Source organism: Microtus pennsylvanicus, chromosome 11 (assembly GCF_037038515.1).
Source record: "Microtus pennsylvanicus isolate mMicPen1 chromosome 11, mMicPen1.hap1, whole genome shotgun sequence".
Taxonomy (NCBI): Eukaryota; Metazoa; Chordata; class Mammalia; order Rodentia; family Cricetidae; genus Microtus; species Microtus pennsylvanicus.
This window is the reverse complement of record NC_134589.1, coordinates 82,030,576-82,102,664: the sequence shown is the minus strand read 5'-3', so window position 1 is coordinate 82,102,664 and position 72,089 is coordinate 82,030,576.

The window sequence follows — 72,089 nt, the reverse complement described above, 5'->3', positions numbered from 1 at the left end:
CTACTCCATTTTTTTCTCTTAGAAAAAACCAGACTTCTAAGAGATAACAACCAAACAGGATGAAAAAACATATTTTGTTTTCATTTTCCTTTGCTTTTTATATTAATTCTTTCTAGAAACTCTAAACCTTAGACAATTAAGAATTAAGTAGTATATTATCAATTTATATAAATGTTTTATATAAAAGACTGTCATTCACTTTAGAAAAGTAAAATGTTTTATTTTGTCCATTTACTGGGTGTGGAATTCCATAAGGAAAAGATAAGATGTTTACTTTGAACACACTGTTTGAGTCATTTACTGATTTCTTTATAGACATGTATCAGTAACTGACCCAAAACTTGCTACATAGAATAGGCCTGTCTTGTACTTAGAATGATAAGTATGCCTTACCACATGCAGCCTGAAAGTACTGTTTTATATACTTAAAAATCACCTGTATGTAGGTCTACACACAGTAAAGTGTAACTCTGAACAACAAGAGAATGCTACGGAGGACGGAACATAAATTACAATGATACTTCTTAAACTTCCCGTTTCTCTATATGAATCTTCGGCAGATCTTACGAAAGTGTGGATTTAATATGTTGGGTCTGAGTTGGAGGGTCTACCACTGTGTAAAGATCTCACAGATATTGGTGATGCTTGATGAGACACAAGAACTTAGACCATTCAGGGAAAGAAAAGTGTAAGCTGAAAGGGCACATGAGCTGGGGGTGGTGGTGGTGGTGATGATGATCGCACCAAGAAGTAACTCAGAAGAGTGAGATAGTTTTGAAAATAATGTGCTATTAAAAAATAAAATCAGATGAGTTACAGAGAATAATAATAACCTCAATAAGAAAGACCACCATTGCAAAGAGAAATGAAATCTCTAATAGAATGTGGGCTGGTCAAACAGGGCCAAATGATGTAAAAAATCAAATCATGAAAAAGAAGAAGGGAAACATCACGAACATGGGAAAACGACTTGAATAACTCTTTCACAGTGAAACAGCAAAATCAAGCAAGGTGTTTAGCAGCCTCATTCATGGAATGTACAATCTTAAAATGTAACAGGTTGTTCATTGGTTTTATTCTTGTTCAGAGACTTATGCACAGATCAAGCAAACTAAAGACACAACAGGCTGTGTTTTTCATGTTTAGAACTTTGTTCATGAAACATGCAAATTTAAATCACAACAGGCTTTCCATTGGTGCTATCCATGCTCATATCTTATAACATTAAACCAAAAAATTCAAAGAAAACCAAAAGTTGGCAAAGAACCACTAGCAACTATAGAATGTTAAGAGAAGCAAAACTGGTCTTCCCCAGGGAAGAGCTTCCACATTGGTTATTCAGTGCCTAATGGAAAACCCTAAAACAACATATTTACAAATAATTTTATATGGACTTAGCACGTTGTGTTTATATATTTAGGCACATTATCTATTAATCTCTGTCTTTACCTCTATTTATTTGTATTTCTGTAGATCAACAATTAAAGAAATAGAAAGCAAGGATTTGAGAAAGAGCAAGGGAGTACACAATAAGAGTTGGAGTAACAAAAATTAAGGGGAAATGATGCAATTAAATTTTAATTGAAAAAATTAAAACATAACAGGATACAATTACATATATGTTAAAAATGTCAAGAATAAAATATTTAAAGGCATAAAGTATTGGCAGGAATTAGGCTAACCAGAGCTTCTAAACTTTATATTTGGAATGTGTGCACATGTGTGAGAAGCTTCTCACAGAGTTGAAGAGTTGAACGCACATCTCCACACTTAGCAATTCCATTCCTAGACATTTATTCAAGAGAAATCAAAGCATCTTCAGAAAGGAATCTACTCAAGACTCCTCTTGCCAAATTCACAACATTAATCCCAAACTGTGCATGAAACAAGCACACTTAAGAAAGATAATAGACCAACATATTGAAGTACTTTGATAAAATGGGACACATCCAGAAGTGGAAGAGAGTTAATTTCTGCTATACATAAAAACCTGGATGAAAGTAAAAAAAACATTACACTGACTGAAATGTGGAAGAAGCAGAGAAATCCACATGTGAAATTCCATTTACCTGACTTTCTACAAGAGGAAACTGCAATGGACACCTAGTCAGTCTTCTTTAAGGCAATAAAGATTCCCCCTTTTTAACAACCTCAATGTTACTTACACATATATTGCTGTTTAGGTGCCATTCTCTAACCAATTGGACCACTGGATAATACTAATTCTTTATCTTATAGGGTAAGATGGAATGTTCTAGAATTATGTACCTATAGAATGTCTATATTATTATGTTTAATAGAGTGTTCACATTAATCTTAAGCTATATCTTTTTCTAGTGTACATAAGTTTCATATAAATTTTAATAATCGTAAAAGAGAGAAAAGTAATTGTTATTTATACACAAAGCAATATATCAACAAGACTGTCGGCCAGACTCTTATATTTGGGAGTAAAGAAAAGAAGAAATGATCCATAATATTTTGAAAATAAAATAAAAATGTGGCATAAAATTAAAAATCTGTTTAATTTAAGAAATATTTGGCTAAATATTTAACACAATAAGAAGAATAAAATAAGATGTAATAGCATGACATTATTTAGCTTTAAAAAAGATTTGACTAAATATTCAACATAATAAGAAGTATTAATAAAAGAAGAGAAATCAGCATGATTAAGGATGACATTAAAGTAAACAGAAATGCTCTTGAATAAGAGACATGCATAGGTACCCCCTAAGCACTCAAATCCATATAAATTGAAGGAAAAATCTCATTGGGACTCTCATTTCTATTTGTGGACTTTTGCCTGTTTTCTGAATGTTTAGTTTTGATCTATAAAAAATTCTAGTGCACAATATTACTGTTAAAAGTCAAGGTCATATCTGGTTACATCTTTGTAAGAGGTCTAAATGTTATCAGCAAAATAGTTATTATATTCCCCCTCTCTTTCTTTAGATTTTGGGAGCAGGCATTTTGTGTGAATCCCCAGCTATCTTAGAACTCACACTATAAACAGGCTAGTCTCAACTCAGAGGTCTGCCTGCCTCTGCCTCCAGCATTCTGGGATTACTCTCTTTCTCCATTTATTCAAAGCACATATTAGGTACTGAGAGGGTCTGAGAAGCAAAAAAATGTTATTTATGCTCACAAAACACAGGTGTCATGGAATCTTAAAGTTAACTAGAAACAAAACCACTTAGATGCCCTTGGTGTTTTGCTCTCATGGTCTTGAGCCAGCAGCAATTTCAACTCCTAGAGAGCTGTCACCGTCGTTCTTAAAACAGAGGTCTCCCGTGGTGGTTGCTTTTCACATCCCCTTATTTGAAACAAAAATTTCTCTAGAGCTTCTGCATTTTAAAATGAAATGTTACCTAAAATATTCTTCCATTAAGGATTTTCTGAAAGCTCCAAGAACAGTGCCAAAGCTTAGGTAGGTGCAGGAAAATCAGACACAAACAAAAAAATATGATGCAAGATTGGCAGGGGTTATGGTGATCCTGCATAGCAACAAAATTTAACTGAGATAAACAGTAAGAATGCAATTTAAACTCCATTTTTAGTTACAAGTTTTGTGACACTTTTGAAATCTGGGTCATGCTGAGGCCTTCTAGAATGAAGCAAATATAGGAAAGCCATTTAATAATATTGTTAGGAAATGCATATTTTATCCTATAAAATTTTTTATTTGCTAGTTGTTCATTATTCTTCGGGGAACTAAGAGAGTTTATAAGGAAGTCAAATATGTCATACTTGCTACAAATATTATGTTTCTTCACAGCAATCCACCATATAGTACTGTAGATTGGGAGAGATACAAACCCTACAAAGATATTAATACACAGAAGAAAAAAGTAGGAGTCCCTATGTTCATGAAACTAAAAGCTGATTTCACCTCGCAGGTTTTCCTTGAGAGTGTGGACTTACAGTTATGACACAAAATTACAAAACTGTTTAAAAGTCGTGGATCTATGAAAACATGATGCTCAGAAGTTGCCTAGTTTCTGTTTCTCAAATTAGTCATATTCACTTTATATGATACATAATAAGATTAGTGCCTCCCTTTAAGTAGGCTATGAGGAGAATGGTTATGTTGATAGAAAAATCTTTAGAAGGGTGCCTTCCAGTAACAGACAGCTAGTAAAAATGACCCTGTTACTATTGGAATGAAAGAAATGATATTTTATTGTAACAGAGACTTTATCTAATGGAAACATCACACCACACACACACACACACACACACACACACACACCACTGGATTTATTTATTAAAATATGTTTACATTCACAAACCACTGCTCTGGAATCCAAGACTTCTTAACACACAGTCCTAGCTAAATTGTACTGTTTCCTCTTCTGTAGCCAACACAGAGTTCACTTTTTAAATGCCTGCCAAAATTTATGTACATATCTAGTAAGGTTTTTAAAGCATGAAGCATACGCTGCATAGCAATACTCCTATCTGTTCCCCTTATATGCTTTTACCTCCACCTATTCCTTCACAATAGCCAGAAAATAGTTATTTTTCTGTTAGACACCTTGATTCTCATTTCATCTCTCACATAATATAGCTATACCAGTATTTTCTTCTTCTTCCTTTTTTTTTCTTGAACTCCCTAGTACTCAACTTAGTGCACACATAGTCTGCTTTGGAGTCTTTAATTACTGATCACACTATCCTCCTAATCTTTGCTTCTCGCTCTATTCACCCAACACTGATTTGTGTCTCCTGTCAGAGTTCCTACAGACAAAACTCCCTCTCAATTAATGTACACCCACCCCTCCCCCCACCCACTGATTTATTTTAAAAAAAAGCTTCCTATTCTGGAAAGAATGCCACTTAGAAAGGCTGTTAATCACCACATGCTTGTTCTGAGCTGTATTGTTCTGTATTGTGCTGCGCGGCTGAATTGTACGCTCCACAGGGCAGAGCCTTTGTTTGCCATGCCCTGACTATTGTTCAGAGTGGTGAACACTGATGGCACCATGGAAAACACAAACAATGGCTTGTTCCACGGTTTACTGTTTTAATTGTCAAATGGGATGGTAAAAAAAGAAAAGCGCAATTCACAGAAGACGTTGGGTACACAGCCTTTAAAATTGGTCCCATCAGCCATCCGAGCCACAGAGGCTAACTTTAGTTTTTTGTTTTCTTTTTTTACTGTAACTTTTAATTTTTATCCTTTTATCATTTTTCCCTAAAGACCTTCCTGAAAGCCAATCATCAGTAGCTAAATGACTTCACATTTTCTTAGCTTATCTGACTCAAAAGAGCAATATCCAGGGTGGGGTGTGCAACTGCCTTCCCAAATGGGGTTGGCAAGGCTTGCCCACCACAGGGATGCTAAGCCTGGTGCTAAGGAAGTTTCACAGTCTGTTTTTGAAGAGGGTTGAGTCCCTGGAAAATATTGCGATTAGCACCATGGACAGCAACTTTTAGGTGCTAACTCTTCATGGACGTGATTAGAGGTGAATTATGGAGAAAAGATCTCTTGAACAAGGTGCAGTTTGCCTTTCTAGGAAACTTAGACCATCTAATAACAACAGCTCCTACAACACATGCCACCTGGGATGTCCTCAAGGCATCTGTTGATTTACCAGCCCAAACTCTAGATCAGCAGTTCTCAACCTATGAGTTACAATCTCTTTGGGTGTCACATATCAGATGGCCTGATTATCAGATATTTACATTATAATTCCTAACAGTAGCAAAATTATAGTCATGAAGTAGCAACAAAATAATTTTATTGTTTGGAGTTACCACATCAGGAACTGTATTAAGATAGATGAGAGCTACTGCTCTATATAGACACAGTGGGAGCAGTAGACTTATATATGGATAAATACCAAAGCAAATTTTAGGAAAATTGACTTCCAAATGGTTCCACTGCACAGGCAAAATTGTAAAGCATTTTCCAAAGTCAAGTTCAGAAGTTAGATAATTTTAAAAGAAATTTATATATTTTAGATATTTGTACAGGCATATATGATAATTATTGTTCTCTTATCCTTGAAGGAAGAGTGATGGGGTGTAAAGAGAGCTATCATTTTACTAAATACTCAAGGCATTTCTAAAAATAACAAATTCTTAGTTTCCACTTCAGAGTTCTTTAGACATATCAACTAGTGAATCATCTCATATATTTATATATCTTAAATCTACAGTTGATATTCATAAGTCAGTCAATGAGAGGTGGAGTGGTGGTACATGCAATTGGTAAAATTAAGCATTTATTTCATGAATTGTTTAGCTATTGCCAGACACCTTTCTGTGGCCCTGGGAATAGCTGCTGTAGCAGTGTAAAACCTCTGTGGTCAAATGGGAAAAGAGAAACCTAGACTGCGTATTCAGGCAGACACTTTTGCCCCCAAAATTCATTCTGTGATCCCAGTTGATACTATTAGCTGGTTCATATTGTTTCTGATTTATCTGTAGCTATATGAGAGGCTGAGAAACTTGCTAAAAACAAAGATTGTTAGCTTATTATTTCTCCTAATATGTATGATGTCAAGAATAATTTCCCTACAACATGGTAATGCATTAACAACAATGAAAAATGAGAATTACTTAAAAAATTTGGATGATGAGGGTGTTGAGAAGAACTAATAAGTGCATGTTTGATATAAAGACTGAATTAGGTCTTAGAAGGCTCTTAGGAGCCTCTTTAAGTAACTGTTCTGATGATATGGCCACAAGCCCCTGGAGAGTCGAATAAATTATTCTATGATTCCTTTATAAGATAATGGAGGCTAATTTGAGCAAGTAAATACTAATTGCCATATTAGAAGATTCAAACCACCTTTACAAGTATTTTTGGAATTCCCCATGCTGATAGATTTATTTGATGCTAAGTCCTTTTCCTTGTCTTTAAGGAAGCATTTTACATAATCTGGCACTACCTATTTTACATACGTGGCATTTTGCTTAGCATTAAAGTAGTTTATTTGGGGAAGATCTTTTATAGACTATTCTGGGGGAACAGCCTGCTACCCTCTTTATGTAACAGCAAAGGATGCAGGGAGGCTTGCTTAAATGCGGCTTCTTTAAACAGCTTGTGGAGCTGCGGAGCCGAACAAGAGAGTAAACACTATTAAAATAGCGCCTAGTGCCAAATGTAAGGAAGCAAATGCCAAAAATTCTCCAAAAGTAGTATGGAATCGACAGGGATTGCATACTCCAGTATTTACATTCGTGCTTTACAATGACTTACAAGGTTCATGCTCCCGCTACACTTTCTAACTCCTCAGTTCTCACTGCACCCAAGGGGCTCTGCAGGAAAAGCAACAGGTGGTTCCAGTCAAAAAATCCACTAGCACACAGGGAGTTAACACCCAAGTGGCTCTTGTACACCCCAGCTTTTCTTTGAACAATCTCTTACTTTTCTGGTCCTTGAGTAGGACATCACACACACACACACACACACACACATCATGCAGGCATGCTCAGCTATCACAGGCACTCCACACATACACAGACTGTTCGAACAAAAGCAATTACCTCTCACTGCTAAACACTACAGAGGATTGTTCCTAAACTGATAACAAAAACTCCAAGGACAAGAGTGCAATGGACACTTTTTTTTTTTGTGGTGCCCCTAGAAAGGCTATAAACATGGGAGATTTTTTTGATTAAGCCAAGCGCTTTATATGTAACCCCCTTGCTCTTGGTAAAACACTAGTTCCTCCACACTTGTGTATAGCAGAGTTCAAATGTAAAACTGAGACAACAGCTAAGCCCTTGGGATTCCTTTTGAAGAGTGTGTACAAGAGTGTGGCAAACAGCTCAGAAACTGTTTCAGCCAGATATGAATTTTAATATGCTACCCTTTGGTCTCAAGGAGGTCTGAAGGTTTTACATGGATAAGGTATTTTTCCGTGCCCTGAAAAAAGATGATGTTATGGCCTGTTTTCCTTCTCAACTGGGTGTGTATGTAGTCCCTCCAAGGAGAATAACTCCACATGACAGTTGATGTATCTCCAGCTACTTGACTTGATTTTCTTACAGTTAATTCATTCCCAGGCATTAATTGACAGTGGCAGGACATGGTGAGGCTATTTTGGTTCCCCCCCCTTTTTTTTCTTACTATAGAATCCAAAAGATAAAAGAAAATTCCTGTGGTTGCAGGTTACAAGTCTGGATAGCTCATTATAAAGTCTCCATTGAGATACAGGAAAAATCTTGCTCTCTGTATTTTTTTTTTTTTGGATCAGCACCTCATTTTTATAACTAAAGTCTTGGCTGTTCTAATTTGCTGCATGCTTATCCATCTTTTCCTAACTGTCAGTTGTATGAACCCAGTTATGGAGAGAAAAATGTACTCAATAGATTTTTATGCTCTTAAAGGAGCTTAAAAGTTAAGTCGGAGGTAGCAGATCTCTGGACATAGCTAACATGTGCCGGATGAATAAATAAGGGACAGTGTGAATAATCCCAATGATAAGTGTTTGGAGTGACAATTATGTGTCAGGCACTATATTTTGTATCTTATTTGCATTACTTTGTTTGCTCCTCAAAACCACGCTATGAATTAATTCTTCAGAAATAGCAGAATAAGCTATTTAAGATCCTGTGGGAAATAGTTGGACTGGGAAGTAGTTGTGTTTGGTTAGATACTAATTGAATTAGAATGTCTCATAAAGGACTGACATTAAATCTCTTAAACCCGTAAATGTACAGGTGAAAGATACCAACCCATAGCTTATTCCTTAAGATCTTACAGGGTTTTAGATAAATCATCATGATATACAGTAGCCGACATTATATAATTTTTTATCCATATGCATGTATGCACATATATACATATCCTTAAATTTCTGTAGATATAAATGTATTCAATTGTGCAAAATATTAATACAATTTTCATACATTTATAAAAATCATGGATCAATTTTTTCTATTGTTTTTGCTTATCTGCTATTTTTTCAAATTGTACATGTATTAATAATCTAATAAAAATTTTCAATGACATTAAATAAGCCAGAACTTTAGAGGGGTTCATAAAAGAAGGAAAGAACACGGGTAAAATATGTCATCAGCATTTGGCATTTAGAGAGATAAGAGTCATTTCAGTCAAAGTCAAAGAAGTAGCCCAAAGCAAGTTTAGACAAGGTTTTCACATACACAAAATTGGGACAGTTGTCCTGCCCTCTCATTATCAGGAGAATGGAAGTTGTGTTTTCCCACTTCAATTCCACAAAGTCTAGAGAAGTGTCCACCCAGAATTGAAACGGATAATACGGTTTATTTTCAAATTAGTATGTCAATCATTTCCATCAAGATTTATCATTGATCTTGCATCCATTTTACACTTTTCATAGTAAAAGATTCACTATAATTAAATAGGACTTAGGCCAAATAAGGAGTTTAAAGTCATTTATACTTTGGTATAAAATCCTTTCCATTGCAAAACCTGCCTAACAGGACTGCCAACTTTACAGGGTTATGATGAGAAATACACAGCTCTTTGTGTGCCAAGTAAGGAGTGCAAGAGCAAATACATAAAGATATTTCTACTAATGGGACCCATTAACAACCGTGCTCATTCTCCCTAGGATAACTGAATGGGAAGGTCACTTACGGAAATGCCCAGACGTTTCTTGAAAGCTTCCTTAGAGGAGAAGAAGATTCCCTTTCCCACTGCCATGCAATCTACATGCTATCCACAGTTTGGGCTGTTAGCAATTCTGCTGGAATGCTAGACATGGATTATGCTTAGATCGAGTGACCGACTAAAGGAAACAGAAGAAAAAAGTAATTAAAAGTGGACCAGAAAACTAACAATCCCGAGGCACCAGGTGGGGCACTTCACATACATTTCTGGGTCTAATCTCTTAACATTATATGGACTACCCTTTTAAAAAAATATTCTAATGATCTGGTTGGCACATAGGAAAGCTGAAATTCCAACATACATACGTACAGGTGATTCTGAGAACTATGGTCAGTCTCCAATGAGGAAACATTGCTGGCAAGAAGTGGGAGCCATATAGTCTAGTAGCATAAGGAGATCTCATCTCACCAACTATTTTTTTTTTACCCTAGGCTATGTCATTTAATTTTCACACTGTCAGCATACCAGTTGTTAATAGAAATGTCAAATTCTAACAGCCTTATAGAACCTATTCTCTTCTCAGATCTACCAAGTGTAATAAGTTAAAGTCACTGACAATGGGACTTTTGAAGAAATGTTGAGATAATCCTTAAGTACATCTCAAGAACTGTTCTAAGAAGTTCGCACATTGCATCTTTCCAACTATCCCAATGCATAGGTGCTATAGTTATATACATTTACACCAAATGCTTTATGTAGGAGGCAGTAAAGTCACATGGATGTTAAGGAACATACTAAGGTGAAGCAGTAGAACTGTACATTATCGATATCTGAACAACTATCTCATGATGGGCCCTGACTCTTTCTGAGAACAAAGCAAACAAAGACTATAACTTTTAATACAAAATACTGGCACTTGGATGCTTGAAGGTGAGTGGTCTTGTGTAGCCAGAAAAGCATTTCGAGGACTCAAAATATCTAAAGTAGAAATAATCAAGGTGAACAGAAATTGCTACAACATAAGCAGTAATTGTCAAGGGTTTCACAGAAGCCATCACACAATTTCAGATACTTGTGCTCAGACTTTCAAGGCTATCCAGTTCTCCAGGTCATAGTTTTCTACTATGGTCCTCAGATCAACAATATCTATGTCACATGGACATGAGGTGTATATCACCAGTCATCAGGCTGTAGGCTCTACCGGTTGAGCCAGACAATAAATGTGGGAGGATCACTTTAACAATCTGTGTCTTTAATTAGATCCGGAAGGAAATCTTATGCATGCTAAACTTTGAGAACTTTTGCCTTAAAGGATGTGGTTTGGAAATATATTCAGGAAAGAGAAATATTCAGCTTAGATATATTTTTAAATTATTTTCTCGTATAGTACATCTTAACTGCAGTTTCACCATCCCTCTCCTCCCTCAGCCTCCACCTCCCCCTTTTCTCTCTCTCAGATCCATGCCTCCTTCATTTCCACCCAGAAAAGAACAGGTCTCCCAGAAACATCAACTAAACACCAAGCACGAAATTTTCCTCTATATTGATGCACTTAGGCCAGCATCACGTGCTAGTTTACTGTAGCGTTTGCTTGTTAATGGGAAAGTACATTCAACATATTGCACAGAAGTGTGCTCTGGGCAGATTTCATAGCCATTTCATCAACACACAAACACACACACACACACACACAGAGAGAGAGAGAGAGAGAGAGAGACAGAGAGAGAGAGAGAGAGACAGAGAGACAGAGAGAGAGAGACAGAGAGAGAGAGAGAGAGAGAGAGAGACAGAGAGAGAGAGAGAGAGAGAGAAAGAGAGAGAGAATTGTATGTATGACCTGGACAGACCTCTGAATCCCCAGAAGTAGCAGCAGCCAAAGTTTAACTTTTATTTTCATCAATCCCAGCTTTTAGAGAAGTTTGGGGGACTGCTGGCTAGGAAGATGGCTATGACTGCCTGGTGTCAGTGTCATGTGAAGGACTTAAAAAGCCTGAAGAGCAAGCACTATGACTTGGGGTGATATTTTGATGGACTATGGCGATGTTTTCCTCCTGTTCTTCATCCTGATGGTAGCATCATTTTCTGAGGTTCTGAGGGATCTGGTTGTTTAGGAATGTGTTTCTGTGGCACCAATCGTAGCTTCTCTTTGAATAAACCAAGCAAATAAATCCAAGAAAAAAATGACAATTGGGATAAGAAAATAAAAGACCAATTGAGGTATGTCCCGTATACATAATAAGGCGATTCAGCTAAATTGATGAAATAGCAGAAAAACAGAACAAGTTGCCTAGAGCTTTGAAGCAGCAGGATTAGTGTGTGCTAAGGCCCCATGGCAGCAGGTGCCTGGTGCAAAAGTGACGGAAAAATAGACGGGAGTTGTAGAGTGTACTGTTAAACTTATACTTCTCCTCCAAGAATAATGAAAAAATTATGAACAATGTTATTGACAAGAATAGAATGGCCAGACTTCTGATTTAAAATTCCATGGTGGAACCCACAGCTTTTACAGAGTTGGCTCTGCACGCAACCTCATATTGTATTGGTTGTTTTATTTCCAAATTGTTCGATGAAATGCACAGCACCTGTTTGGAGCCATCACTTTCCTTCTTTATAGTTTCAGTTTTACTTATGCTCTGAAACACGGTAACTACTTTTAGGTTTTGAAGAGAGTCTCGTCACTTAAGAGGAATGAAATGTGGAGTTTATTTTTATTAGACTCTAATAACTGCCATTGAAGGAAATGCCTCATGCAGGAATAAATTGTGCACACAGAGGAAAGCTGACATACATGTATCAGTTCCTCGCATCTGTTATTAGCTATATTTACTGATTTCAAATTTTTAGAAATAAAATAAATTTTGACTGCTCAAGGCAAACACACGCAAGGAAAATTTTATGAATGACAGCGTCAGTCCATTGCACAATAAAAATGCTGCAGCAGTGGCCATTTTTATTCAATCTTGAAATCAGGAATTATAAAACATGGGTGCTTCCAGCCATTTCTATTATTTGACATCCAATTAAAGTAACGTTGCAGTAAAAAGAAATACAGAAATCCCTAAGGAAACAGGCAGGGTTGTATACAAGCCTCCGTGGCACAATCAATAGCAAGCATCGACTACGGAAGCCCTTGGTTTATTCTAGACAAGTAACAAATGCTTTGTTAACGTTTTCCAAGATTGTACAGATTATGCAATCTTGGCATTCTTCTGAGGGTGGTTGTGCTTAATTTGGATGTTTGCAGATGTTTGCCCCTGCCACCCCCACCAATCAGAGCTTTGTCTCTCCCACAGGATCGTCACGCTTCTTCTCTTCTGCACTCAGCAGCTATTGTCAGTGGCAATTACCACCCACTACACAAAGTTGCTTCAGTGGATCAATTAGAGGAGGTAGATGTGTTTCCATAGCTCTGAGATAAAGCAAACAGTACATATACTCCACTATAGATACTTCCTTCGATTCTGTGCAGCAGAGGAAGAACAAAAAGGGCAACAAGTTGAGAGAAACGGGAGATAATTTGAAATATTTGAACTTATCAGCTGTACAAGAGAGAAAGTATTTTAGGGCTTTCAGGCAGAAGGAACGGTGTGTGTAGACTCCCTGTGGCAGGGACTGTATGGTGCGAAGAGAAAGAAAGAAAGAAGTACAGTGCTATAGCACCGGCTAGAGTCTTTACTAGCCATGGCCCTCATTCTAGCTTTACCCAGGATGCTCTAGGTGGGAGGATACCAACCTCATCTTGACTGGCATCTCTTTATTTCATGTAGATGCTTCATACAAGAAGAGGGTTTTGCTGCAGACTGTTGTGCCCCTGCATTTGAGAGAAAAGTTTTCATGGGAAGGAAAAATCACCCTTAGTTATGATCCATTGTGCTAGACTCCCCCCATTTAGACCACAGACATCACTTTTCCTCTGACTTTTATCCTGAAATTGCTAACATCTGGAAATGCCTTAGCTAATGTTACTATTATTAGTGTTAATAAATAATGTCATGTATTGCTAAAGTTAATATTTTGTTGTTTGCTAGCAGATGCATGGAAGTTCTGGTACACCTCCCCTGACACCTGCTGACCCTGATTCTATCACTAAAAATGTCTGATTATTTCATAAAAATATTTTAAAAAAACAGAACCAACATGGAGAATAATAACTGCTTATAGTATGCTACTATGCTATAGCTACTGTTTCAAAGCAAATCACACAATACACAAGCACAGACAGACAGACACACACATACACCCCTGTAAGGGAATCTTTACCAGAAGACTGAGAGGTTATATCTCAGTCAGTAACGAACTGCTCACATGAGCATAAAGACCTGAATTTAAGCCCCAGAACCAGTCTTAAAAAGTTAAGCATATTAGTGAATGTCTGTAATTCCAGTTTGGGGGAATCAGACAGGAGTATACCAAGGTTCATTGGCTAGTCATGCTAGCAAACTTGGCATATTTTAGGTCAATAAGAAACTCTTTCTTAAAACAGGAAGGCAGGAAGGGAGGAAGGGAGGAAGGAAGGAAGGAAGGAAGGAAGGAAGGAAGGAAGGAAGGAAGGAAGGAAGGAAGGAAAAGACAGGAGACAACAACCAAAGTTGTTCTCTGTTTCCCACATACACATGTGTAAATGTCCATATGTGCACAGACCCATTTTGATAAGTCACACTGATATTTAGAAAAGTTAAACAATGCTTGCGCTTAAGAAAATCATCCAAGATTTTCCATTCTTTTCCTGCCTTTCCATTTCCTCCAAATCTATTCCCATCATCTTGAACAGGAAAGCTTTCTTCAGTTCCTCATGCAAGCAAGGCCATGTGTCGGAACACACAGGTTCGCTTCTAGAGGACATAGTGCTCTGAATTTCCCACTCCCTGGTATGCAGTTCTGTTAGGACCTGATTTTCATAGGCACACCTCATCAAATGAGATCACCAGGCTCCCACTCTAGACTCACTGCAATTGATGTTTGTTATGTCTCTATTTCCCCCCCCCCAAGTGTCTTTGTACTCTCTGAACAAAGCCAATTCTTTGTCCCTTGCTACTCTCTCGACATTCAGTTCAATGCTTGCCTTAACATTACAGTAGTGTATATGTTACCGGCAGTTTCAGTGAAGGAATGAAGATTGAGTTGGTATTGCCAAAGCCATTTAGCTCAGAAATAACAGTATGGGGGTTGCCACTAAGATCTTTCTGAATTTAAAGCCAATTCCAAACTTCTGCCCATTAGTTCACGTCTGCCTCAACAGTCTCTCTCCTGTAGTCTTCATTCCAATCCCACCCTGTTGCTGCTATGTCCTTGCGTGAAGTTAACAGGAGGCATATGGGTATCATGTGATCTGATCTCTGAAACTATAACTAAATAAAGGCATCATTTATGATTCCATAGAATAAACACCTAGAAAGAAATGGACTATTAAATTGGAAAATCAAAACTGGTTGGCTTTAATAAAAAAAACAAAAAACAAAAAACGCCAGCAACAATGACCCTTGTTTTAAATCCTGTACTAGATCTTCGGCATCCACATGATAATAAGTTTCATACTGTAGTGGGGTTTGAAATGCCAAGCATCAGACCCAGTGACTGTTAACAAATGGAGTGCCACCATGTGTGAAAATTTCATGATGATACAATCTGGGCCTCCCAATATATTTCAATAGATAGCAAGCGGTTCTGGTTAAGACTTTTGCAGCTAGGCTTCAGATTTCATTGAACTTCATTATGGTTGGATGACCTCCTCAAATCCAATAATGGGCGAGGGCACGAGGCTCCGCGAATGACTGAATGGATGTTTATAATATCAAAATCGCCTCATGAAATATGTTTAATTATGCATAGGTGAACAGCTGTTTGCTTAGTGTACTGTATATGGAATGATATATTCAAGTCAGACATAATATAGAACCCTTTGGAAAAGGATATTAAAGACAGTTACTGTGTTAATACGCACATTGGAACTGCATGCCAAATGTCAACCTTCCAAACACAAGGAGTTGCATTTCCTTATCTTTCTCACTGCTTGTGGTTTTGTAATTAGCCCACTGGGCAGCCAGCGACAACATTATAAAAAGGCTATTAATCTGAATTCATGATTTAATTCTTCACCGAAAAGAAAAGGCTGCTTAGCTGGTGGCTAAAGCTTAAATTATGGAACCTATCTTGAATTTCTTTTTTTTTTTAATAAAATGCAACAAAGATCAGCCAACACCCACTTTTAAGAACAAGGACAATAGTCTCCTGGATGTCAGTCTCTGTCACCTTCCAACATGAAGAATCCACAGTTCATAATACTAAGCTGTAATAATAAGACTATAATTCCTTTAGACTTGTAGTCGTGAAGACTTACCTCTCTATAATTGGATTATATATTATTCTATGTGCAGGTTTGAGCAAGGGTCTTTCAAATGACACTGAATGCTTTTGTTCAGTTCTCCTTTGTGTACAAAGTAGCATATCATATTTTTGTGCTTACTGTATGCACAAGGGATAAAAGTGTCTCCTTAAAGTTTATTTTCCTTAGACAATTCCTTACTTTCTGCGGAAAGCAGGGGCTTAATACACCCTCTCTTAATATGTTTTTGGGTTTCATTGCTTTTTTTAAAGCATTCTGAGAAAATTAAATATTTTTAAAAGGCTTAGAACATTAGCAAGAAAGACATGACATTTTACAGAGCAAAGATGTCTTCATTTTGCCAAACTCATCCTGGGTAACTCCCTCAGGAGCAAGCTCTTTAGAAATCATCTCATGTAAATACTCCAACGTTCTCTGAAGTAAAAACTTTGTTATTATAATTTTATTTAAAAGTCACTAAGGCCGAGTAATGTGTATATTGTAATCAGTAAGAAATTTTTAAAAAATTAATCCATATCTATTGTATCCCAAAGCCTATGATCTCATAGTGTATTATGATGGATCATATCACAAAGCAGTATTTATTAAATATCTACTATCCATATCAGATATTATAGAGTCTAAAGATTCAAAGTTAGAATGAGAATATAAATGTACAAGCACATAATTGCAATAGAAAAATAAAAAATGTAGACAATAAAATGAACCAAGAAATACATGAACTAAGGAGTATATATTATTCTGATACAATACTAATAATACTTATGTAGTATCAAAATAAAATTTGGTTTTTAATACAGTGAAGAAAAAAATGAACGACCCACAATGGTATCAACTGTACATTGCTTATATTGCAAAAGATCAGCACTATCCAGCGGCCCTGCTTATCATGAAAGCCTCTTCCTCTCATGACTTCCTGATGGTACCTGTTTTCCTAGGAGTTTTTATGTACATGGAAACCAGTGAGTCATTCCATAGAACTTCATGCATAGTTCATTTTTACAAATCATATACCTTGTATGGATTACTAGGTTAGGAATTAAGGCTTGTCACATTTATTCAAACAACTGAGTATATATTTGGGCAAAGGTACAATGAATATTTTAATCATATTTACTTATAAAATTTAAGATTTTCTATATCTGTTTACAAAATCTACTTTACTGAATGCATGGGAGAATCTGTATACATATATAAACTTCTTTATGAATACAGGAAAGTTCCCAGTTAGATCAGTTATGATAAGAAATTTGTATTCTGTTATGTCTGATTCCTAAACCTTCTGTAAGAAACAAAATGACATTAAAGGTTAAATTCTTTTTAATTCATCTTGGTTATCAGTCCAAATTTGTAATATTCCACTGATGAGCCATCAAGGTTGTTTAAATGCAGAATTTAGCAAAAATAGTTTTTAACTGCACTTAAGGTATTATAAACAATTCTTGATGTGCTTTCTTGGTGCAGAAAACTTTCATGGAGAACTAGTAATTTTTTTTTCTGAGATATACACGAGAAGCTCCACCATACCCTACAAGGTTCTAGCATTACACCTGGATTAAGGTCATCCTTATCAAATTTCAAAGTCAAACTAATCATCACTATCTGGTATTTTTCTTCAAATGATTGTCACTTTCTGGTTAGACAATGTTTTTTTTCTTTCTCCCCAAGCTGCAAATGACATAAATGACAGCAAATAATAATGAAGCATTTCCATCAGTCAGACTTGATCATCAAGTGATCATGGGATTTACTCATTTAACTCTTGCCAAAGCCCGATGTTGGAGTTGAGTGTAGAGAATTTCCTATCCAGGGTGAGTCCCTTACAAATGTCTGTGTCTTCTAATCCTCTGTACTATCAATAGTGTGATAGATTGTGCCTTTGTAGAGAACTGTGCTGAACAAAACCACTGTGGCATTGACACTTGCTTTAAAATGGCTTTCTAAAGTTTACTAATCAAAACCATCATAGACTTTGAATAGGAACCACATTGTGATTTACCCAGTAGTTGCTCCTTTACTGTGGACAATGCTCCTTTTTTAACTCACATAAAAAAAAAATGCTTTTCTGTATAGTATATTCTGATTGTGGTTGCATCCACCCCAAGTCCTCCAAACTCTCCACCTAGACAAACCTTCATCTGCTCTCTCTCGCTCTCTCTCTCTCTCTCTCTCTCTCTCTCTCTCTCTCTCTCTCTCTGCCTCTCTCTCTCCCATTAGAATACAAGCTTCTCTTTTTATAAATGACCCTCCTTCAAATCCCTCCCACCATTCTCTCCTGCTTTCCCAAGAATATTTTATTATGAGATCCTTTTACTTTCTTTCATATTCAGTCTCTGTTTGTGTGCTGTATCTTCACCCTTGCTTTACAATGCATTTTTATTGACATGAAATTCACATAATATATTAATACACTCTGGAATTTACACACAATAGTGCTTCCACTATTCCATTCTAATTTCTGCATCTCAAAGAATTCTTTCTGTACCCATTAAATGGTTGTCCCTCATGACACCCACCCTCCCTGCCACATTTCATGGTAAGCATCAGTTGAGTGCATTTGTCTAGGAGAGGAATCGCTTCTTTGTTTTTGGTTAAAAGTGTGTTTCCTGTTATCCCCTAAATTTGCATGTTGAAACTTAGTACACATTGCAGTAGCATCAAGACGTGATGGGGTAACGAGGCCAGACTAATATGATTATTGTAGGGCTCTTATACAAGGTTGCTAATAAGTCTGTTTGCCCCTTGCACCACATCAGCTATAAATCACCATCAAGGAAAGAGGATGATGAGACATAATGTACACACACCTTAATCTCAGTTTTCCCAAATACTGCAACCACAAGAAAAAGTCCACTTGCTTCTTAGCCACTCTGTATGTGGTTGTTTTTGATATATCATTCCAAACACACTAAAAATAATTATAAATTGTTCCTTGTAAGAGCCAGTCAAGTTATATCAGTAAATACCCACTAAATGTTTTCTGTTTCAACCAACCTCTAGTGAGAACTATTTATATTTTCTGTCAAGATTATTGATACTTTGCTTTTATTCTTAATTCATTCTACTTCGTCTGCTGCCTGAGGACCAAACTATTTCTGGAAACACAGATTTCCAGGTTTCCATTTTTATTTCGGTCTCCCCGTTTCTGCCTCGACAGCATTTAGTGCTGTTGCTCGGACCCATCCATCCTTGTAGAAACGCTACAATCTTCCTGGATTCTCATTCCCTTCCATGTGATTGTTTTTATCTGATTTCCCTGAACTGTTTTCCACTTCATTGCAAGGCTAACCTCATCTAGCAAAATTCTATGTGTTCCCTTGTTTCTGGATAGTTGTGAGGGTGTTTTCTTTTGTCTGATTTTCAACCACAGGGTCTCTCACCAGCTTTGTTTATTTAGATCACACTAGCTTTTTGTTTTGTTTTGTTTTTTTGTTTTGTTTTTTGATTTTCGAGACAGGGTTTCTCTGTGGTTTTGGAGCCTGTCTTGGAACTAGCTCTTGTAGACCAGGCTGGTCTCGAACTCAGAAAGATCCGCCTGCCTCTGCCTCCCAAGTGCTGGGATTAAAGGCGTGTGCCACCACCGCCCGGCCATACTAGCTTTTGTACCACCTCTTTTGCTCTGTCTTAACTGAAGTTCTTGCCATAGGTCTTTTAGACTAGACTCCTGTCACTTCCCACTTTAGTCTATCCTCCTTTTAATTATCTGTCTCATTGTCAGTTCTTCAGGAAAATCTTATTGTCACCAATAAGTTAAGACTCAATAATGTGCCTTTAAGGCCATATGTTTCCTTCCATGCCTTTTTTCTATTATTAGTAGATAATTTGTTTACCATCTCTCTTATCCATTCCACTCTATGTTTTACTAGACTCCAGATCTGTTTTCTTCAGAAAGTTCTATATTTGTTTAAGTAGATCTAGAATGGTGTTTGGAATATATTACCTAAATAAATATTGTTAGATGAAAAAAATAAGGATGAATGCAATTAAAATCATAAGTCTTGTAGGTAACTAATTTGCTTAGAAATCATTTATATTTTCTTCAAAATTTGGTTTTACTCATTAACCCCTATATATGTATGTTAAGTAACAAAACTAGTCTTATCTAGGCTTTGAGCAGTATTTCTTAAAGAATTGCTTCAATCTTTTCTTACACAATACCCAGAAAGGCTATAGTTCAGAGGCAAAAGGAAAAGAAACATTGGTGGGAAGCAAAATTTTATACATGATTAATAGATGTATCTTAAAACAAAAAATAAAACATGGACATGATGATGTGGCTTAAGACAGTTGGAATGCAAGGCTAGTAATCACAGTTAACCATAAAAGAGATCTCACCTCATCGCTCAAAACTATGAACTCCCCTCTAACTCTATCCAACTACTTCTAATTTTCATAGAAACATACTTTTAATTTGACAAAAATAGAGTTATCTTTGAAAACGTAGCCCATAAGTTAAAACATTTATGGTGACAACTTTCTTCGGAGTGCTGAACTGAAGCTTTTAATTTCTGTGTTGGATTCTTTTCCCCTAGAAACAGTTCATCATCTACCAGTTGCAGAAGACAGAGACATGCGTGCTATAGTTTGTAACAGCCTCACCTGCTCTTCCACTGACCTGAAGGACTGGCCATGTTGTTAACATCTATGTCTATTGGTGTTTATAAACCAATACTTCAGACACTTTTCCTAGGGGAAAAAAAAAGTGACTTCATGTAAACAATTCCTTTGGACCTCTAGTAAGAATATCTTTTACTTTGTGTTTGGTTATTTAATAAGTTTTACTAATGAAATTTTTGTAATGGGAATTCTATGAAGTATTGTCAAATATTTCTATAAATGTAGTGGGATAGTGAGTTTTCCTTCTCAATTCGATTGGAATTAGAATCATGTAGAAGCTAAAGGACCATCATACAGTGTGCTTGTGAGGACCTTCCCAGACCAGATTAGACAAAGTAAGTGGCTTCATGTGATGAACTAGGGCCCTGGTAGAATAATTGGGGTGGGGGCAGGCATTGAAATGCTCACATGTCCCCTTACCCTTTCTTTTTCTCATGTTAGGCATGATATGATTCATCTCATACTATGGCATAGCATTTCTTAACCAATGGGGCATGGCTTTTTGGGGGGTCGTATATCACATATTTTGCATATCAGATAGTTACATTACAATTCATAGCAGTAGCAAAATTACAGTTATGAAGTAGCAATGAAAATAATTTTAAGACTGGAGGACAATACAACATGGGGAACTGTATTAAAGGCCGTAGCATTAGGAAGGTTGAAAACCACTGCAATAGAGGAACATCAAAAGGAATGTCTCAGCAAGAATGAGTGACTGTAGGTAATTTTCTTGGGACTATGTAAATAACATTGAAAGATATATACAAACTAGTCATTGAGCTGTTACTGCGAGATTCAGGTTTGCATCAACTAGCAATCCTAGAGAAAGTAAGAGATGTCCTTCTCATCTTCCTCTCTCCTCTGAGCAGCAGATTAGTGGCAAGCAGTGAATCTGTAGATTTTATACTATAGATTTTCATATCAGGGATGCAATGGCTGACCACTTGGCTAGAGCATATCTCTAGCATTTCTACATCATTTTATGATTGCAAGAATCGTACAGCTCAGAGAATAATATATTCTTGATTGTAAAGGAGGCACTATACCAGGTAACATAAATTTAAAGAAAGAAATGTTATCTTATTTTTTATGCCCTCAAAACAAAGTAAACTTGTTATATGATGAAAGCATTAAAAATTTAAATGGGAACATTTTAACTTTTGGATTAATATTTAAACCACTTGCCACAAGTTTTAATATCACACACTAGAAATTGCTAGAAATACAGTGAGAAGCACTCCAGGGCATCCACTTGAAGGTGATGTGACTGTACTCACAGAAAAACGCAAGGCGTTTCACAGGCTAGAGTCCACCTTGTCAGCAATGCTTTGCTTAGATATTCTGAGATTATATTTCATGGAATTGTATTTCCTTCAGTGCACATATGTGAACACATGAAATCATGTGTTGTCTCTGTGTGCATACTTATACATGTATGCAAATTTACATTCCCTTGGTATTTGGAGTTGGTAAAGAAACCAAGAGAAAAATCATCAAGAAGGGTATCCAGGGCATTTTAAAATTATCATAATTGTTGTGCTGTATGTGCCCCACCGCACAAGTGACACAGGTGGAGAGCAGAAGACTGCATTTGGGAGTCAGTTTTCTCCTTCTCTGGAGGATTACAGGGCTTGAACTTGCGTCATCAGGCTTACGTTACCACAGGCACTTTTACCTGCTGAGCTATCTTGAAGCCCTCCAAGGCGGTTTTTAAACGAGGCGTATCTGCCTGGTATCTTCTAGCTCTCTAAATGAAACACCGCCAGAACAATATAAGATAGTGCTTATAACATCAAAGACTTGCAAAGATTGAACCTTCCTGATCCCAGTGAAGATTCTATAACAAGAATTCTCATCTCAAAGCAGCTAGAGATTAACTCCTCGTGATTAGGGGCTAAGTGTAACAGCTTAAATGTATGTTCTGCCTCTGTGCCCTTAACATTTCTTACTGTTACACTGTATCATTTTTAAGAACATATTTTTGAGAAAACAATAGGCCACAGAAATTTATGAGACGGTGGCTTTTTATGTCACTGAATTTTATAAATATTAAACAACTGATTTTAAACGATGGGCTTTTTCAGGAATCCATCCACTGATCCACAAACAACACGTATGTGTGGCCGACTTAATTATTATTGCCTATTAAGAGGGACTTTCTATTAAGTAGGAGTTTCACAAACATTACATATATAGTAGGATCAAGCTAACTACAAATACTCTTCCATGTATGTCTTTAAGTTACCTCTTACAATAGACAGCCCAGTGTTTCAGTATTGTATACATCTCCTCAGTAACAAACACTGGATTTTGTACTATATATGAGGCTCCACCGCACCCTTGTTCATCCTTCTCTGTTCTAGTAGTTCTGAGTCCAAATCAGCCCTTAATCTTCTACTCTGAGGCATGAAACTCGGCACGTCTTTCCTGTTAGTTCCCTGTTAGTTCCCATTCATGTTCTCCTGAACACTTGCTTATGTCACCCCCCCCCCCTTTTTTAGGGGAAATACGCCATTCAGGCATTGTGTCTAAGACATCTTCCCTATCTTTATTCTTCACTATTCATCATAGAAATACATTAATATAAGCTGCAATAAAAACAGTTAACACAAAGATTGATGCAATTTTTCTGTAACGGGTAGATTTGGAAATGCCCATATTTCTCCCACTTCTTGTTATTGATGACTTATTGTTGGAATAATGCCAGCCAGTATGTTCTCCCCTGTAAGGAGCAGGCTTCAGAAAAGCTGGGGTATCACAACTTCTGAGATTAAACAGTTGTTGTTTAATTGAGATTTATCAGTTGTCAGTTGTGTGTCTCTTTGTTCACTTGCTTTGAGGCCGCTCGTTAAGGCTGCATTCTGTCCTTGTGTAGGCACAGCAGAGACCTAAATCCTTCCAGCAGTCACACAGTGAATGGAGAGGCAGATTCCCCTGCACTGCAGGCTTTAAATGTTGCCACCTCAATAGTTACCTCTACTGCAGTACCCAGAAAGTCACCTGATTTCTGTTCCCTGCTAAGCTATCTCAATTCTCAACCAGCAAAATCTATGAGATAAAACATCTTTTGTTGCTTATAATTAAATGTTTGGGGTGGATTTGCTAGGTAAAAATAACTAACAAATGAACTTGGTAGTAGATATAGACACATATACTTGCTTCAATAAGAGCAAATACAGTATAATTTAATCTATAATTATTTCCTTAGCAATCTTGGTGTTTGATGACCTGACTTTTAAGTTATGGAGGCAATACTTAATTTTCTTCTTTAATATATATATATATATATATATATATATATATAACTAAAAAATGTTTCAAATAACTTCTAAATAATCCATGTCCTTCCATTATCGCTATTCTGTATAAAACATTATAAATATTTATTTACATCTGCTTTTGCTAAATAAACTGAATTCCTAAAGTGCAAGGACCATGTATTATTCATCTCTACAAGCAGCCAGTACATCAGACACAAAATGTAGATTTCACAACTGCTTCCTGAATGAGTAGATAAATACAAGTGTGCCTGAACAAGAATGCTAATAACAATACATATGCAAGCTATTCTCCTGCAATAGCCTTTCTTTATAGATTATATTGCAAAAATGTGAACATTACCGATATAATAGAAGACATTTACTACATGTTTTAGATGACTCTAACTTTAAGCTTCTTCTTCTGAACCTAGGGCTAAATACATGATGTATAAATACTCTGATCTATGACCACCCCCCTCTTCTCTGGTCTTTTTTTAACTAAGCCACTTAGTTAATCAGAATGCCTCTTTCTCAAACATCTCAGTCATTATCATATCTGTATTCTATGTATGGCACTGCTGAATATTGATCCAAATTTTAAAATCCCCATTCTATCTGTCATCATGAGAAGGCAGCACATGTAAATTACTTATCTCTGTACTGGTGCACCACTTATGACAATAATGCCAGCATTTAGACATAAAAATGCTCACATGTGAAATTCTTATATTTATGCAAATCAAAGTGGATGCTTACTCTGAGACCATATGTGCACACAATTGATTTTCTGCAGTGAGATAGTTAAGAGTAAATTTTTAAAGTAACTGAAAGCTAAGATATTAAAGCAATGTTCTAACAAAAGTACCAAAGAGAGTTTTTAAAGTAGGTTGTGCATAGAAAACTACTTGGCAATTATGTGAGTTCTAGAGCCACTGACATCCTAATAGAAGTTAATTGTATTCACATCTTTAAAAATTGACTTTCACCGAGATCCCTATAAAATTGAACAGTATAGACCAACAACAATTTTCTCTCCGCGGGTCTAATTCACACTGTATCATGACCACTCAAACATGAGATATTCATGCTATGATTTAGATGTAAAATAGCTCAAATACCCCTGTGCACTAGAAATTGTACATGAGTTGGTAGAACTTCTTAATAGAAGGGATTTGACCATAAGGATGTTAATCTCATCAATGGATTCATTATCGGATAAATTAATAATGGAGTGGATTATAGAAGGTGGAACCTTGTGGAAGCAATAGATCTTTGAAGGATGTGTTTTGTCTCTGGCTTATTCTTGTCTCTTTCTTCACTTTCCTACCATCAAGAAAACAGCACTTTTGTATCGCCTATGTCCCACTATAAGCTTCACCATGTCCTATAAATATTCGAGAAAGTGACCCTGAATTAAAATGTCTGAAACTGTGAGTTCCCAAATTATCTTTGTTTCTTTACATTGTTTCATATATATAATATATGAAATATATATAATTTCATCAGTGGAAAAAGCTGATTGGAAATTCATATAAAAAGAGGTTGTTAATGTAAAGGTACGTGAACACATGACTGAGATGCCCTTAGAAGTACTTAGAAGGAGTAGAGATAGGTTTGCTAGAGAATGAAATTTTGCTATACTGTACGAAGAGCTTGCTGAGTATGGATAGCTATTCAAATATTAACAGTTAACAGCAGTGTGAAATAAAGACTGTCCTCATGAAGTTCAGGTAGAAATAGGACTATGTTGGGCATTGGACCCGTGGTAATTCATTTTATAGTCGCTCATAAACTCATATATATTTTTCCGTGTCATGATTGTGGGATGCTCAATGCAGAGCTTTCTAGGACATCATGCTCATACCAGGCATCCTAAAGTCACATATCAAGAAACTCAATTGCTCTTACAGAAGTTTTCAAAAAGCCCAAGTACTTCTTGAGTTAATGCCATCCATGTTGTCATAGTTGAACAAGGATGGCCCCCATAGGCTTATATATCTGAATGCTTAGTCTCCAGGGAGTGGAACTGTTTAGAAGGGTGAGATGATGGGTTTGAGCTTTCAAAAGGCCATGCAGGATTCTGGATTTGCTTCGTTCTCATTCCTCTGTTTTAAACTCTTGTGTCTTGCTTCTGAAATATGCTTTACCCTATGTGTTGTTTGAATAACAAATGTACCTTAGAGTTTTATGTATTCAACCATTGTCACTATTTTGTAACACCCTTGCTTGAGGAAGTATATTGCTGGGTTTGGTTTTGAAGGGTTCCAGCCTTACCTTAATTCCTGTTCTTTCTCTGATTTTGTGTGTAAAAGAAATGTGATTGGCCAGCTTCCTGCTCCTTCTGGCATACAATAGCTTCCCCCACCATGATAAACTCTATCCCTCTAGAACCATAATTCGAAATAAACTTTTTAAAATTGTTATTGGTCAAATGAGAGCAACAAAAATGTAACTAGAATAAACCCTGTACCATAGTATGTGAAAGTATACTACGCTTGTTTGAATTTTACAGAGTTCATAGCAAAGCAGCTCAGATAATTCTTTGGAATTGGTATTTTAAGAATAGCAGTATATATTGGGATTGTAAGAACTCTTTGGTATGGACACTATGCTGCTGTGCAATATTTAGCTATGTAAAGATGTATTACAATTATTTATGTCATAGAATATTACTTTAACTATGTAAAGGTTGCAGCATTCGTTTAGGTTGCTTTTTTTTTTAACTAGGCAAAGACATGTTGCATTTCCTTAGTCTACATTTCTTGAATTTTGTAAAGCTGTGTTGCTGTTTTACATTGCCTACCCGAGACACCTGATTGGTCTAATAAGGAGCTGATTGGCCAATAGCTAGGCAGTAGGGGGATAGGTGGGGCAGCAGGCTGAGAGAATAAGTAAGAGGGAAAAGAAGAGAACAACGGAAAACGAGAGGGAAACCTTCAGGGCCAACCAAGCAGCTGCCAGAAAGACAAACTCAGAGTAGGATATACAGAATGAAAGAAAGGTAAGAAGCTCTAAAGAAAAACATGAATGAAAAGAAACAGGTTAAAGTAATTTATAGGAGCTAGTAGGGCAAGCATAAGCCAAGGTTAAATGAACATTCATAACTAATAATAAATCTCCATGTCATGATTTGGAAGCTGGATGGTGGTCCAAAAGAATGCCTACTACAATATGCAGTTTTCACTACAAAGAAATAATGAGCTAGTGAATGCCAAGGCAAAATATCATGGTTTGGATATACAATGGGTTGAAGCCTTACGTGTTACCATTTTAGTTTGTAGTTGGTGAAAGGTGATTGAGTTTTGATGCCACGGATCTCATTGCTGAATTTATCCCTTGAAGAATGCATAGCTGAATGAGTTATTAGCCAGGGGGCAGGCCCTCGTTGGGGAAGTAGGTTAGTAAAAGACCTACACCATATTCTTCTCACCCTATCTCCCTCCCTCCCTCTGATTCTGTTGTTTTCCAAATGTGATGGAGTCTCACACAGAGGCAATTCTTAAAAGATGTGAAAAAATGGTTCCACAGAATAGACACTAAGCAACTGAGACTAAATGGCATTTGATGAAATGGTGAATTCTTCAAACGTTCACCTTAATGGCAACATAGTCCCATATGAGCCATCAGATGACATCGGAGACATCACTGAAATTTCAGCAGTATCATTGAGAGATCTCAAAACAGAAATCTCTGCCAATATTCTATACCAAAAGAATTATGAGATGAATATTGGTTTTCAAAAACATGAAGACTTTAGGTGCTTTTACACAGCAACATGATGACTTAGACTGACAGTGGATATACAAAGGTCTTGTGGAAATAGGCTCTAGGAAGAAATCACAGGAACAGCGAAATTGGTATTTTGTCTTTCTTGTATAACAGAGACAAGAAAAAAAATCATGGGGCTTAAAATTATATGTATGGAGGAATCGCTCAGGCCATCTGGATGTTGCATTTTCTTTCATTTATAATGTATAAATTTCATTTTTAGAAATTCTAGCGTATATTAGTTTTAGCTATTTGAAGATAATAAAAATGAGCGCAGACCTACTTATATAAAAATCTAATTTCCTGGCAATGGTTGAAGCAGTACTAGGTTTCAATGTCCTTTCCAAAATACATACTGAAAATTAACTGTAATTATAATGCTATTAGGAAGTGAAGCCTTTAAGAGATGATCAGGCCATGAACCTGTCCTCATGAGAGGATTAAAGCTTTTATCTCAGAAACGGGTTCTTGATTTTTTTTTTTAAAAAAAGATAAATTTGGCCTTTGTTTTCTCTTTATTTTGCATATGCCTGCCTATCATCTGGTTTGGGTAAGATGCAAGGCGAAGGTCGTTACTAAATGCAAATGTCATGCTCTTGTATTTTCCACACTCCAGAACCAGGAGTCAAATAAAATCCCATTGTTTATCACTTCCCTAAATGTTGACATAATCTTATAGTAGAGGAAAATAAACTAAGCTAAGTAGCATGCACATTTAAAGAGAAAAGTCAAATAACTGAACTTTGGGTAAAATGGCAAGTACAACAGTCTAGAAGATCCACCCAGAAATAAAAATGAATACGTAAAAGCTATATAAACTTTTAGCATTCTGTTCGTTATTTATATTTATTGGGAAGAAAAACCTATTTTTATTAACTTGGTCTTTCCCTGACAATACTGCTCAGTGGATGACTGAATTCTCTGGTTAAGAGTGTATCACATATCTGCCTCTGTGACAAGAGGCAGCCTTACTGAAGTATGGTACTGGGATTAAAAAGATTGGTTACATGAGGAGAAAAAATGGGATCTGTGATTTAAAAGAAGAAAAAGAATGTAGGTTTGATGCATATGTTGAAATAGCTTGCATATGTTTCAGAAGCTACAATCATTGGAGCTCCATTAGAATCAAAGCAATGCAATTCCTCTAATCGGTGTGACTTTCAGCAGGCTTGATGCACACGCTGACTGGTACCTTAAAGGCACCACCTGACACTTGATATACATTTGATGCTACGGACAGAAGAAATTGCCTCTTCAGTCAAGCTGTCTTCTATGGCTTCACATATTCACATATTCTTTCTATTGCAGAAAAAGAAAAATCCACACACTTCAAATGGTCCTTCAGATAAGACCACCCCAGGGCCAGAATTGTAGCAATTCATCCCACCTGGCACTTCCTCATTCATAAGAAAAGGAAGTTTCTTATGCAGAAATTGAAGCAGTTGGCGGGCTCCTTTTTAAATACTGTCATGGTTCTTCTTGGTTGTCAACTTGACTATGTCTAGAATTAATTAAACCCAAAAATGGAGGGGCACACCTGTGATGGAGTTTTGGATAATATGAAATGGGAAAATCCATATCTAATTCAGATGTTTGAGGTGGGAAAGATGCCTTTAATCCAGATCTTTAGTCCATGGGAAGACCCACTCTAATATGACCCAAACCTTTTGCTAGAAGCCTATATAAAAGACACGGAGGAAGGAAGGCTCTCTGCTTGCTTGTATCTGTTCTTGTTAACAAGTCCTTTTCTTCACTGACATTAGAGCCTACTTCTTCTGGAATTCAGGGTATACTGAAGACCTCCTGAGACATCCAGACTTATGAACTGAACAATTACAGGATTCTTAGACCTTCCATTCATAGGCAGCCATTGTGGGATTATCTGGACCATAGACTGACATTTATTCTAATAAACCACTTTCTATTACATAGAGAAATTCATACAATAAATTCTGTGATTCTAGAGTACCCTAATATAGGTGCTATTGTATATTGTAGTGATAATAGCTCATTAAATTGTGTATGATATGCAAATTTATACGCCATTTGATACTGCAAATCAGTATGACTCTACTATATGATCAATAACCTCCATTTGATATCATGATTTCAAACCTCATCACAACCAGCTGCATGTAATCTTGTTTGCAACTGAAATAAAGATGAAGGGATAACGGCTCTATTGGAGTATAGGATCATCATTCAGCAAAGTCATGCTGTCATGAACTCCACCAGGATAAATATCAAGCTTTGCACAAAATAACATGGGGTACAGTATAAATAGAACACAAAATGTTAAAAATTACATAAACTATACTAGGAATTGGGCAATGTGTAAACAAAAATGCCGTCTAACTGTTAACAATGGAAGTCTTTCCTTAGGAAATCTTAAAAGATCAGCCCTCTAGCTGATGAGGGGTTGTTGAAGATCCTTTCCAATTCTGTGGGCTGCCGTTTGGTCTTGTTAACCATGTCCTTTGCTTTATAGAAGCTTCTCAGTTTCAGGAGGTCCCATTTATTCATTGTTTCTCTCAGTGTCTGTGCTACTGGGGTTATATTTAGGAAGTAGTCTCTTGTGTCAATGTGTTCAAGGGTCCTTCCTCCCTTCATCAAAAGAACAAACAATCCAATAAAAATGGGGTACAGACCTGAACAGAGAACTCTCAACAGATAAATCAAAAATGGCTAAAAGGCACTTAAGGAAATGCCCAACATGCCTAGGCATCAGAGAAATACAGTTCAAAACAACATTGAGAATATATCTTACACCTGTAAGAAAAAAAAAAAACACTGATGACAACTTATGTTGGAGAGGATTGGGGTAAAGGGAATATTCCTTCAATGCTGGTGAGACTGTAAACTGGTACAGCCACTTTAGATATCAGTATGGTGATTTTTCAGAAAATTAGGAAACAAGCTACCTCAAGACCCAGCAATACCACTTTTGGGTATATACCCAAATGATTCTCAATCATACCACAAGGATATGTGCTTAACTATGTTCATAACAGGATTATTTGTCATAGCCAGAACCTGGAAAAAACTAATATTTCCTTCAACCAAAGAATGGATATAAGGAAAATGTGGTACATTTGCACAATTGAGTACTATACAGAAAAAAAATGACATCTTAAAATTTGTGGGCAAATGGATGGATCTAGAAAACATATTTAGTGACCCAGAAAGACAAATATACTATGTAGTCACTCATAAGTGGCTTTTAAACATAAAGCAAAGAAAACCAGCCTACAAATCACAATCCCAGAGAACCTAAACAACAATGAGGACCATAAGATAGACATACATGGATCTAACCTACGTGGGAAGTTGAAAAAGACAAAAATCTCCTGAGTAAATTGGGAGCATGGGGGTCATGGGAGAGAGTTGAAGGGGAAGGGAGAAGAAGGAATGGGAGTGGAGAAAAATATATAGCTCAATAAAAATTATTTAAAATAGAAGAAACATTAGGAGCTGAGAATTCTCCTTTGTGTAAATGTACCACATTTTCTTAATCCATTCTTTAGCTGAGGGGCACCTAAGTTATTTACAGGTTCTGGTTATTATGAATAATGCTGCTATAAACATAGTTGAGCAAGGGTCTTTGTGGAATAATTTAACATCCTTTGAGTATAAGCCCAAGATAGTAATGCTGGGTCTTAAGGTAGATTGATTCTCAATTTTCTGAGAAATTACCATACCAATTTCCAAAGTGGCTATACAAGTTTGCACTTTCACCAGCAGTGGAGGAGTGTTCCCCTTTATTCCACATTCTCTCCAACATACGCTGTCATCAGTGTTTTTTTGTCTTGTTCTGTTTTGGGGTTTTTTTTTTTTTTTTTTTTTTTGGTTTTGTTTTTCGAGACAGGGTTTCTCTGTGTAGCTTTGGTGCTTGTCCTGGAACTAGCTCTTGTAGACCAAGCTGGCCCTAAACTCACAGAGATTCACCTCCTTCTACCTCCCGAGTGTTGGGATGGGATTAAAGGCATGCACCACCATAGGCTTATTATCAGTGGTTTTGAACTTAGTCATTCTGACAGGTGTAAGATGGTATCTCGAAGTTGTTTTGATTTGAACTTCCCTGATGACTAAGGATGCTCATCAATTCCTTAAATGTCTTTCCGCCATTTGAGATTCTTCCATTGAGAATTCTCTATTTAGATAATTAGATAATAACCCAGTTTTAATTGGGTTATTTGGTGTTTCAATGTCAAGTTTCTTGAGTTCTTTACATATTTTGGAGATAAGCCCTCTGCCTGATGTGGGTTTGGTGAAGATCATTTCACATTGTGTAGGCTGTATTTTTTCTCATATTTACTATACCCTTTGGCTTACAGGAGCTTTTCAATATCATGAAGCCCCATTCAGTGATTGTTACTCTCAGTGTCGGTGCTACTGGTGTTATATTGGAAATGGCCTTCTGTGCAATGGCATCATGAAATTTGCAGGCAAATGTAAGGAACTAGAAAAATCATTCCGAGTGAGGTAACCAAGACTCAGAAAGACAGATATAGTATGTACTCACAGCATACTAGATATAAAGCGAAGGATAACCAGGTTATAGTCCACAGCTCATGGTTTGACTGGGGAAGGGGAAATAGGTGAGCTCTCCTGGGTAAACTGGGAGGGGATGAGAAGATGAAAGAACGGGATGGTTGATTTGAAGGATGGACAGAGTGGGAGAGCAGTGGAAGAGAGAGAGATCTTGATTGAGGGAGTCATTATAGGGTTAGGGAGAAACCTGCTGCTCAGAAAATTCCCAGGAATCTACAAAATGACCCTAGGTAAAACTCCTTAAATAGGTCCTCCACATGTGAGCAACAGTTGTGTGGCTTGGTCTGTTTGAGCGGCCTCTGGCAGTGGGATGAGGATCTATCCCTGGTGCATGAGCTGTTTTTTTGGAGCCCATTCCCTGTGATAGGATGCCTTACTCAGCCTTGATGCAGTGGGGGAGGTTCTTGGTCCTGCCTCAACTTAATATGCCAGGCTTTGTTGATTCCCATGGGAAGCCTTACCGTTAGGAGTGGACTGAAGAGTGGGTTGAAGGGTCATGGGGAGAGAGAGGGGAATTGTGTTTCGCCTGATTTCATACAATCTGAAGGGCAATTTATTTCTACATCTGTATACTCCCTGATTTCCTTTCTGAACTGGAACAGACAAAAAAGAAAACTCAAGAACCCTCTTCTGCTTTTTTTTTTTTAAAAAAAAACTATTTTATTAAAGTAAGTTTTTAAACCCTACTTGCTGCTTTTATATCCTCCATTTATAACCAATTACCTCTTACAGTAAACTGAACTTTTTTCAAAACCCCTTGCAAACTCCAAGTTCTCTCTCCCTGTATAGATATTTGGAAGACACTCCCCTATAGCCTCCCTGCATCTTTTCTCCAAGAACTGCCTGCCCTGATACATAGTTATAAGGCCAGAGCTGTGAGAAGAAGCAGCTTCTTGTCTCTCACTTCAAAGGCTTAGATAAGAGAAGAACCTGTTTTACAATGAACTGGAGTAAATGGACTTTCTCTTGGGGTTTTTTAAATAAGAATCAATGGCCATTCTTAATAGTTGCCTCAAAAATTAATACTCAAGCTTGTCATACAAGTTAGGTTTTAGAGAAAAAGATTAAGTACAGAAATCTTATAGAAGAGATGAATAGAATGGAAATGAGAAAAACTGAATGAACATATTCTGTAGGCTTCTCACATTCTATACATCCCTTTGCTAGCTGCCTTTGAATCTTGGCCACATTCATAACCTTCACTTCCAGGAGACACTTCCAACTTTTTCATTCTATAATATAAATGTCTTATCTGCTTAAGAAAAACATATAGTAACATACAGCAACCATGCAAAGGCTTACAGGAACTTCACAGATCCTGCAAAGCAAGAATACCAGCCAAGGCCCCTAACTTGTAAGTCACACCCACTCTGATGCTGTAGATTCTTCCCACTTTCATCTGACTTGGATCCACAACAGGCTGCAGCCAACATTAGTCAAGACACAGTGCTGGCAGTATATACATGTTTAGACAAGGCCTTAAACAATGACTCAAAACAGTGTCACATTAAGAACTGTGGAAAACACTTAAGATTGTCAGCGTAGCAAAGGAATGACTAGAAAAGGTAAATGATCTGTCTTTAATAATGTAATAAGGCATTTAACTTAATGTTTCATGGAGGATTGTTTTTCTTAATGCAAGACCATTAAAACAAAATAGGTTCTTCTTCCAAAGGTATTGACCTACCTGATACTGAATGTATCCCAACAATATCTAGCAGAATATTTATTTAAAAAAATACATTTAAGCCACAAAATCAAATGGGTAGTACCAGTTCTAAATTCCCTAACAACTCTAAGTTATGACCTATCAATTTCTCCTAAATGACTGTAGGATCCATTATTAAAATATAAAACTAATATCTGCATGTTAGTTGTATAGAATTTTCTTGGAACTAAAAGATTCTTTTGCAGAGGGATGGTAAACAATTAGATGTTTTTTTTTTTTTCCCTTCTAAAGGAAACCCCATTGAGACTGAGGAACTAAACAACTCACAAATCTCAGGAAGTCCCTGAAGCTTATCATGTTCACAAGATTCATTCCTCCATAGTGTTGTATGAACAGTAGAGATTGCTGAGGGAAAAAAGACTCTGACCTGTGGCTATGCTTTCAGGTCATATAGAGAGTTCTGGGGTTCCCACACATGGTATATTCTATACTCTTGCTCAAGGTAATGTACCTACCTTGGATTGTCCCTGCTCCTGCAATGAACTGTTTACCCTTATTCCTGGTAGTAACCCCCCCATAGGTCGATGGTTTATCTAGTTTGACTCTGCAATAAGGTTACTTTGGACAGTCATCAATTCCCAATCTGGAGTTAGTAGAAGGCTGTTCATGTCTCCCCAGGAAAACTGCCATACAACAATGGTAAATAAGATTTCATTTAATTCATAACTAGTACCAGAGAAATTTTTCTGATGAATGGGCATTATGAAAGCACAGATGTCAATGATATTTACCAACTGTATGATTCAATATTCAAGTAAAGGGTAACGTGCTTTGCAATGGCATTTAAATGCACACATTTGTTTAATATCAACTTATAAAACCAAGCAATAAGCACCAGGTACATTAAACACAGTCTCAGGGTTAATGACATCATCACTGAATGTCTTCCTTTGAGCCATCAAGCCTGGATTGCTAGCATCATCACCTTTCTAGAAAGTTTTGCCCTCAGAAGCTTGGTTACTGTTGCCAAGGTTACAAATTAAGCTCATTAGAAGTTTAACATTTTTAAGTGGCCTTTTCTTCCTTTTAAAAACTGTTTACTGTACCATCCAGACATTCTCCCAGAATGTTTCTTTGATTAATAAACTTGTAATTTTTTCAGACACATTTTAAAAATAGGATGGAGCCAGTAAAAAATATAAACAATTACTATGTCTTGTGCTGCTGCTGCTCTTAGAGTCTCAATAATCTTGTTCAGACAGTGGCATGAGTGACAAGTGGGAGGTGGACCCAGTTACATTTCCTGCCATTCCTTTCTTGGGAATACTAAGACCATATGATGTACGATAAAGCCTATTCTGTGTTTTTGTTTGTTTGTTTGTTTTGCTTGCATTTCCTGTATTTCATCTGAGTTTCCCAATCTATAGTGGACTCAGGAATGTATATCCAAGTCTTAATTCCTGAAAAATGGAAATAATGTCTTACATAGTGAAATAACAACAACTCTAAATTGGAAATCATGAAGTGAATCTTACTTAGGGCTTTAATTGTCGTCTGGTATCTTTAAAGAAAAAGGTCAGGGGGGACCACTCAGACACACAGAGGACAAAACTTGCATAAAGACAGGAGCAAAAACTTAAACCAAGAACCAGCAGAAACCACCAGAAACAGGAGACGATAATGAAAAATTCTTCACCGACCTGAGCATACCAAGACCTGCAGACACCCTGATTTCTGTTTATCATTCAGGACTCTTATCTACCATTTCCCTGGAATGAGAATGAAAGTATTCATATAGCAATTTTCAGATATTTTAGATATTCCACAAAAAGATATAAAAATGCCTCTTATATTTAGGAAAGAGGTCTTTCCTTATACAAACAGAGGCTTAATGGTGCCTGCCCTAAGAGGTCATCCATAAGCCACTAGATAGTAAAAGCACAAAAGCTTCACAATAAATCCTATTAGATAGATGGTGAATAAACATAATTTTACTGATACCAGTGGGAAGGAAAATCTGACACAACCTTTACGAAATTCAAAGATTCAACGAGACTAATTAAAGCATGTGTTTTTACTATTTAACACAGAAATGATACATCTAGGAACTTACTATGAAGCTTTAACTCTGAAAATATAAAGACATGAAATACTTGTGCAAGGTTATTTATTGTGACATTATTTATAACTGTAAATTTTTAGAAATGACCTGTTTCCACATATACAAAAAGATGAATTTGATGATGTTCTGTGCTGCTATAGAAGGGAGGGGAGGGAAGGAAGGAAAGAGCAAGGAATGAAAGAAGAAAGAAAGAAAGAAAGAAAGAGAGAGAGGGAGGGAGGGAGGGAGGGAGGGAGGGAGGAAGGAAGGAAGGAAGGAAGGAAGGAAGGAAGGAAGGAAGGAAAGGATTACATAAAGAAAATACTATATTAAGTGTAAAAATTAGGTCAAAAATATCTATTCTGTTTGTCAATATTAATTAAAAAAAGAATGGAAAGTCAACATAAATCTCTCTGTTTTTTTAACATTACCAAAAAATAACATTTAGGGTATAAAGTGTTTGGAATTAATTGGATCATATGGGGTAGCAAGAATATAATGGAGCATAAAAAAGAGCAATATTTTTGAGGTCATAACTTACAAATAAATATGTTCACTGATATATGTTTATATTCTACATATTTTAAAAGATACATCAGTCTCGTAGGAAAATATAGCAGACAATGGAATCAAATAAGCCTAATCCCAATTCATGTGAGTTCTGTATATACAATGAATGCCAATCAAACAGCCATCCTGAGTGTTTACAGTCATCGAGAAATGTGGGGTGATGACAGAAGCTCAAAGACATCTGATGTCCATCTGTTTCATGTGTCTACTGTAATGACATGGGCAAGACAATTTATGGAACTATTTTTTTATATATTATATTATTGGGTAAATGAGTAAACATTTCAATCATGTTGTGAACTAGAACTCTACTTTGGAAAGAAGGGATGAAAAACTGATGGATTTTAACATATGTGTAACTGAGGCAGGGCAACAGAGCAAGCACAAGCCATCAGATGGAAGCTCACAATGAATAAGCAAAATTGGCCAAGACAACCTGTCAGTGGACCAAAAGCATGGTACCTAGTGACACGTGCTACCAACCAGAAATGTTCATGCAGCAGCTTAATTTTCCTAACCCAATAAAAATGCCTTACCCTTTTACAATAAAGCATTTCTGCATTGGAATCTCTCAGAATCTGTGTATTACCTCCTATGTCATCTCACCCTCTGCCCCTCCCCAACCCTGGGAAACAGGAATGGGATAAGAGGCAGCATCAACAAGCCCACAAAAACTAAATATAACCACATACTTGCACAAATGAAGACATAGTAGCATGTATGTAGACATGTATGTAGATATTTATAGGTCTTCTTCTGCTGGAAGTACCAGAGTACAGAAATTCCACAACAGCATTGAGCAAGCTCACATCTAGACTTTGATCTTTACTGTTCATTGCTGGGAACGCATCCATTATTGTTTTCAGAATTTATTCGTTTCAAAAATGGAGCAGAAGAATACAAGAAAAGGCAGAAAATGAGAAACAGCTCAAAGACAGAGACAATAACTTCAAGAGTCTCCACTGATAAAATACGGCATCATCATCAGCATAATTAACATATTAAGGGTTTTAAAAGCTATGTGAAAAGTAACAACGGGTGAACCAATCATATCTAAGTACCTAGGTACACTTGTAGATGGACATATACAAGAGAAGGCTGTGCAAAGAACACAGCATGATAATGGGTGAGGTTAAGAAACTGAGAGAATTTGAAGTCTTCATTTCTACGAGTTAGAGAGAAGAACGAACAATGCTGGATTCTAAACCACCAGGAACTCCTGACAAGATATCTGTGTAGTTGTCAAGAAGATTTTCCAGATAGTAATGGCTACAAATAAAGGGGTACGAAGCAGAAACTACAAAAAGAGGACAAGTTCATGGTAGTACCACTAAGGAAGGCTGAAGGGACAGGTAGACATGGAGCCGTGGCTTTAAAACACTGAAACAAAACATATCCACAGAAGCATATTGAAAACATATCCAATCTGCATGCATAGCAGCACTTTAATAAGTCAGGAAATACACATAGATCAAATTGCCTCATATATTCATGCCTCTGTGCACATCAGTTGGTACAGCTCTAATACCTTTACCAGAGAAGTTTCTTTGCACAGAAAAAGAAATCACAACTGATTAAATTCAGACAAATAAGAATCTGTGGAATGTTTAGTCATAAATGAATATTTACATCACATCCTGGCCCCAACGACTTAGGGATTGTTGTAGAAGAGAGAATGGGAAGTTGTGAAAGCCAGAAGAGAGGGAAGATCAGAGAAACTATCTGTTGGAGATGACAAGGTAGTTGCACTCATGAATTCATAAGAGCTGTTGTTGCCTACACAAGACTTGAACAAGATCAAGCAATCCACGTTCCAGTAGGAAAGGGGACATGTCTCACAAATTTCCTCTTGACAGTTGGCTGGTATTGGTGGAATTAGAGACATGTTTCTTTCATAGAGTGATCCCAGATTGTTAGAGCATATTCCAGTGGACAACCTTACAAACTGGACTCGGCATTTTAATAGAAAAATAGAAGACATAAAGTTAGAGAGAGGTGGTAGTGCAGGAAGAGAAGATCAAAATAAAGTGAATACATATTTAAAATTTGCAGAAAATTTATAAAAATTGTATATTTATAAAAAAGAGGAAATCAATACATATTAACAAGTATTCATTTTAAAATTTAGAACACTTGTTTTTTATTGCAAATAAATAAATAAAACCACCTTTTCCCTTATAATGTATTCTGATCATTCTTTCTCATGCACCAATTCCTCCCAGATACTCCCCACCCACCCATCTCCACGAATCTTTGTCTTGCTTTAGGAAATAAATAGGCAACAAAGACTGACAAAAACTGGAATCTTACAAAAAATAATATTTAGAAAAAAAGGAAAAATCATAAAAGACATGCAGCAGCAAGAAAAATCATAAAAACAGAAAATTGCAAAACCTAAAATGTAAGCAGGACACAAGTGAGACATAACCCTCCCCCCCCCACACACACCTAAAAAAGCTAAAACAAAGCAATATGAGAAAAAAGTCTGTAAAAATACTATTGAGTTTGCTTTATTTTTACCAACTACTGCTGGGCATGGGGCTTACAATTACATGTGGTTAATATACCTAGTGTATAATTTGATATTTTCAAATATTATTAAAGATAAAGGCTTTAGAAATGTTCAAGATTAAAGCAGGCTCCAAAGACAAGACAAGTAAATGAAATGCCCTTGACCTGGATTCTTTCCTGGTGGAGGTAAAATTGCTAGACAGGATATTACTGGACTGACCAACCAAATTGAAAATGAGGTGTAATTTTAGAAAATGGTATGGACCAGGGTGAGTTTCAGAACGTTTGCAATGGCAATGTAGCCAATGAAAAGCCATCCCAGTACATAGCAGTCATACTGAAGAATTTGTGGGTAAAGGCTATCAATGCATGAAAATTTACTTGAAATACTGGTAAAACAGACATATACAAGTATAGGAAAGGAGTGTAAAGAGAGCTGTTCAGGGAAGGAAATGTAAACCATCAAGCAATAAAATAAACTTGCAAACAAACGAATCTGTATGAATGCTTTAGAGATGCCATCTAGCCACTTTCTTTTTCAGACTTCCCAAAAGAAAAAGAAAAACAGGAAGAGTCTCTAAAACAAGCACTCACTGAATCTTGAAACTGACACTCCAGTCACTTTCTCTGGTAATAAAGATGAAATCATATCAATGACGCCTCCCCAACAAAGACCCACATATGTTTCTCACTTTAACAATCTGTATGAACTCATTCATCCTTGCTTCTGTCTTTCCCCCTCTCTTCTTTCCTCTGCCTTCTTGTGGGAGATAGAACCAATAACCCCTCATTGACAATCAAACAAGTATTCTGAAACTGCGTTTCTAGTCTCCTGAATCTGCTTCCCAAGGTCATGCCCTTCATAGTCCTTCTTTGCCCTGCTGTCTCCTTAGCATATCTTGTTTTCTTTATTACTGTAGGAAACATGGGAATTAAAGCGCAATCTTCTACCCATTCATCCACTAACATTTATTCCTACATCTCTGCAAATATTCTAAACACAGGAAATAACATAAAATCACTAAAAAAAAGTTTGTTTTATAGGAAATCTACTAGACTTTCCAGATTAGAGTTACCATCAATTCTTTACATCAGCTTTGTACCCAGCCAGGATAATCTATTTAAAACTGTACACTGCAAATGGTGATTAAGTAGGTTTATTGTAAATGAATTATTTTCATACTGAGTGAATCAATAAGAAGAAGAAGAAGGGGTAAACAATGGGGTGACTTTATGCACTATGCAATTCCCCAGTCCACGTGTTCCCACTGGCTGAAGATGGCTCCAAATGGACTTATCAGTATAAACTCTACCAATAGCATGTGGCATCTCTGAGAGACTTCCACTGTCAATTCTAATGAGTTATTATGAAAGGCAGGCAGTTCCTCGCAACAGCTGGGAGTATTTATCTAGTATAAGAAAGGGATAAATGAGGCCTGTGACAACCTGAACTGGCAGCAGGGATAGATCAAGAAGAGAGCAGAAGGGATAGATCTCCAGAAGGTGGGGGAAGCAGAGTACCACAGCTGGTTAAGTGTTCCCGAAGGTACATTCCCCTCACAAACTTGCCTTGGGCGAGCTAGTTCACAAAGCGTCTTTGGCAGATCTTTTGATACAATTGAAAGGTAATATATATATATATATATATATATATATATATATATATATATATATATATATATATCACTTTTCCAGAGATTTTCTAGAATATTCAGTCAGTCAAAGACATTTTCACACTTCAGATTTCAGAGTGGAGTGTTTGGTTTGTAACCTTCTAAGATTTTTTGTTACAAAAAGAGAGAGAGATCAGCAATTTAGAAAAGCTTGAAAATTATCTGTTACACTACAGCAAATTGCATCTACCGTGGCCTCTTATTTTGATTTTTCTCAAAAGAATGCAGTCTCCTTAATACTGCTTCTTATTCACACTTGCTTTCCAAGGACCCGAGGGTTCTAACAGTTTGACTGCTATTTCCTATATCAATCATGAGTGAATTACTCTGCTGTCAAATTCTGTTCCACTTTTTACTGTAACTTAGTAACCAATTATTAGAGTAAGATAATAATCAAACAAACCAAATTTAGTCATTCAACAAATGAATTTTATTGATTGGATTTAGGCAGACTTCTTTTGCTTGATTTCCTACATAGTATTATTTTTCTTTTTGATATTAAGCAAACAGCCACTCTTGTGACTTATGGGGCCTTAACAATATTTTTTTTTCAAGACAGTGTTTCTCTGTAGCTTTGGAGCCTGTCCTGGATCTAGCTCTTGTAGACCAGGCAGGCCTTCAACTCACAGAGATCCATCTGCCTCTGCCTCCCTTGTGTTAGGATTAAAGGTGTGCATCACCACCACCCTGCATGAAAATATTTCTTCGTATATACATTTATATGGAGCTCTATCTAGCGCATGCTTTTATACAGCATCTTTATATCGAGTCTGTGAAGTCATGATGCAAAATGATGAGGAAAACATGGTGTGGTGGTTAATTTTATCTGAAAACAGGTACTGGGCCAATACTGGTTTAACATTCTAGGCTCAAGAGTATCAGATATTTGTTTAAGAGATTAATATTTTTTAACTTTCTTATTATTTATTCGTTGTGTCTTTCACAACATACATCTCAATCCCATTCATTTCCCGATCCTTTCTTATCCATCCTCCATCCTTGCAACACTCCTCCCCCAATAAAATAAAATTTAAGAGAAGAAAGAAAAAAAGAAAATGGAAAAAGGAAAGAAAAATCTTGTCATGGAAGCTGTAGTGTGACACAGCAAATCACGCAGTAAACCTTTTTGTTCAAATTTTTTACTGGCAAGTGTTCATTGCACTATCACTTATCTGACTCAAGGCCTCTGGTTTCTGCTGCACTATTGATGCTAGGCCCTCACTGGTACTCAGCTTGGATACCCTGTTGATGTCCTGTGTTGTGGAGATCCTACAGTTTTGGGTCTGTAGGACCAGGTCCCTTCACATGCTCCAACAGATCACGGTGTAGACATCTACCCAGGCACAGAACAAGGGTTATGAGTTGGTCCACGCCAATATTCACCCCATCCATGATTTGTGGGAGGCTAATATTTTAATACGTATAGGCTGATTGAAAGCATGTTGTCTTCCCAAAGAGGTGTGTGTCCCATCCAGGCTATTGTAGACTATGTACAACAAAACTCTAGACTTCAGAGTAGCGTGAATTTTGCCTGTTTGACTTCTATCTAATTGGAAAATTGTCTGCTTTCCATGTCTTTAGATTCTAATTTATTTCAAGGGCATTGAGTTTACGTGCCTTAAGATAGGACTGTACAACTGGTTGTCCAGGCTTTCCACTTAAGTAGCTGTAGGTCTCTGTGCATGCCAGCTTCCAGAATCCGATGAGCTAATCTACGTGCATTAGGCTGGATTATGTAGGCACTAGAAATGGATCAACATCCTTTTTGGTAGCTATTTCTCATACTACCCTATATGATAATTCCCAAGAATAAACTAATCTCATAAAAATATGTTCACAATGAACTGTTTAAAACTTGTGGTTTAGGGTGAAATGTCTGCTAAAGGAGCGTGTATCTCTCCTATAACTGTAAGCCACAATTCTTCCTTAAGTTGATTTAGCTAGGCTATTTTAGCAGGAGCAAAAAGAGGCTAAGACAAATGCCTATTTACATACACTACTACTTTACTTCCCAATGTTTAGTACACAGCTAGTCCATAATAAACAATTGCTAAAAGAATGAATAACCTAAACTATTTCAGAACTATTATTGTACCTAGCATATTGGTTTAATTTCATTAAACATCTATAAAGGAAACACACAAAGTATTAATCAACTATTTCTATAAGAAAGCCTGCGATGAAGTTGTTGGGGGCATTATGCCTTCTTGAAATGGACAAGCAAGGCAATTCTGAGTTCTGTGTTCAAGCTTCACGTTATTTTCTAATATGCACGTATGTGAAAATTCCCTCAATTAACCTGTAAATGTTGATGATGTACGCAAATCATCAACACAATATGTTTGTTTCCTTATAAAGTGAGAAAATGGAACATTTTTAAGTATCTTACAACTTAATAACAAGAGGTAAAGAAAATACCGAGTAATTATAACATTAGACTCAAAATAATAAAACTTAAAAAATAATTTATTAATTATCAATTCCAGTTTACCTTCAGATATTATACCTATTCAAAGCTCTAGTTTATTCTGTTTATTGAAAACAGTTGCATTGAATATTCCACATCTCTCTCACAAACTGCAAAGTGAAGTAAGATATAACTATTAATTCTTTATCACTTTTTAAAATTGCTTATCACGAGTGTTACCTTCACTTCTTTATTTTCACAGTGTATTTTTTATTATTAATTTATGATACTGAGAGTTCAATTTACATTATTTTGAATGTGTCACCAAAAGACAGTCATAATTTTCTAATATATAAGTTATTGTATTCAAGAGATTAAACTGTTTTCTTTCTGTTTTCATATTTGTATCATGAATTAGGCGAAATGAAACCTCTTTGCTTTCTTCTTTGTTAGAAATGTAAATGCCGCCCATCACTTAAGCATGTTTCCCAGGCTTCTAACAAGTACAGCTACCTTTTAAATGCTCCGATCACAGCAGAATTTTCCTAAAAGTGATGTGCAAAATTAACGTATCTTCCTTGCACTTCTCTCTGTTTTAATTTTATCAGAAAGGTATGATAATAAGGAAGCTATCAAAGGAGGAAGTATAGTGGAAGGTGAAAGCATTTTTTTTTTTCAGATTTTGCTCTATTAAGGCACAAAGCACACAAACACATACTCAGTGTATTTCAAAACCATAGAAATGATTTTATAAATGTTTTAAAGAACTATTATTTTTATAACTATCTCACTGAAATTAAAGAACAGTACTTACTTAAATTCAGTAAGTCAACTGGGACTAAATTACAAATATACAGAAAAAAATATTTATAAATAATTAAAGATGATACATGATAAGTTGATGCTGGTATATTACAAACTTCAACCAAGGAATGGGTGCAAACACTTTGTAAAATGAACAGAAATGCTGCCTAAGCTATATATTAAAAGTAAATAAAGGATACAAGATTATAAACTGCAAAGACAAGAATGGGATTAATCTTTCTAGTATAAAATATATAGAAGACAGTGTATATCAAAAATTTAAAATGAAAATGACTTGGGCTTATAAACTTGATCATAGGCAATGAATCTAAGGGCTTAAAATATCATGGAGTTATGCATGATGATATTATTTTTATATAATTCTAGTATCTGATTAAAAATAGGAACATAGATATAGCCTTAAAATATCCAAATTTGATATGTTGGAAATAAAAGCCCCAAACTACCACTAAGACAGATAATAAAATATGTATCAACATAGGAAGTAGCACAGCCTACTTTTAAGATATAAAATTTACCTCTAAAGTATATAATCTGTAATCTACAATCTTCAAAATTGCAATCTGATATTTATATGCACATTCATTTTTCTGTGTGCAAATATAATTGTTAGAAATAGTTTATAGCAGATAATGTTGACATTGATAGAATTATGTATTTTCCTTCATCATATTTCAGTGTGCTTGTCATTGAAATGCTTTATTGAGGAAAATCTTTTGCAAGAAAAGTGAATGTGGAAGAACTTAACACAAATTATCTTTAAACTGTTCTATAAAAATAGAAAGCGGTGGAATAGTACCAAGCTCATTCTAGAATGCCACTATAACCAGACAAGGACATGATACAAAGAGAAACTATAAACCAATTTCTCTGATGAACACATATGCAAATACTACGAGCAAAATACATTTCAAAACAAAATAAGAACATGCATAGAAGGTCATAACAAAAACCAGGTTGAGTATTTTCCAAAGATGCAAAGAATAGTTCAACATACACAAAAATATAGGTGCAATATAGAGCCTAAATGTAAGAAATTGATCTTCTCACCAGATGTAGAAGAGAACTTTGATAAAGTTTGTCACCATTTCTTGATGAAAGTTTTGAAGGAAGTAGGAATATAAGGAAACGACATCTGTATGTGTGTGTGTCTATGCATACTTATATAGATATAGATAAACGATATATGATAATTTTATGGTTAGCATAAAACTAAGTAGGAGGAAATTGGGCAAATTTCTTCTAAAATGGCATGCAAGGGTACCCACAGTCTTCACTTATTGTATATAGTGATTTAAGACATAAGTTGAGCAAGGAGGCAAGAGAAATAAATAATGGGGATGCAAATAAGTAAGGAAGAAATAAAATTATTCATTGTGGAAGACAATCTGAAAATACTAAGGATTTTATTAGGAACTTTTTAGTTTGTATAAACAATTGCAACAAAGCAGGATACAAAAGCTATATATATACCAGGAATTAAGCCAAGAAAAATTAGATATTATCATCATAATATCTTTTAAAAATCATTTAGAAATAAATCCAAATGAGAAGATGTACGAAAATCATACCAAATACAAATTTTCAAAATTGAACACAACTGAAGGATACAATAGAAAGTGTGTGTGTGGAGGGTGACAATGGTCATAGATTGGCAGAATTAGCACTATGGAAACAAGTACCCTACCAAAGGAATTTGTACTTTCAGAATTGTCTCAATTTCTATCAAAGTTCCAATGATCTCTCAGAACTACAAATAACAACTCCTAAGGCATATGAACACATAAACAAATAAACAAAAATCCAAATTGCTAAAGCAATTCTAAACAGAAAGAGGGATGCTGAAGATTCCACAATACATGCTGTGAAATTATACTACAGAGCTAAATGTATAAAAAGAGACATAATACTGCCCTGAAAAGAGATCCACAGAACACTGTAGTAAAATAGAACTCCTTGCCAAAAAGTTATTTTGCTATAGCCATCTGATTTTTGACAAAAGAGTCAAAAGATGTGTTGTGAAAATAAAAGCCAGCTTCATAAATAGATGTTGTATTGAAAATGTGTTATTTTCATGTTGACAATTTTAATTGAATTGATATTTTTCATCCCTCATTAAATCAATTCAAACTGACTAAATTCTGTAATAGATGGCCCCAAATTCTGAAACTGCACAAGAAAAATTTATCAAAACCCTTGAAAATATAGGCAGAGATAAGGGCTATAAAAAGACTCTACTATCTTGAAAAATAGCCCCAGAACTGACAAATGGGTTTGCACGAACATACAAAGAAAGCATATCTTAAAAGAAAGATTTAGGGAAGATGCTTTCCAGCTGTACATCTGACATGGTATTGCTATCTAGAATCTATGAAAAACTCAAAAATGAAGACTGAAAGGCTCAAATCATCTAATCAGTAAATGAGTTAATTGAATAAACCTTTCAAAAACAGATATGCAAATGGTCAGTAAATGTATTTTTTTAAAGTTCAACATCAGTTTTTAGAGTAATGTAATCTGAAATTACACTGAGATTCCATCTCTTCCAAGAACAGTTGTTACTAAGAAAGTAAATCCTCTCAGAAAAGGGAAAAACAGAACATTTATTAACTGCTGGTGGCAATTTGAATTGGTACACCACCTGTGAATTCATTATGGCTAGCCCTTAAGAAAATTAAACATAAAATGAACATATGACCCAACTATACCACTCTTAGGTACATGCTCAAAAAGACTCTAGATCAGCACACTGCAAAGACTTTTGCATATTCACATATATTTACAGAATTATTCATAGGAACCAAAATGCAGATCTAGTCTAGATTTCCATTAGCGGAGAATGGGTAGAGGAATATGGTGTGTGTGTGTGTGTGTATGCATGCATGTGTATTTGTGTGTTTATGTGTGCATGCAGGTGTGTGTGTGTGAGAGAGAGAGAGAAAGAGAAATTTTATTCAATGACAAAGAAAAATGAAATTATTTCATTTATAGGAAAATACAAGAGAATATCATGTTAAGAAAAATAAGTGAAATTCTCAAAAACAAATATTAATTTTTCTCTCACACGTGAAATCTAATTTGAATATATGTACATGAATAATTTGGATTCATTTGTTTTCTGTTGCTGTGATAAACAGCACGACTAAAAACAAATTGGTTCAGGAAAGGGTGTATTCGGCTAACAGTTTATTAGAGATTACAGGTCGATTGTCCAGGTAGATAAAGGCCAGAGGAATTCAGGTACATACTTAAACAGAAACCACAGAGGAAAACTGATTATGTTTTCAGTCAGGTTGACAATAAGGTTATTGATCACGCTGATGAGCACACATAAACGCACATGCATAAGAAAGTAAAAGAATCATGTGGGGAAATAGTCAATGGTAAGAGAAGATGGGAGAGGAGAGAGTAATGAGAGGAAAATGAGATTTCTGATTTTGGCCTCTTGAGCAGAATTTGGGTATAAATAAATGTTTGGGGAACAAGATGTTTGGGGAACAAGATAGGGTGTGGAGGGAAGGAGCGGAAGGAGAGTGGGGTGTGGAAAAATGGCTTAATGTAACAAATTACTGTATATAGCAGTTAAAAACTAAAATCTATAAAAAAAGAAGGAGATTATTCTATACAGTTTTAATCTTTCCTCGTTTAATGTCCTTTATTTTTATATTTTTATAGTGGAAAGTTTTACTATTAGATATTGTAGTGAATTTTACATTTTTAAATGTATGGCTACTAAGGAAGTGAATGGCTTTAGTATTCAAGGAATTTAACTGAATTTATTTACCCATTTTCCCTTTTCACACCAGACCACATGATAACCAGTTATTAATAATACTTACTGACATTATCATAAGGGAAGAACTTTGTAAAAGTGCTTATGAGGGAAAATACAATCTGAGACTTTTAAAAACCACTTAACCAACTTAACTTTTGATAATGATTACCTATAAGATAAAAGCTTTAAAAAAAAAAGGTTGGGAAGATATGGTGTTTTAACATTTTCATCTCATGAGACTTTAGTATGCTAGAAAAGAAAGAGAAAACCTTGGGGATGCTTTTGGACTGGAATTTCATTTACAGTCAATGAGAAGTGTCTACACAATTCACCACACAAAGGAAGGCTACTTTCCAAACAAAGTAAGTTCCAATTGAAATTTCCTTCTGGTGGATCTAATTTTATTAACAGATATCAAATGAAGAGAATGTATTTATTGTTTGTAGTTTCCATCCTCCCTATGAAAAGCAAAATCATCTATATCTTTCTGGAGAAATTGGCCAACAGTTTTAAGAGAAAGAATGCTATTTTGGCAGGTTGGTTTTGGTATTGTGTAGTCGCCAGAAGATCACAAGTAAGCACACATACACACTAGCACAGAATAGATGGAGAGAGAGTCAATTTAACACATGAAGTGTGGAAATACAGAAACAAATATCTCCTTGCCAGAAAATGTAAGCCTCTACCTTAAATAAAAGGTCAAGAGACAAGAAAACAAGCAAGCAAAGTACCAATAAAAGCTTCATAGAAAAATCCAAAATTTCCAGAGAATTTGTCATACATTTCTATAAATCCTATATAAACAATAAATGATTTTATTTTCTATGAAACAATGATGACAATCTTACAATTTTCAAGAATATATCTGAAGAGCTTGAGAAATGTTACTTCCTCTTCAAACTTAAGCAATTTAAAATTAAGGTAAAATGTATCTTCTCTGCCCTGAGTAGTTTACTTGGCTCAGAGCTCTGGGTCACAAAAGAAACACAGGACACTTCTTGCCAGTTTCTTAGATATTCTGTTTAACAGATGGAGCTATGACAAAATATTAAAAGCAGAGGCAGACAAATCTATGGTCAATGTATGTAGCACACAAAGATTAGCATTTGCTTCTGGAGACCTAGAGAAACACATCTCAAAGTAAGACAAAGAAAAAGTGGCAGGACCTTCTCATCTTACAGACTAGCTACTTTTTGAGGACAGAGTTGATTTGTTTTGGGGGTTCACAATAGGATACCGCAGTGTACAGTCCCTTGTCATAGGGGACATTTTGAACAGCAGGGAAGAAGCTCAAAAGTTTTCCTATAATCTTCCTCCTCCTAGAGGGGTGGGCGTATAGAAAGTGCCTCTTTCTGCAACCCAGTCTTTAAACCTGAACTAATGATTACACTTTGTCAACCTTATGAGTAAGAGCTGAAGAAACAGAAAATTTGACGCTCCTTGTGCTAGCCCTCAAACATCCTCTTCTAGAAAGAACATCCACCTAGATTTGTAGGTGGTGGTAGGGGAAAATAATGATCAAATACATTGTATGAAGTTCTCAGATAATGATTTGAAACATACAATTGACAGCCTTTTCTAGAGGAGGTCATGGTTTAAGGCTTGTTTCCCAACCTTTGGTTCTATTGGCAAGTGAGGCAGCTTTGTGGAGGCAGGACTTAATGGAAGGATTTAGGTTCCCTTGAGCCAGCTCTTGAAAGGAATGTATGGAATTCTGGTAGATCCTATCCTCCCTCCCCTCCTCCTGTTTCCCCAGTCATTCAGGTAGCACACTCACTGTGCGACCTCTATTGTAATGTATAATCTCACCACCTCAACAATGAGGCCAAGGGATGTTGAGCTGAAACCTCTGACCATGAAACTAGTAATCAAATAAACCTTTCTCCTTTAAGAGTTGATTAACCAGGTATTGTTTTGTAGTAATGGGAATCTGACACCAAGCAACCAATAAAAACAGTATAGTAGAAAGACAAGGAGAAACTCCAGCCACATCTTCTATGGATCCAAACTCATTTCTGTAGGCTTGGCCATTCTTCCTTGGATTTTTCAGAAAAAATAGTTTCCCTGTCATTTGCATCTTTTTTTTTTTTAAAGAAAACTGTTATGCCCAAATACGCAGTGTCTTCACAAGAGCCAACAAAGGAAACCAAGTCTCATATGTAAAAGCAAAGAGCCTTTATTTTAATCAAGTTTGCAAACTCGGTCTCTATGCATGCCCAACGTATTGGAATATCCAGAGAGCCTCGATCTCAATTAGAATAGGGTTTTTATAGTAGTAAAGGTAGGGGTGAGGAGTTTCTGAGGTTTAGGGCCTCTGATTGGCTGACATTTGTCTGGAGTGTCCTATTGAGGTACACTGGCAGGTGGCTTTGTCTACAACTCTTGGAATGCCAGGCATTTCCTTTGAATGGTCTGCTCTTGGGTAGGGGTCAGGCAATCTTAGCTTATGGTTCCTCTTGCAGCCAGGCATTGTCTCAGGGTAAACCACTGAGACTTCAGAATCCATTTAAATTCATCTATGGCCAGAGTCCCAGGTGATAACGGTTGGAGGTAAAGAGCTTCCTATGGGTGACCTGCCAAGACTTAGCTTATCATGGCTGGCCCTCACAAACACAAAGTATTTTTTTTTTTCATTATACATACCAATCCAAGTTCCTACTCCCTCTCCTCCTCCTATTTCCTCCACATACCTCCCACCCCATCCCATCCACTCTCCCTCTTTCTTCCCAAGGTCCATAAAACTGGGATTAAATAAATTTGTTATGTATTTCTTCTGTTAATTAGTCTTTGGCAGCTTTTGTTTCAGTCCTAGGCAGAAGAGATCCTAGGAGGGTTGATGTCAGAAGCCAATTTCCTCCTAAAATCATTACAGGAACCATCACCCTGGGGAGTCTGCAGAGAACCCCACACCCCTAATTGTGTTAAGAATGGTTCTATTGACAGAGCCTACCCCCCACCCAAATTGGCTGTTAATGAGAGCTATCTGTTAGCGGAACCCACCCCGCATTCCAAACTATCTAAAGATCTAGGTGTGTCGACTCGTGACTTCTTGGCCTACAGTGACTTGACCGAAGATAACCTCCTGCCTACGTGACCAACGAGGACCATGTGACCAACGTGAACCACGCGGCAAGAGCCCAGAACCCTGTGCCCATCCCCCAACTCTTTACTCTATATAAAGCTGAACTCCATCTGTAATAAACGGAGGCTCTGACAAACTTTGCATGGCCTTCTTCCTGTCTCCTAGCCCATATCTTCCAGGTAGTGCCTCCTCGTGACCCTGGAATAACTGAACTGCCAGGCGGGCTACTAACCCTAGACTGAGTAGCCCGCCAAGGCAATCGACAGGTTGAGAAAACGTTTCCCTTTCTGTGGCCATTTTACTTCAACTTTATCCTTAGTACCCTGAACAACATGAAAGGTTTTCAAGCAATGAATGGCAGAATGGAGAAGACACAAGACAGAGACATTTTTATAGGACATAAGCATGACAAGCTCAATAGAGGCCTGAGTCTCAGTAGCTTATGTTGAGGCAATACCTGGTTGCAGGAAGTACCACAAACTGATATTACCCAGCATTACCCAGGAACAGACCATTTCTAGGAAATTTCTAACATTCCTTGCAGATAGGATCACCTGCCAGCACACATTCACCAGGACACCTGTAGACAAATGTTAGCCAACCAGGGCTCCTGAACCTTAGAAATCCCTCACCCCTACCTTTACTACTATAAAAACCAAACTCTAATTGAGCTCAGGGCTCTCCAATCCATTGGACACATAGAGAGACCGAGTTTTCAAACTTATATAAAATAAAGGCTCTTTGCTTTTACATATGGGGTTCAATTTTTACATATGGGGTTGGTTTTTTTGGGGGGGGGTGCTTTGCGGATCTGTATAACAATCTTAAAATTAGTTCAGAGTACTTATTGCCAAAACTCTCCAGAAAGCCCCTGCTTGACCAGACATCTCCGGGTCTGCTTTGGAACCATTTTCTCCTTCTCAATTCTTGTTTAGGGGCAAGTTCTCACATGCCACAGGACTCTTCCTGGTGACAAACCTGACCTTTATTAATTCAGGTCTGCTCAATCTCCACCACTGATCTGTCACTTTGGACACCTTGTCACACTGATTCTGCAGAGAGAATGCTGAGCAGTTCATGGGCCGTCACACTGATTTATTTAATACCAGCAAGAAAATAATAATAGTAATAATAATAAAACAATCCAGGACCAACTTCACTCCTTTTCTATATTTAAACACAGGCTAAATTGAAGTTGCACAGATGATCACTCATGTGGCCCCAAGAGTTCTCAAGATGAATACCAGATTCTCTATGGGAATAGTTATACTATTCATATGCTTTTATAAATTGGTTTTCATGAGTAAATTTCCTGGTTTGCCCTTTTTGGCTGAAATATGTCCCTTGTTGCAGGAAAATGCAATAAAGCAATGCAGTGTTTTTTTTTTTTTTAAACTGTGGAAAGTTGAAAAGGTTACACGCTGTGTGTGAGGTTTCTATTCTCAGAGTATATATACACATTCTATGGGGGGAAAAAAGCCAAAGAAAATCAGCATAATTTAACAGATCCCCGTGTCTCTGTTATCCCCACACAGGAGTTTTCTGGCAAAGAATGCATAAAAGTAACTCTGCAGAGCGACAGCAGTTCGTTTGGGTAAATTTCTATTGGCAATCATGACCCTAAGTCTTTTCAGTGCGGAAAACTGAAAATGAGAGGCATGCACCCTTTGAGAGTAAGTTATTACACTCCAGCACGAGGGCTCAGAGCTGCTTAACCAGCGAAGTCAACTGCGACTCACTGGCATTTAGTTAACATGGGTGTGATGCTTTGCCGTCCCTCTAACAAGTTTAGTTACAGTACTGTTTTTATAAAACAGACATCTATCACTGATTTTACTATCACTGGGCAAAGGAGTCCTCAGTGTTTTATTATGATGGCAATGTGTGATTTCAAATGCCTAAAAGTTAGTTACTTTTGGTAAAAGTTGGCCACAGAGCAGATCGAGAAGGTCAAATGTAAGAACTTTCTTATACAGGGCTTCTTATACTGGGTTTGTGATTTATTATATCATCAAACTTGAGTGAAGGAAGGGACTGACAAAATTCTCTTCTCATAGATGTTAGTATCTATTATATCTATTGTCTACTCGACAGAGAAGTTATGAATGGTTCAAATTGCACAGTTAGTAAAAGGGCGGCCCCAAATCTGACTTCTTAATAAGCTGTATTGCTTCCCTTATTTTGTCAGGATGTGTAAGGGTAGTCTTGAGTTAGATCCGTACACAAAAGAGGGAGGTCAAAAATCTAATGGATCTCACATTTGTTAATATAATTTATAAAAATATTTTTCTAAGCCATTGAGCAAAATCTTGCTGTGTAACAAGATTATTTAAAGAATTTAAAAAAATAAATCTTTGAACTATAAAAGAAAATGTTCTGCTTTCTTAAAATTATTCTTATTACAAATAAATGTGCATGTGTGCATGTGAATATGTGAGCATGAGTGTAGATGCCCATGAGGGCCACAGGTCATCCAGAAGCTGGTGTCACAGAACAAGACACCTGCTGTGATGCTGGAAACAGAATTCTGAGCCACTGAAAGCCAGAGAGTTCTCTCACCTGCAGATTCATTTATCCAGTCACTCAACTATTGCAAATCAACCATTGCAATCAATGCAAGAAGAAATGAGAAAAAAGAAATATTGTTTGTTTATTTTGAGTTACTCTTCAGAAAAGTGGTCAGCGGCAGGGGTAGCAAGGAAGATTTACAAGCAACTACAGAAAAATATTCAAATTTTAAAGAGGGGTGATAAAGGTCACCTCTCTCTCTTTCTGTGTGTGTGTGTGTGTGTGTGTGTGTGTGTGTGTGTGTGCATACTACTTTCCTCCTCCTCCTGTTCTACATATGGGACAAAGAAATTTAGTATGGAAACATCCCATGCGATGCTGGTTACAGTCATACCATGTGCCAGACACTGCAATAGGAAGAACTCTGCATTCTTTTCATCAGTTTTCCTTGCTTTCTTGTCTTAGACAAAAGTTAGTCCACTAACTACATAAGCAGTAAAAGCTTGACATACAGACCCTGATTCAGAGAATAAATATTTGTGCAAAGGCAACGGGGCATTAAACAATAGAAAACTGGCCCAGCATGGTGGTGGCATCTAACTATGATAGAATTACATGTAAAAGACAATTATTTCATGTAGGGGAAGACCCATCACCAGTCATGAGGCCCCTGGGACATGATAGAGTATTTCTACTTCAGTCCCAGAAACTGAAACTCACAGCCTTGTCCAAGAGAAGTGTCTGCTTTGGAAGAACTGAGCAGAATGCTTTTTCTGGAAACTATTTCTGTACGTTATCTTTTTAAAAAGCTGAAATATTTAACACCCTTGCATGCTTAAAATGCTTAGGTTATGTTAGAATAACTAATGCTTAACAGTGTCAACCTAATTGAACTTTTTTGGAAACTACAGCCCTTGTTTGAGGCTAGAAAAGCATGGGACATACTTCTGGGAACTCTCCTCTAGCTGGATACAGTAATAGACACACTTTAAGTGTCTTTGTCTGTCTGCCCACAATATGCATAAGCAGAAAATCAGTCATCAAGATGTCTAAGAAATCTCTAAATGTCTTAAAAAATACGAATTGTAGAACATTCCTCATTTTGTAAGATTCCCAAAGTCAAGGAAGCTTTCAGAAATTTCTTGCCACTGTTAAAAACAAACAAAACAAAACAAAAAGAGATCAACAAGTCCAGTTCTTGTGCCTTCTTTCTTTCTGATAACCATTCATTATATTTTTATTATAGTGTGCAACAGGATAAGAAATAAGAATTTTCCTTAAGTAATTTATAAGAGCTGTCCATATATCACAAAGCCAGAGGTCCTGCCCTCAGCTCTCTATTCCCAGCTCTTTAGTATGCATCTGCACATGACATTAATAATAATATCTAATTAATGGATGCCTATCCATTTTGTTGAAGGAAGCTTCATGGCTCACTTCCAGAGTCTCAGGAGTACCCTTGTAGAATACTGAAAACTCAGCTCAATTTTTCATTGCCAAAGTCAGAGATGTTGGCAGCACTGTAGTACTGTACTCACTTGAAGTTTCACACGAGAAATTTCTCACCAAAGCAGAAACAAGGAAGAATCATTTGGAATGCATATACAAATAAATTTAAGAAATTACCCCTAACTCTGAATTCTGGGAAATCATTGAAAAATACTTTAATCCATGCTAAATAAATGCATTGTCAAACTTTTCAGCCAGTCTTGGTGATACTTTCTCGAGACAGTATAATAAGATGTTAATATTAATATTGTTCATTGGAGAAGATGAGGGACATAAGGAATTCATGTGGAAGCAATTGGCGTTACTTTAGGAGGAGATGTGAATCTATTGTGTCATAGTTCCAGAAAGATGAAATTGTATTTCCATTAAAGAAACCACTTGGATTATTCTTACAAAATAAGCAGAAAACAAACAATGCTTTCATTCATAATAAGTAAAATCTGATTTTTATTTTAAGTTTGTAGTCGTTTAATTTTGTGGGTATATATTTGTTTGCGTGCACATGTGTATGTCAGTACAGATGCCATAGGGGTCAGAGGGGAACACGGGTTTTGCTTTCCACCCTGAAAGCACATTCTTTTTGTTGTTTGCTCCAGTTTAGATCAGTTTACTAGGCTCATGAGCTTCAGGGGTTTGCTCCTGTCACTGACTCCCATTTTACATTACAGTTTTTGAAAACAAAACCTGTTATGATGCTCAGCTTTACGTGGTTTTGAAGAGTTAAAGTCAGAGGCTTCCACTTGTGTGACAAGCACTTTACCCACCAGGTCATATCAATCAGCTCCTGATTTAAAATAATAATAAAGGTCTTAGGTTCAATTTTTATACCCTGCAATGTGAAGTTTAATTAACTGTGCTTTTTAAAGTAGAGCTGTTTTACACATTAATGGTGATATACTTTAAAGGCAATTTATTTTGACTCAGACAGACCCCATTTAGTTTAAATAGTTAGGAATATAGAGATCCACAGAGTATCGACGACCAAACAATCCTTTTATTCTATTAGTTGCTGAATGTGCTGAGACCTAAAATTTATTTTGTGCAAACTTACATAATATTTTGCTTCGGCAATGATGAGACAAATGACTTGATCTGTATTGAAAAAGTAGGCTAGTGTATTTTACACTCAAGTACATATAAGGTATGGAATTTTAAAACAAGCAAAATCATTAATAACTGCATATTTAAAAATGAAATAATAATCCTGCAATTCATATGAGTAACCTGGGCCCCAGTGAAATTGTATGACGTGTTCAATGACACAATGTGTGTAAATTGCAGAAGCTGCCTTCATCTGGGGTCTCTTGACTTTCATGCATAATGACCCCATATACACTATCTTTTATTGATTCTGGACAGCTGCAAGACACGGTAAATTATAAATAAATGCTTTTTTTCAAAAACACATCTTATCTGCCAAATGTTCTACAATCAGAAAATAGGCCTACATCAACAAATTGGTGCCAATGTGGCCAACTAAATCCACTTAAAACCTGAAAGAATTTGGGAAGGAATTCTAGACACAAAGGAATAGCGTTTAACACAGCTTCTTGCTCTGTTTTCTGGCAACATCCCACAGCTTCTTTAAGAGAGGTCTTCCTGATTCAGCGGTAGCAAAAACAAAAACAAAAAAAAGGCATGGTTTCAAAAAAGCAGCTTCCTGGTCCATGCTACCAGCAAAAACTCTGTCTTTTTCAGGAGGCTGAACACTTGAGTTTGTGGGCAGTGTGCTGCAAATTACTTTGTGGCCGCATGGGCCAACTGGTTATCAGAGTTGAGGTGGTGAGCATGGCTCATAACCAGAAGTCTCAGAGGCAGTGAATGGACTTCCAACAAGTTGGACTGGGCAGAGCAAGCAGGGAGTGCCACAGAGTTGGTACTAGCCATGCCTACTTGACATTTTTTTAAAAAGGCATCTCTGGTCAGAAAATAATTACAGATACACAATAAAGACAGATTCAGATTTTAAAAAAAAAACCTCTAAATTGGTCACAGTGTTGGATAGATATACATAAACTTGAGAGAGAGAAGAAAAAGAATATGGACAGATATAAAAAGAAGTAAATGGTTTTAAAAACTAAAACAAAATCTTTAAAGAGCCATAGATTAAAGGGATAAATAAAAAAATAAGCCATGTAAAATAAATGGAAAATACACAGAGAGTCTGGATGATGTACATTGTTGTATTTTTGTTTTTTGTTTTTTAAATTATGTTGACTTTGAACAAGTTAAGTTCAGAGAGAGAGACATTTCATTGTATGGCTGCTAAGCTAAACCAACATATATATTTTGAAGTTATTTGACTTCAATATATTGATATGTTGCTTTGGAAAAGAGGTTGTATTTTGTTTTCACTGAGGATGAGAACCTGTGGATTTCTTCCAGACTAATGTGGTTTGATCAAACAAGAACCCTTGGAACAATGGCAAAGATGGTCCAACATTCATGACAGCTTCAGGACTACTGGCTGAGATGGACCTACCTACCACACAGGATACCACATGACAGACCTTATTAACAAAACCCCAAATCAGCAGGAAGTAATCTAGACAAAAATGCCCAAATTCCCTAAATGATTGTTTATAAATGTTTGCATTTAAAGGGGGATCTTCTACACTTTGCATTGGTATGGATCTTGGTCTATTGATATAAATTTTAGGTCAATTTTGTTATATTTATATTTCTGCTCTTGATTAATGTAGAAGGGAGCAGTGGGCTGCGTTCCTGCCGCCCAACTCCTGGCTGCCTGGCTAGCTTATGCCCCAAAATAAAAACACATAAATTGTATTCATTTAAACACTACTTGGCCCATTAGCTCTAGCCTCATACTGGCTAACTCTCACATCTTGATTAACCCATATTTTGTAATCTGTGTAGCACCACAAGGTGGTGTCTTACCAGGAAGATTCTAGTGTACATCCATCTTGGGCTGGAGCTTCATCACGTCTAACCTGGAGAGGAGAGGCATGGAGTCTGCCTAACTTCCCTTCTTTCCAGCATTCTGTTCTGTCTACTCCACCTACCTAATTTTCTGACCTACCAGGCTAAGCAGTTTTCTTTATTGACTAACCAATGAAACAACAGATTGACAAATGACCTTCCCACATCAGATTAAGGTATTGTGTTTGTGAAGATTATTTAAAATGTAATGTAATATTTAACTAAGAAATATAGGTTAATAGATAGTCATCTGTAATAGTCAAGCTTGTAGTCATGTTATGTTTTCCAAATGTACAGAGATATATTTTAAATGGATAGCTATTTTTTAAGCCTTTGAAAGACTTAAAGAATATGGAATATTCTCTGATTGCTCTTTGGGCTGACAAGGGAGGGGGAAATGATTGGGGGAGGAGGAGGGAAATGGGAGGCGGTGGCAGGGAAGAGACAGAAATCTTTAATAAATAAATAAAGGAAAAATAAAAAAAAAGAATATGGCATTTAAAATGTTTTAAGAACTTAAAACTTTTCATGACAATGAGACACATCTGTTCCTGGCAGCACCAATCTTCTTCAAGAGGATGATGGGCATCAAAGAGGCTCCTTATGGAGTTTGTTAGCCATTTGTGCATGAACCTGCTCTTGCCTGGACTACTGGATAGTATGCTATATGAACTGGACATTCAGGACTCACAGAAAAATGACTGCTGAACTTGCCTAAAAGTGAGACTGTCCTTCAGGGTTCCTGCTTCATAAAAGAGTCTGAAAAGACATTCTGTAGGGCACAGAAGAAAGTGACTGACAAACTGCCAATATAGGCAGAAATGTCTTTGAAATTTCCTGCTTCATGGGAAAGTCTGCCAGATACTATGGGCCTGCAGGCTGAAGATGGATGCTCCAATGATGCAGAAGAACTTTTGGTGACTGTCTAGGCAGTAAGATGTCTCTGTCAATTCTAGAGTTTTGAATGTTGCTTACAATGCACTTGCTGCCTGTTAACTTAGTTAATATTATATCCTTTTGGGGTCTTTGATAGAGTCTAAGAATAGATTTCTGTAATTATAGTTTTTCTTAGTTATGATAAAAATCAAGTAGATATAAATATTGTAAGTATAATTCTTGCTTGATACTTGTTTTGATATATGTAATTTTATTGTGTTAAAGTTAAAACCTTCTTTTTTATTTACACAGAAAAGGGGAGATGATGGGGGGAAATCCTTTTGTATGTGTGTTGCTTTTATTGGTTAATGAATAAAGAAGGTGTTTTGGCCCTTGGTAGGGCAGAGTAAAGCTAGGTGGGAAAACTAAACTGAATGCTGGGAGAAAGAAGGTGGAGTCAGTGATATGTCATGTAGCCTCCAGAGGAAACACATGCACGAGAACCTTTCCAGTAAACCACAAGCCTTGTCATAAACTATAAAATAATGGAAGCTGGGCAGTGGTGGCACACGCCTTTATTCCAGGTCTCAGGAGACAGGGGCAGTTGGATCTTTGTGAGTTCGAGGCCAACCTGGTCTACAAGAGCTAGTTCTAGGACAGGCTTCAAAGCTACATAGGACCCCTGACTCAAAAAACCAAAATAATAATAATATTAATAATAATAATGGAAATGGGTTTTTTTGAGATATAAGAGCTAGCTAGAATAACTCTCAAGCTATTGTCCAAAGAGTATTGCAACTAATACAAATTTCTGTGTGGTTATATCAAGTCTTGGTGGCCGGGAAAGAACAATAAGCAGAAGACTGGAATTATATCATGGCTCTCATTCATGCCAGATGTGTATGGAACCTCAGTGTCCCATGCATAAGTTAGAACACTGGATAATATATTAGAGATGGGGGTTAAGTGACTAGGCTGACATAACCGTTTTTGTATGCTGAAAATACAAAGGGCCACAGAGAGATCAGTGATCTCTATTTGAACATTCAGGAGGAATTTTAAGGTGATGTAGCACCCGCCTGAGTCAACAGTGTTCCGCTCCAACTGTAATTACCAAACAGTGTACAAGGCTTAATATTCTGGCGGCTCCCTGAAAACAATTGCACCCCTGACATCGCCCCTCTCTGTCAGTCTCATCATTGTACATTACACTATATGGAAGGGAGGAAAGCTTGCAGTTAAACCAGGCCCTGGCACCTCATTCGATTTCGTGCAACCAAAGAGCACAGAGAACTGCTTAGCAGGTATTGTCAAGGCTTGAGGGTCCTGGCATCCGATGACACTGATTTTGGAAATTTTCATGGATGTAAACTCAGGGAGGCAGAATGGGGGGTGCGGCTGGGAAGGGGGACAAGTGACAATAAAAGGCAGCTAAGTAGCTTCTAACTCCCAAGGGTGGGAAACTTCAATGCTGTATTTCTTTAGGCAAAATGTGCCTTTGTTCTTCAAAAGCCATCTAACTGAGCGTTTTAGTTATGCAAATACGGAGCAGATCCTCTCTTTGGAAATGGAGACAGGTCTCTAAAGCTTGCACACTGCTTCAAGAGGATGTGAAAGTTGTTTGTTTGGGTTCTGTATGGGAGAAAATGCCTCACCCAGGAGATTGCTGATCTCTTCCTCTGAGTCTAGAGACCAGTGAGAAAGGTGCTCAAAAAGATGGACAAAAGAGTTTTCCCACTCCCTTTGGATGTGGGAAATGCAGTGTGTACCTCTATCCAAACTGAGCCACACTCGTGAAAGAGGTGTGTGTGTGTGTGTGTCAGAGAGAGAGAGAGAGAGAGAGAGAGAACACCTTGATACATTGTGGCATTCCTTTTAAAACTCTGTTTTCCAAAATTTTTGCTCTTTTCTTTTCTTTTCTTTTCTTTTCTTTTCTTTCTTTCTTTCTTTCTTTCTTTCTTTCTTTCTTTCTTTCTTTCTTTCTTTCTTTCTTCCTTCCTTCCTTCCTTCCTTCTTCCTTCCTTCTTTCCTCTCTTTTTCTTTCTCTTTTTTCTTTTGTTCCTTCTTTCTTTCCCTTTTCTCTTCTCTCTCCCTCCTTTCCTTCCTTTCTTAGCTTTTATTTTGTTGATACCATCTTTCATTCATTTCAACATTTACACGTGATACATGTCAGTCTATTACTTCACTTGAAATTCTGAGGGAACTAAAGCACTTATTTCTTTGTGGCACAATAGGACACTAAGGCATGGGGTCTCCCTGTGTAATTCAGGTTGGACTGAAACTTAAGATCATCCTGTCTCTGCCATCACGGTACTGGAATTACATGTGTGTGTTTCCATGCCTACGTTCTATGCACTGATTCTGGTCACTTCCATCTCAGTGGTCCTTTATTGACAATCTTGAGACTATCTGAATGAAGGCTCCTATACTTTATCAGGATAAATCTGAACACTTAAGCTGGTTCTGCTCCCCTACCCATCTCTCTCATTACACTCATTCAGTAGGCTGCAACATGGCCCTAAGAAGACTAGTGTCTTACATTATGCCTTATCCTGAAAGTCAGAAGTGATTTCACAGTGCCCTCAGGAAGGCCAATACATGTGCTCAAACTTACAGACTTCCTTTCAGCTTAGTGTCTGTTTAATTTTCTTTAGTTTTTCCTTTGGAGATGTGTCTCACAGTCCCAACAGAATGACAACAATCTGTGAAAATCTCTGTGCTTTTGCTTTACGGTGGGACTATCTGAATATCTGCTTTCACATACGACTAAGAGCCTGATGTGTTCCTGTGTGGGAAAACTTAGACCTTTTTCCTGTCAGACACATATATAGTTACAGCGCACCAACAATGGATGAAGACTGCTGATCTGTGTAAGTTCTTGCTTACTGCCCTAATGCGAGCTCTCTACCTTGGCCTGCTTATCCACCTAGCTGCAAACCCCTTCCCTTCTGCAGCAAAGGAAGTCACATGACCAAACCTGTTATCAAGACCAGGTACTTTAAAAACTTGGAAAGAATGGAAATGATAGCTGGGCATGACGTTCATGTTTTTAAACCAAGCCCTAGCTCTTGGTAGGCAGAGGGAAGAGGATCTCTGTGTTTGAGGCCAGCCTCGCTTACATAGCAAGTTCCAGAAAACCTGCCTAGAAGGGGTTATCTAGTGGAAGAGGTCAGTGACCTGGCTCAGAGAGCACCCCTAGTCAGGCATGTTGCTCACCTTGAACTGATTTACTTTTGTTTTGCAGAATTCCTGCCCCTCTAAGTACCATCCCTAATAGTCTTCATAAGGTTCATCTGCATTTGCACAGGACACATTTCTGAGCCTGATTCAGAATGGTGGACCTATTTCTATCTCTTTTCCTGTCTTTCTTAAAAATTTAGCCCAGAGCCTAAATATACCTTTCAAGGCTATAACTGATGTCTTCCCTTCCTTGCTCCTCACTGAAGCTACCTGTCCCAGTAGCTGCCCTCCATTGTGTTTTACCTCAAGCAATAAGGCTTTTGTTTTTTTCTCTGCTTTTACCTTCCCTTTCAGGTAGCAATAGGATTTACAGTTTGCTTGCCCTGAGGTTTTCCTTTCAGATTCTAACACGTCCTCACACTTCCATCTGAGTTCATTTCTTGTCCTTGAGTGTCCATCTGTGTTCTCCTTAAATTATTTGCTGTGTGAAAGTAAGAATTCCAAAAGAGGACCCTGATATCCCAGGCATCCTATGATGCCACTGCTGGGAGTTTCCAAGATTTCCTATAATATTTCTTTCCCCTCTTATGATACAGGAGAAAATAAACAGATAAAGCAGGTATAACCTCTCTCACCTACATTTTGTAGCCACACAGAACAATTAACTACATCCTAATATGCCATCCAGTTTTCAGGGGTCACATGACTCCGTGCCCTGAAAACACCAAGTTAAGAAAAATGTCAGTTTTCACAAATAAACTCTCTAATCTCGGAAATGAGGATTGCCATTGAAATTAAAATAAAGAAACCACCACCCAGGGAAGGAAGTAGGAACACAGTAGGGGACATAAAGAATTTAAATATGACAGAAAACTGCAAAAAAAAAAAAGAGCCTATCTTATCTTATGCCAAGGGGTGGGGGGAGACAAAGTTGTAATTACCCAGTTAGATAAAAAGCTGTTGAATTTGTAGCAATGGAAATATTAAGACAAATTAAATACCAAGCTTATCTCTGCTCTGTGCTATCAATATTTTATACTAAACATCTGTTCCTTGTATCTCATCTCAGAAATGCTTCTACACTTTATCAGCTCAAGCACAGCTTTTCAAAGCAAATTAAGCTAAACCGTTTGCACTTAATCACCAATTGATCGCAACATGCAGAATGCCACATATTGATCGGTAAGAGCCCCATTTTTCCCAATTCAGAAAAGCATATTGGAGGAAGCACTTGATTTACAATCGGAGTAAACTGGCGAGGCTTACACTTTTGACATGTTTTAAGTAGGAAGTATTTCAGTGATTAAGCAGATGAAACAACATGCATTTCCAACGAGAGGTGAAAAATAGGCGACTTCCAGATTTTAGTTAGAGTCTTAGAGCTACAGGAGACCTGAGAGACCCTCTCAGTTTCATGAAAGCTCCCTGGGGAATGCCATAGAGAAACAGGGAAAGATTCTAGTCTGTTCTTCCTTAAAAAGCATTTTGTCATGATTATGGAACATATTTGAAGATTAGCAATATGGAAACAATCATTCTTCCTGGAATTTGATCGAGGGCTGTTACTTTGAGCTTGTTGGGCTTTGGGTAGATGGACCATCAATCTCTGTGTTAGTTCTTGAGTTGAGCATGACTATCTGCAGGGCTTGGGCAGTTCATGAGAAGGGGCATATTGTGTCCATGGAGTACACTAGTAGCCAAGCCACTCCAGATGCTTCCTGCTGCCTGGTCCACATACAGAAACACTGAGACAAAGTGAAAATTGATGTTTTGTTTATCATGGCATGTGTGGCCCAAAGGAAGGTGACTGTCTGCTTGGATCTGGTTTCTTACCATCAGTTTTAAAGCCCTTGTCCTATCCACTCGATGTAGAAAAAAAAAAACTGAATGAGGACCAAGAGTAAGGATGCAACAGCTGTTTCTGGACTTTGCTTTCCAGACTACAGTGACAAAAGTTCTCTCTCTGTCTGAGACTGCTTTGAGTGGGCACTTGAAAGCCCCAGGAATGTCCTCAGCTCAGGACAAACTGGACCAGTTTCTAACCTATTCCCCAACTCAGGACAATGCTTTCATAATAAGAAAAAAAAAAGCAACAACAACCAAACCCTACTCTTTGACTGTGGTTTTTACTTTTGTTTCATAAGAACATAGAATGAACCTGTAGGTATTAGCTGTGTGTGGTGACAGGGAAGACTGTGTCTCTATGATGTCTGCTATTCTTATCTACTGGGATACTCTTCCCCAAGCTAAAGACTAGACTAAATGAGGGTTAGATGAATTGCACATCTCTGTTGCAGAAATTTTACCTCCCTGACCTCTTTTGCAAGGGAATAATTTTCTTCAGAAAATCACATAGGAAGAGACAATTTGTATTTACTCTGGTTATGTATTTATTATGCTTTTTTTTTTAAAAAATAAATCCATCTAAAATACAACCTGAGTAAAACTCAACTTTGATTTGTTTTGCACACATGGTGCGCTGTTCAATTAAAATGCCTGTCGTTCAGCAAGTTCATGTGTAAGCCAGCTTGAGGCATTACACAAATCCCACAGGAAGACTTCAGGGGAAAAGAAAGCGAGGGAGAGGGAGCGAGCCTTTGGAACTGCGAGGTTACAGATCTATTACTCATTTTACTCTGAGACCCAGGGACTCTATCTGTGCTCGGAGTTCCAACCAACTTCAAAGGGAGACTTGTGATCACAGAAACTGGAGGGAATAATGGAACAAGAATGAAATTGGCCCTGTGTGAATTAGATTGCAAAGGCAGGAACGGAACTTCATTTACCTAAGGAGCCAATGTTTAAATTAAAACCTTTGTACACCCTCTGTCGTTTGCTAAGCATCCAGGTTTGATAGTGATGACGATCCCAAAGAAACGTGCAGAAATTTTGGTGGGATAAGACAAAAGTGAGGGCCTTTCCCTTTGCTCTTTTCAAGGGATTCATTTCATATGCACTTACATTTCTATCTTCTTTCCTCTTCTCCCCCACCTCCGAGTGAGCATAGAAATGACAATTAGAGGATTTTTTTTTTCTTTTTGGCCCTGAAGGAATTTAGGGAGAGACTTTAGTATTTTTCTCTTTGAAAAATAAAGCCTGACTTTGAAGATAGGATCTCTGAAATGCGGCCTTGCAAATGTCCTTTGATGAATCAGTCTGTGTGAAGGAGAAGGGAAGGGAGAGAAGGGGGCAGCAGCCTGATTGCAGCTAACACACCTCTCGATGCCCTTTTAATCTTCTCAGATGGCCGCGGATAATCAAGAGGTCAATCATGAATCCATCAAGGGGTCCTTGTCTCAAGGCAGTTTCCAAACTGTAAAAGCTCCCTGCCACAATAAGCCATTTAAATCATCTGGCTAGAGAAGGCTGAGCATGGGACAGGAGGACCTTGGAAGCAGGAGCTTTAGGGAGTCTCTCTCGTCCAAGTGTGCAAACATGTCCACCGCAGAACACATCTGCAGGACTGGTGGTACTGCGATTAGTCTGAACTTCATTCACTCGTGAGGAAATCATGGAAATACTGCCTTTTGTGAAAGGGAAAAGCATCATTTGAGAAATTTGAGGAAGTGTGTGTGTGTGTGTGTGTATGTCTGAGAGAGAGAGAGAGAGAGAGAGAGAGAGAGAGAGAGAGAGAGAGAGAGAGAGAGAAGCCCTAAAGAATAGAAGGAAAATTCAGTTGGATTAAGTAACCCCTGACATGCTGTCACCTCTGTTGGGTCACAATACAGTGGCAGTTTTGCAAGTTGTACTAAATATCCCCTAAGGGATTTTATGCCTCTGGGGGGACATCTGTCTAAAAAAAAAGAGAGGAAAAAAAATGAGTTTAGAAGCAAAGAAAGAATTGCTTACATAGGAAGCCATACTGTCTGTGAAGGTGGTTCTGGGAGGGTTGCTAGCCTGCTGCCCTCGGTTGAAGCACTTGGCAGCTTCAATCCCACTCGTCTGGAAAGAAATAGCCTTTTCCTTCCTCCCAGAACATCCCTGACTTCAGATGGCGGCCCCTTTTAAATTTTGGATGAGGTGTCAAATGAAATTTGACAGCTAACTGATAGGTTCAAATTCTCCCAGGGCAGTCTATCCCTGAGGACACGGAAAACCAATTCACTGGCAGCCTGGCAAATCTTCAGCGATCCCTATCGTTGCACATTCAGTTTGATGTGCAACCAACTGCTTTTTTTTTTTCTGGTGCTACCCGGTACCTCTCATTAGATGGGCCCTCTTGTGACAAAGGGCGACGGTTTCAAAGACACATGTCATTCACCAAAGTTCTCTGATATTTCGAAATTTATTTACTTACTAGCAAAACTATAAATTGCTCATTTGTGTACTATTTGAACCCATGAGATGTTTGTGAGGAATGCCATTTTTTTCCCTGTCGCTTGGCATGTCATGCCACAGTCAAATTAGCATTGAAATTCAAAATTGTATAGCTTGGGAAAAAATCAGAATATTTCTACTCCTACACACTTTGTCTTTCCCTCATACAGTCCATCATATTGCACCCATAAGACTGTATAAAAAATTAACTGAAAATGAAAAGAGAAATAGTTAAACAGCCCAAAGCTCAATACCTCAAAAACACAGGTTGGCATGGTTGTATGCCCAGTTCTTTTCAAATCTAGGATTAGTTCGTCTCTGCTAAGCCCATAACAAGTGATATATCTAAATGTGGGTCATAGCACATTAACCCTTTCCTATCCGTGATTTCCCTCTGCATGGTTTCAGTTTCCCACCAACAACTGTTGTTTGAAAACATTAAATGGAAAATCCCTGACATATAATCTGCCTCTTAAAACCGTGTAGCATTCTTAGAAAAAAGAATCGGATCTCTAGCTACTGCTTTCCCTTCATCTCGGGACAAGACCCACCCCTTTGCCCTATATAAACACCAAAGCCCTACCTGCTCATCAGTTACTTTGTAGCTGTCCCAGTTCTCAACCATCCTATAAGAGCAGTGTTTAAATTCAAGGGATCATTATTTTATTTAAAAAGTTTACCCAAGCTGACAATTTGGTCTTATCAAAGAGAGTCTGTTAATAGATGCCTTTAAGAATCATCAAACACGACCACATGAAGATGCATACATTAAAATAAGATACATGGAGAGAGGTGGGAAATATAGAAGAAATGAGAGAACACCACATTTCCATATAATTTTTTATGTAGCATACTTTTATGATTATTATGCTATCAATGCTGTTAATCTATTACAGGTCCTAATTTACAAATTAAACAATATAGTACACATGTGTAAGAAAAATAATCTATCTATATAATTTTAAGTATCCACTGGGGCTTTGGAATATATACTCAGCCGGTAGGGGACAACAACCTTATTCAATGCACAGATACCGAAGGAATCGAGTAAAATATTATCTCACAGGAAGCAAGAGCTTCAAGGAAGTTATTAATTGTGGAATACTGGCCAAGGGAATTGTGCCACATGTGGACCCAACACAACTTAGACCTTACAAGTTAAGTTCATCAAGAAGCAGCTAGGAACAATATTTCAGTGTTCACCAGGTCACCGTGTTTCATCACCACCCTGTTTCAACTGAACTCCCGGCCATTCTCTGAAACTACAGCAGACCCAGTAATGTCGCCTTTCCTGTCTGTGCCTCTCCTGTGATCAGAAGACTGAAAGTGACCATTGGTTCCTCCTTCCCTAGACTAGAGTCTGTCAGTCAAAGTTTATGTGTTGGGTAAGCAATGCGTGTCTCCTATAGAGAGATTGACCCAAGAGTTTGCTATTCTAGAGTGTAACGAAAGAATAATAAAACCAGAATGGAGCTTCTTTGTATCTAGAGGAAGGTGTTCATATTTCTGTGCTATGAGGTTCTCAGCTTGAATAAAAGAGTTGTGATTTAGTATTTGAAGATCTCTTTTATATGGGAAGTCTAGAATGTAGATCGGGGGATTCTAGACTAACAAAGAATTCTACAAAACAGTAAGATAGGAGGTAAAAGCCTTGAACAAAGCAGTAAAGAAAAGGCAAATTAAGATGTCATATTTGCAAAAGGAAAACTGGCATTTTCTCAATACTTAGAAAAATAAATATACTCAACTTACTAGATAATCAATAATGCAATTTTGTATTTAATATCAAATAAACAAAAACAAAGCTATATGCCATCATTTAACATCTCAACAGTAGGACAGTGTTTATTTATAGACTAAGAAATACTTACTGGTCAACTGTCAGTTGATGTCTTTTATCCCTTTTAACATATCAGTAAACAAATTCAGAAGAATTCTCTAAAGATTTTATATTCTAGGGCAGCAAACAGGAGATACCAGGAGATACACAGTAAGAAAACAATGCCACTGACATACTTAAAACTGTTGCACATTATTAAAAATAAATTAGAATGAGGTGGCAATTATGGGAACAAGGCCAGTAGAGATGCTGTACTAGGTGGACAAAGAGAAAAGCTTATTGGATCAATTATCTGAAAGAAGTGAGTGGATATACTTACCTGGACAAGGTCATTTCATGACGGAATATCCATAGCACAAATTTTAAAGTATTGTATCCTCACTGTTGGATGAGGGTAAGTTGAAAATGGTATGGCTATTTTGACTAGTTTCTTTGTTTGCATTATAGTTTGTGAACAAAATACCAAACTTCTACATTGGAGTATTAGGCAGAAAATGACACAAATACACTTAAATTTTATGGACTTCTACTGAATATAATTTAAGCTGGGGTGGTTGACGAGGGCACAGACCAAGCAACTATACAGTAAGCTTCTGTTGGGATTTAGCTAATGGATGGTGGTAGATACGCCTAATCTGAAGGTTCTGGGAGGAAGGAAAATGATCGCATTCTACTTGCATCTGGGACTAGAGGCTGAAAGGTTTCCAAGGAACCACATGTGACTATGAAGTAAGAACCACAATGAGTAATAAGTGATGATCCCAGGAGAGAGTTATGGGACCAAAATTTCACTTTGTCGTAGTGAACACTGTTCTGTCCATGATATACTCTCCAGTTTCAATACAGAAGTTGGATACATGAGTCTGGAACTTTGAAGATAGGTTTGTGTTACCAATATAAAATTGAAATTTGTCTTCTCACAACTATATTAACACCTTTCAAACTCAATGGGATAGATAGTTAAGGATTGACTGTGAACACATAGGAAAACATGACCAGAATCCTCTTACTCCAGTCTTAAGACCTTAAAAAATCTAGCAAGTAATATAAGGAGTCCTTGACAAAGGAAGAAAATCCCACAGCAGAGTGGTCTCTGAAATCACACATTGGATAAGACCAAAGTGTAGGGAGAAATTAAAAAAAAAAAAAAGACTCTTATGAATCTTGGAAAAGTTGGTGGTGTGTGAGTTGGAAGCCTACTGCTGTAAGTCTTAAAAGAAACTGTACTGAGAAAATGGCCATCAAGAGTGTTCTTTTACTTTGTTTTGTCTTGTTTTTACACTAGAAGCAAGAAGCTAAGTTATGACTAATAAAATCATGGCAATGAGGAACAATTTAGCTGTTCTCAAACAAGAGAAATAAAATGCAGGTTGATAAGAAGCAGTAGGACTGTTGAGAGAACCACTAGAGGGAAATTTCTTGGAGTGCTACAAAGAGTACAAAGAACATTATCTAATATGCAAGGTGGGTATTGGCTTTGCAGATGGTTATGATTAATAAGTAGCCAGTCAAAAAAAGTAAGTACAAATGCTTCCAGGTAAGTGATGTGCATGAAGGTTATAGAATTACATCATGGCGAATTCAGTTTTCTAAATGGAAGAAGCAATGTCATTAGCTGGGCGAAGAGTGTGAAGAAGAGATTACAAGGATTCCTTGGGAAAACTGCAAACTCATTAAGGAAGTGGGAGATAGATTTTTATGTGTTGAACTTCTAAGATTTTGGTTGACCAATCAAAGAGTAGTCAGAATAGGGTCCTCTCTATAGCATCTAAACTTCATAGGCACATCAGAGGTGGTGAGTAAATGGGTAGTTGTTGCAGGGTTGTGAGTTTAATGATTCATTATGATGATGTTTAAAAAAAGGGAAGAAGAAAGATTAGCAATGAGGTTATTATTTGAATTTACCATATAGTTAGCATATGTAATGAAGATAGTACAGACACTAAATAACTAGGGAGAAGCTATGTCAGAATTCACTGACTGTAGGTGCTAATGGTAAGGGCACTTTCAACCCTAGAGGGAGGAAATCACTGAAGTTGGAGGAAGAATTGTCATTTTTTTGTATTGATGACATATAAGAATACACTCTCAAAATCTGACCTTGTGAAATTGAGAACTAACAAAATCCTAGACAAGCAGAGTTTAGCAAACGAGGAAGTGTGGTGTCAGGAGCATTTGCCCAGAATTAAAGCCAGAGTAGTGCTAGGACATAGCTCCAATGACTTAGGTAGAAGAGCTACTTTAGTAGAGGAAACTGCCCAGGGTTCTTGAGGTGACAACAATAAGGGGTACTGGAAATGGAATTGAATACCCTGAATTTCAAAAAGGGAATGCGATGAATCTTGTACTGAAGCTATCTTGAGAGACACAGACATTTATGTCATGTGAGGCTAAAGTGACCTGCCAGTGAAGAAAACCAAGGGGCATCCCGCTAGGAAGAGTAACATGCTCGGGGAGAGACAGGTAATTCAGAAATGCCGTGATACCATCTCATAGAAAAGGAAAGAAGGGTTCAGGCCACCACATTTGAGCACAACTCAGATTTTACATCTTCACAAACAAATGTGTCATTGGTATTTTTATTCCCTTTTTACATTAATTCATATTTTCTCGATATATTCATTCGACTCTGAGCTACCTTTGCTACAGGAATAATATAGTCAGGTCTTACAATGAACGATCATGATCCTTAACTCTCCCTGTCACATCCAAAGGCAAATCAATAAAGCTCATGTGAAATATTTGTGCTGCTTAAAATGGGTCTTCAGTTTTGATTCTCTGTGGTTTGGATAGACGAGGAAATAAAGCAATGGAAGGCGCCGCTGCTGCATGGAAGAAGCTGCTCTGTGCACTGTTATTTTCAAGTTGGATCAATCATTTCCAACTCATTTCCTATTTTTCCTCTTAAAAAACCTACCCCACCAAGAATTTCAATAGCAGAGCGTAAAATAATTTGGGCAGCTGACAGGCAATTCAATTTCCTGGCAGATTTTTAGATAATCAGACACCCAGGAGAAACTTGTAAATTTGTTTTATTCATGGTCAATTTGCTATGGCACATTTTTCTCCACCAGCTCAACTCCACTTTTTACTCGGCAGAGAAGTGGAGCATCATTACGTCGCAGCCACAACTGGCTTAGGTTGCGAACCAGGCGCACATTATCACTTGAGCAAACAAGACCTCTCCTTGCCGCCTGCATTCTTAAATGAATTGCTCGAAAGCCTCCGTTCCTCTGTTCTTAAACTCATGCCAGACTCGTGTGTTTCCCATACACAAGGGACAGAGGCATAATTCCTCTGACTCTTTGTGCCTGTTGGAACTGGTAGACTCCAAAGCAATTATCAGAAGATTAAAAGACCAGCTGATCCATGGACCAAGTGCTAGGGAATTGAGGTATAACTATGTACAGTCACTTTGATCAAGAAACTCTATAGAAAGCTGGAGGGATGGCTAGGAAAAGCTCTTACAGAGAACCCACATTCAATTTCTATGACACAGTTTGGTCTTCTCACAACCATCTCTAACTTTAGTGCCCGGGGGACCCAGGGCCTCTGACCTCTATGCGTACCTGCTTTTACAAAAACATACTCACACTGACCCAACCCTGAATATGCCCATGCACGCACACACACACACACACACACACACACACACACATACACACACACACACACACACACACAATCTTAAAAAAGGAAAATATATATAATTAGCAAAAATACCCCAGGATAAGAAATAAGTATATTGGCCACAAAAGCTTTCTAAACTCTGTGAATGTGGAAAAATCTAGGCATAATCTTTTCTACTGTTTAGGATGAACTACATAGGTGCAAAGACCAGCAAGGACACGAACCAGCAGAGGATTATAGTGGAACAAATTCTTTTCTACTGATAGTAAAAATCAAGCTGTTGACTCTTGAAAAGGGAACCTGTTTTCATGGCCTAAATGAAATTCTACCCAAGTCAAACACCTCCAGGGCCAAAAGAGCCCCAACTTAGGTGGGACACTCGAAGCCAGTGATCTAGACAGAGTTGGAAGAGGCCAGATAGGGAGAAGTCCCGAGCCAAATCTTTGGCCAGAGAATTCCTGCTTGTGTGTCTCCCAGTAAAGTAGAAACAAATGTCACAAGGGGAAGGGCAACTGAGGACAGCAAAGAAGTTGTCACTGAAGACACATTCCATCTAGAGGAATCAGTGACGGGCAGCAACTGGC